The 72,089-nt window shown below is 37.9% G+C and overlaps 3 protein-coding genes across 3 annotated transcripts; all 3 read left to right on the forward strand.

Annotated features, from left to right (window-relative positions):
- The first annotated feature begins 572 nt into the window (after nucleotides 1-572).
- Nucleotides 573-10,711, forward strand: LOC140144006 (arginine-binding periplasmic protein-like). The gene is made up of 8 exons (XM_072165833.1): nucleotides 573-908; nucleotides 2,881-2,950; nucleotides 3,836-3,888; nucleotides 4,045-4,173; nucleotides 6,093-6,289; nucleotides 8,367-8,444; nucleotides 9,440-9,653; nucleotides 10,232-10,711. Exons 1-8 carry the CDS (start codon nucleotides 671-673, stop codon nucleotides 10,276-10,278), a joined length of 1,026 nt encoding a protein of 341 aa, XP_072021934.1. The 5' UTR covers nucleotides 573-670; the 3' UTR covers nucleotides 10,279-10,711.
- Nucleotides 10,712-14,800: 4,089 nt separating this feature from the next.
- LOC140143991 (arginine-binding periplasmic protein-like) lies at nucleotides 14,801-24,625 on the forward strand. Its single transcript, XM_072165820.1, has 8 exons — nucleotides 14,801-15,106; nucleotides 17,192-17,261; nucleotides 18,347-18,399; nucleotides 19,061-19,189; nucleotides 20,493-20,689; nucleotides 21,633-21,710; nucleotides 22,398-22,611; nucleotides 23,192-24,625. The coding sequence occupies exons 1-8, from the start codon at nucleotides 14,869-14,871 to the stop codon at nucleotides 23,236-23,238; spliced, it is 1,026 nt and encodes a 341-aa protein (XP_072021921.1). The 5' UTR covers nucleotides 14,801-14,868; the 3' UTR covers nucleotides 23,239-24,625.
- A 189-nt stretch (nucleotides 24,626-24,814) lies between these two features.
- Nucleotides 24,815-34,765, forward strand: LOC140144007 (uncharacterized). Its single transcript, XM_072165835.1, has 8 exons — nucleotides 24,815-25,248; nucleotides 25,916-25,985; nucleotides 27,035-27,087; nucleotides 27,737-27,865; nucleotides 31,109-31,305; nucleotides 31,898-32,047; nucleotides 33,457-33,682; nucleotides 34,719-34,765. Exons 1-8 carry the CDS (start codon nucleotides 25,011-25,013, stop codon nucleotides 34,763-34,765), a joined length of 1,110 nt encoding a protein of 369 aa, XP_072021936.1. The 5' UTR covers nucleotides 24,815-25,010.
- The last annotated feature ends 37,324 nt before the right edge of the window (nucleotides 34,766-72,089 follow it).

The raw sequence follows: 72,089 nt of genomic DNA on the forward strand, positions 1-72,089 counted from the left end.
TAGATTTAAGTTAGAACATGTGTAAGTATTACAAATATGCCAAAAACTCGGTTTTGAAAGAAATAAAGGTAAATTCTGAAAAAAGATCGTACATGGCTTTAAGGTCAAAATTTGAGCTGGGATAGGTCGTTTTCAACAGATTTACCACATTCGCCTTGCTACAAACACTGAATTTCGTTATCTGTTGACCTAATGAGAAAAGGTGTTTTAGGGGGAAGTGTTAGCTTTCATTCAATATAAAAAATTTCTGATTGGATGAAGGGAGCACTTAAGGTTTTGACAAAAACCAATCACAGAGGCATATTTTCCATCTAGAAGATCACACAGCTCTTACGATGCTATGCACTCATGCTGTTACGATGCTACCGTGCAGTGTAATCATAAGACTGTGTAGAGACAATATTCACTGTTTGCTTATCGAGGTGCATATATGGTTTATAAGAGAATCGTTTTAGTATAGAAACCTTTATGTCCTATAATACCCAAGCAAAATTCTACAGGAAAGCCTAAATTGACATTGAACGGAACCAATGATAAAAATCTTTTCCTATCGCTTCCACAATCATTGCTATTGAACTTTTATTGTAAGGTCGTAGTATTACTGACTTTAGTAGCGTTTTATACGCACTATAAAAAGCCTCAACGCGACGTCTTGCACACTTTACAAATAATGTCAAACGCAGCAGAACAGCAAAAAGAAGAACCCAACGAAGAATACTTCAGGATGAGAGAAGAACTACAAATGAATATGGCTCAGGCCAATACTTCTGCAAATAATAAGTTGTACCTCGTTCTAATGATGGTGACTGGTCTAGCTGCCATTGTAGCTCTTATCATATCACTGGTTGTGTTTTCAAGTCGAAGTGGGAATACTTGCGTGATAGGTGGGACAAGCAATGGCATGACAGGTGAGAGATAGCAGGGTTTACGTAGATTACATAAATTAGCATATTCCGTACGTTACCGCTGCCTTAAATACAGTTTTCATTTTCACATCAAAATTTAAGTTTCCCCGAGTTCTTCTATTGTATGGAGGTGACCACGTGTAGAAGGCAATAGCCAGAGGTAAATAGAGCTCAATGAGTTGCAGTAGGGCCTATACAGCTTCTATAGCTAATATATTCAGGTTTTCAATAATTGTTTTCAAATCCAATTCGATGTTGTCGTTGTTATGTCATTCCTTCTAAAATCCATTCTGGGTAACTTTTACTGTACTACAACAATCAGCATTTTTCTATTGTACGTACGGTATAATAAAGAATCATTCCGGGTAGAGATTATACCTGAATATTCCTGCTCACCGTGATTTTCTACTGCGCTAAATATCGGGTAAATACCCGATGCCGCTGATGTCATTTGCATATGTGCCGGTTGTCACCAACCCCCCCCCCTCGCGATTAAACCTTTCAAAGCCTCAGTACTCCACTGTGGCGAACAAGGATACGGAGGCTGTGGTTTTCTATTGACGAAAACCGGCTCTTCTCACCGGAAAAAAATCCTAGTTTTAGAAGGATAAATGCCGACGAAATAGCGGAGAAACTTTAGCCGGCATTCGCGGCCAAATACCGGAGAACGTCATTTTCTACTGGTAATTTTTAACCCCCAAACCGGATATCATTAAATAAAAGAGTACACTTATATTGGCCATATACTAGCTTCATTAGAATGAGCAATGACCAATTCTCTATAAATTGCAAAACTTGTGCAAAATGTTAGTTTTCGCCTGTTTTGTCATACGGTTGTAAATTCAATGAACTATGACTTTGCTAAAGAGCGCTTACAAATTGGTATGACCCCTGAAAGTATCTTGGACGGATTTATTTATTATTTCTTTAACAACTTATTTTGGATATCTGCAGTATTTCACACTAGAATTCACCTTCGTGGTACGGACCTTGATCTAACGGGAAATAGATACAGTAGACGATAGGCCCAGTTGAGTACAGCAGGTACTTTCCTTTACAGCTCTGCGCTTTGCAAATCTGAAAATAAACACTTATTTTGTAAACAGATAATAATCTATGGTTATTTATGGATGGAAACTTGGGAAATTGCTATTAATGAAACAATTAATATATTAAACATACATTTTGTTTTATCAACGATGAAAATCCGTTCACAAATAAGGTTTTAGGAAGCATTTGACATTAAACATTTTGAACAATTGCTCTATGAAAATGATACAATTGCACCCCTGTTGATCCAGGCTACGGATAAGCTGTCAACAAGTGAGCAACTGGACAGTTAATAGTAACAATATAATCAACACATTCAGAAAATAAAGATTGGATTAAGCCCGAGAATCCCTGGGATTGAGTAATGAGTCACAAGTATAAATTAAATGTAGACCTATTTAGCACACATTTTCAATTTAGCATTCAACATAAAAATTCTTGTAAATTTCCTATAGTATGTCATTGGTGGTGGTAACAATATTTCCCACCCGGTTAGTTGTGCATGTGCGCATGCTACAAACAAAAAATACTACATTGTAGCATTTCAAATACTTGTCAATGTAAAATTATGAAACATGAATTTCATCCATGGCGTTGTCTTTATAAAGACGTTTCTTGTTTAAATTAAATTTAGAATGAACTGACACATAGGGCCTAGATTAAAAGACCAGACCCGTAACCAGGATTTATTGGGCGTGCGGGGAAGTAAAAAGTGGGACCTTTGTGAACTTAGGACTGATTTCAACTTTTTTTCCGAAAAAAAGTGGACATTTGTGGTTTTGTATCGTTGACATTGATTGCCTTTAGAGCGTTGATGTCGGTTTACATGGGTTGGGTAGGCTGGTAGGTATTTGTATGTGGAGAGCCGTGAATCTGTCTCTGTATAAGAGCTTATAGTTTATTCCCTCTCTGTCTTCAATTTCAGGTACTGGAGCGGTTGATACTAAAATATGGAACTTGGCTATTGGTCACCTGGACAACAACGAAGCATATATGTAAATGTTAATTTGATCTCTTTACGATATGACAATTTCTTTAAGGAACATATACCGTAATGAAAAACTGGGCTAATTATCGTAAAAATGTAAGTTATGAAATTGGGTTACAAGGGAGCACGGTGAACGAGCGGAACGGGCTCTGACTCATAATCGGAATGTTGTAGGTTCGAGCCCCAGTTGTGCCCTTGAGTAAGGCATTTTATCTCGATTACTCCTCTCCACCCAGATGTATAAATGGGTACCGGTATTCTTTAATGCTGGGAAGGTAACATGCTCGGTGTGGCGATCTCCCACAACAACATTTCACGGTAGAGTCTAGCCTAATCGCCAACGAAAGAGAGATGGGCACTCCGTCCTGTAAAAATTGCAGGTTCGACTCTTTATAAAGTTGCAGTGAACCACTTATTATAGCCGATGTAATAAAAAAAAAAACCCAATATGCTGTCATTTTTAATCACATGGTTTTAGTTGATACATGTGTCTCTCAGGGGCCGTGCAATAATTATGTAGCCGCGGGAGGAAGTAAAAAGGGTGGGACTTTCTGATAAAACAAAATGCGATGGAAGGCAATTTTTGGTGCACCGTATTAATGTTATGCAGTATACGCACTAAGGGCGTAGAAAGCACAATGAAAATGTTGAAATAAGTGACATGCTTATTACGCTCCTCCCATCATGAAATTGGTTCCCCGAATTTGGTACTTTGCTAATATGGGGAGTAATTTTGGCGCGAATGCCGTTCGGAATTTTTACCATTTCACGGCGCACATAAATATTGCACAGACACTTATAGGCATCACGTCTAATTGGTGCTCGGTTAGGTACCGATGACTCCTTTTATAATGCCAAAGTGACAAAGACTTTCCTGATTATTTAATTTCAGCGATGATTTAACAGGACAGGTCAAAGGATTCCACGTAGACATTGCATTTGAAGGTAAGTAGTGTAAATTCCCATGGGATTTAAATTTAAAAAACGGCAAATTCATTTTACCCAACTTTAGGAGAGCGAGTGTGACATGACCATGGTAATGAATCAAATGTGAAAAGGCTGCAAAATTTTATACTCATATTTTATCTTTACATTTCATAGTTTGCAAGCGAGCGAACAAGAATTGCCGCCTGATATGGGATTTACACAACCGCTGTTGGGATTCGCAGGCTGGAGAGGTAACAAGAGGAGGCGTGGGGTTAATGGGTGGATGGTACGATGGCTGCGTAGGTAAGTGAAAGTGAACATATAAGAACTATTTTCATTGGTTAGATAATACTATATAATTCGTATTGAGCCAATCAGAGATATGTTAAGAATAGTCAGTAGGGGATTAGACCAGTAAATTGCTAAGAGATCTAAAGGTTATATTTCGATTGGTTACTAAGAATATCATGTAATTAACGAATCAGGGGCACTTTAAGAGAGAGACAGTGGTACCCATGTGGTTTATATTCAACCGTACATTGATAAATAATTCTGATTAGAGAAGACAATCGGACATATTCTGTAGGTTAATTTGAACACTATCGATTTTTTCTGGAATATTCTAGTCCTGAAACAAATCCATTAGGTTTGTGTGATACAATTCTAGGAATGTTCATCTTGTCAAAACCAAATATACTGACCTAACAGTTTCGGCCATCTTATTCAAAGGCCTTCTTCGGAGTGATGGTACTTGATCCTTCCTTCTGGTAGTGATCACCAACAGAGGGCGTACTAGCGCCCAGAAGTGGATCATATAGACATATATTTGTATATTGAGTTTTTAGAACAACAACAAATTGCTACAGCCCCGTTAGACTGTAAACTGCGGCTCTGGTATGTCGGTGGCATTTTTAGAAATTACCAATAAACTGCGGCTCTGGTATGTCGGTGGCATTTTTAGAAATTACCAACGAAAACGAAGTTGACAATTACTTATCACTCATCTAGAAAGAGCATGATGGGTCAATGTCGTATCGATACCCTCATCATTCGCAAATCCGATGCTCTGTTAAGCTGATGGTCTACAGGAAACTCACGCACACAGACCAATACCTCACACACCGACATCGCTAATTGACCTTTTCGGTAAATCCCATAAACTCTTTGCGAGTACACCTGAGAACTCGTCATTTGACGTCACGCCGACTTGCAATGCGCAGTAACGATGTTCGATAAACGATGTGCGCATCGGCGCGGAGCGGCGTGACGCAGAATGACGAGTTCTTAGGTGTACTCGCAAAGGCTTATGGGATTTACCGAAAAGGTCAATTACTTTCTCTGCAGAGATACTAAAATCAATACCCGGGATCGATACACGTGAATGTCCTATGCACGAGTTTGATATGAGACGAAAATCTTTGGATACCGGGGTAGAAAATGATGAATATCTCCCGTAAATGATTTCGTATAAAGAAACCAGATATGGTTCCTTGCACTTGAATATATATTTTGAACAGATATGATAGTCGTTAGCTTGCGTCTTGAGATAGAAGCTTGCGTCTTGAGTCAGACACTGACAATAATTCTGATTTATATGTGCCGAATTATATAGCGCATTGTATAGGCCAATCGTGATAGGTAGTCTAAAAGTATATGACCATGCTCGACTCGGCGAGGTCAGTCACCGGCCTAATCGGGGCTATTGTCAGTAGCCTTAGTCAGATGTCCTTCGGCCCATTATGCGACTCAAAACTATTAAACAGGTCGATACAAATGGCCATGCGTGGCGGTGGATTCAACCTACCATGGCGATTTCTGCCATGAAGATATCGGGGCGATGACACTGTGCCTCATCCCATTCGAGCCAAGTCCACTTTGTATCCAAGTCCCAATATAGTCCGGGTCCTTTTGTGTCCGAGTCCGGACTCGAGCCGAAGTCGAGGGTGTCGAATCCGAGTCCGACAAAACTATTGCACTCTTCCAAGATATGATCGTATAATTCAGCGTAATGACACCCAATATAATACGAAGAACGCGTCTCTGGATTCGTCCTAATTTGTTGGCATGAGCAACGTTAACCAAGCATTCCAAACAGCAACAGCATACTTTGACAAACTTTGCTACTGCAGAGGCTCAAATGAACCAAATGATCAATGTCCTTACCTTCTTCACACTCTTGTAACTTAACATTACAAATAGTGCGAACTATTCTTTTGTTATAGGATGGGCACAAAGCTACGACAGGTCACGCACGTTCAGATTCTCTAAACCATTTACTAAGTCCGCCAGTAGCTATCTATTAGTGAAGAGTAACAATCCTAGAGGAGTTGACCCAACTGATTTGACTGGTAAAATCATAGGTTTCATTGACGGATACGTAAGCGACGAGTTCTGTCTAAAACGCCAACAAGGTGTAACGGTGAGTATATCTGGCATAAAGCTAAATTTATACTACATTGCTGAGCAAAGAGCGATTGTATTTGACCAATGATGTAGCGCACTTTACCCAACGCAACAAAAACACACGCAACAACATTGGCTAGAAACCAATTGTCGCTTAGCGATGGAGTATAAATTCAGCTCAACGTTGCCTCTGCCTTGTTCATTTTCACTTCATAAATGAACTCAACCCGATGTTTTTTCACCCAGGCTTCAGCCTGGTGATATTACATTCAGTTTAGACCTTGTCCTTTGAACCCAAATTGGCTACTTTGAAACGAAGTAGCCAAATGCATTTGCTTCGTCCTCATTAAAATTATTTTACAGGATAATGCAGAGTATCTAATGGATCTGCAGGCTACTAAAAAACTAACCTCACTCCCCATGACAAAATTCATAAAACTATATTCAGTAGTGCTTGACTTTACCCAGGGAATGGATGGAATATTAACCTCATTCAAGTCCCCATGACAATTATTCGTACAGCTGTTCTGTAGCCTATGAAGTTATTTTTTGACATATAGGGATGATGTTGCAATATGAAAGTTGACCGGTGAATGGCCATGGCCACTAATTCATGAACTTGGCTAGCTGGCTGGCTGGTCTGAGGTCACACTTCTTAAACATCTATGATTTGAATTGCATTGTTGTTCTCATCACAGACTGAATTAGAAGGAACCATTAAACTACTACTATTAAAGTCTGCTATTATAATCGGACACTAAATTAATTGTAAAAAATCCTCCTGCTCCCATCATGCAAGTTATTCCACTTAGACTGTTTGATATAGGCCTACTTTTATCAAAATAATTAAGCATTGATTAAGCATTTGCCAGTGAAACATTCTCACTCACAAAAATCACAGATACTCAACATGAGAATCTGTGCAATGTTTGACAGAGAAGGTCACTAAATCTGGCCGTCTCAAGTTCATAATTAGTTTTGATTGATCTTCATGTACCAAATCATTTACTTTAAATTGATATCCTAGCTGTGACCTCTGAGCCAAATGTTCTATAGCATAGTAACACCACATGCATTCATATACATTTATATAAAAACATATTGGCATAATGGGGATTGATGTTCTCTGACTGCAGTAGGCTAGTAGTAGCATACAGGTAGTTCATATACTTATTCAGCAATCATAGCTCAGTTGTGGAGTACTAGTTCTTTGGTTGAATCACCACCTTCTTGACTGATCAGAAGACCTGTGTTTTATATAGGCTTACTGCATACACTGCCTACCTCTTTGCAGCTATGTGGAGCCAAGGTGGGGCAGTCCGGGGGGGTTGTGCAGTCATGTGACCTCCGTACGGCCTGGGTATTCCCTTTAAAGGGATTTTTATTCCTGTGTTCTTGCGTTCTTCGCCTACGACATTTGGCTGCCAAAAACTAACGCCCTCAACTGGCCGCAATTGGTCATATTTAGTATTTCATACTTTGACTGACAACAGTTGACAAGAAGAGATGCAGCGTCTCAGATCCCAAATTGTCTTCGCGTTATGTTTAGATATATTGTATATATCGATGGGACTGCCAAATAGACTGCTACATGTATCACTGATGAAGTCGATGCAGAAACAAGGAACTGGATGTTCAGAAAGCATCCCGAGATCTAAATATCTCCAGGTTATTCGGTTTCACACGTATCATATCAATTTGTAAGCGCTCTTTAGCAAAGTCATAGTTCATTGAATTTACAACCGTATGACAAAACAGGCGAAATAGTAACATTTTTGCACACTAGATCTGCAATTTAAAGAGAATTGGCCATTGTTCATTGAAATGAAGCTAGTATATGGACAATATAAGTGTGCTCTTTCATTTAATGACATAAAATTTGAAAAATATTGTAAGCAACACTTGAGGTTTTGACTTTTAAAACCTACATTTTGGTAAAAAATTGTGCTTGGGGGTCGTTTTCAACAGATTAACCACATTCGCCTTGCTATTATCTGTTGACGAAATGAAAAAAGTGGTTTTTTTGGGGGTGTTAGCTTTCGTTCGATATAAAAGAAATTTCTGATTGGATTGATTTTTTTGCATTTGCACAGGGAAACAATCTGCCTTCGACTCAAATTCGACATTTTGCCTTACTCCAGGTGTTAATAGACGCTATCGTTAATGGACAGGTAGAGTTGATTTTTTTTACTAGATCTTAAAAGAAATATATTTCTCAAGGGCCAGGTCTCGGATATAGACCTTTTTCCGTTCTTTCCACCATGCAATATTCCAGGGTCCGAGATAGACCTTTTCCCTTCTGCCCATCATGCACTATTCCAGGGGGTATGACGTAGTATAACTACTAATGGTCCCGGTGTAAGGGTCAGGTCCGTGATATAGACCTTTTTCCTTCTTCCCATCATGCACTATTCTAGGGGGTATGACGTAGTATAACTACTAATGGTCCTGGTGTAAGGGTCAGGTCCGTGATATAGACCCTTTTCCTTCTTCCCATCATGCACTATTCTAGGGGGTATGACGTAGTATAGCTACTGATGGTCCCGGTGTAAGGGCCAGGTCCGTCATATAGACCCTTTCCCCTTCTCTTCTTCCCATCATGCACTATTCTAGGGGGTATGACGTAGTATATACATCAACCCCATGGACAGGCACCGGAATAATCTCGCTAAAAAGTTAGCTCGCCACTAATTGTCCCGATGTAACCTATACGAAACTCGAAAAAATCTAACTTGCTGGAAAGGTTTATCATGTTTATATGGGTTTAGTGGGATATATGTGACCATCCAGCACAACTGAGCCCTGAAGTCGCCAATCATCATTTTTGAGATATTCAACCAAAATATTCTGCTTTAAAATGATGTATATCATGTCTGTAGTACTTGACATTTAAGTGGTGAAAAATCAATAAAACAGTCAATAAATCCTTTGTTTCCTATTGTTTATTGTTAAGTTCAATGGAGCATATCTCAATAGTGGCACTGGCGACACCCGGGCTCAGTTGTGGTGGATGGTCACATATGCGCTTCTCAGCTGCAACTCTCGAAATTGTTGTCAAAGAGTTTATGCAGTTTGTGGTAGGGCTGACCGGTCACAGAGTTCAGCGATATGGACAGAGGCCTCTTATAGATCAGTAACTTGATTTTTAAATTGTCTTAATATCCAGGTTGATGCTGGTTTCTCGTCATTTCGTGGCGATGTACCATCGACTATTACGAAATTATTAGACAATCCCTTTTCGTGTTATTTGCCCAATGGTGGCGTTAGCATAATGACGAGGCTGGACAATGGTCTGCCTGACTGGTGGAACCCAGCACAAGATAGCCTTATACAGAGTTCAACATACAGGCAGATCTGCAACGATCTCAAAGACGCACATGGTAAGTTGCATGTATCATCTCTCCGATCTCGAAATTGCGGCTGCATAAACTATTTGGCCTGGACACAAAATATCTGCGCAGCTACATGAAAGACGCCCATCAAGCATGGTGTCTTGTGTATAAGAGATTGATGTTTATGTGTCAGTAATTGGTCCAAATCTAAAGTGCCGAAAAAGTACGAACATTTGCTGTTCCATATCTGTTATATTGTGACGTGCCAAGTACCGGCGGAGGCTTTATTACTTCAATATGTTAGGAAAATATATATCTGATCATCCAATGTTGACATTGGCTAAATAAGCTGTATTTTCGCTCAAAAGGGTACTGATTCATGAAATTTTTTCTTGTCCGTCATTTTGACCCTTTGCTTACATAATAAATACCGCTCACTGCACCTGGTTTTTCGAACTTTTTCGATCTTGATTTGAAATGGCCTACAAGTAGGGAGAGGGAGGGGAGAAAAGGTGGGGAAGGGATAAAGGCAGGAGATTCTCATGTATTCCTACACATGCGGCACATGCTTAATGCTGACTTCTGTCGGTTTAGTGATCACATGGTTGTTATTTTTAAATCTTCAGGTGACCAACGTGGAAATGATCCATCCGATGTATGTCTTGGGATGTAGTTTGCGCCTGACGTCAGGGCAAAGGCGCGTCGTGATTGGTTGCTGACCTGTGCAGTACGGCATTTTTGGTCTGGTTGACAGGACGTCATACGCAAACTAGTCTTTTTAATTCGGTCTTCAATTATATATAAGGAGGAATTGTCAGACTTTGGTCATGTTTGATAGCCTAAAACCTAATCGTGCGCCTTGTTTTTACAATCGAAACCAGTTATAGGGAATGCTGAGACTACAATCATGATAATACTACGATATTAAATTCAATATGATGAGGTTGTTTTGTTTCTGTTTTAATTCCGAGAGAGTTTGTTGTGTAACCGCCTATTAAAGACAATGCCTCTATGTACGATAAAATTGATATGTACATGGAAAAGGTTGTTTGCAATATCCTTGGTGTGCAGAATATTAAAATAAATATACACATCAGTGCTGTCAACTCTTGAGTGTATTTAAAAAAAATACAATGAACACTTCATACCTTGTGTGTGAGGGACATTTGGTTTAAAAAAGGGAAATATAACAAAATACCAAATTTGCATCTATAATTGGCGACCATCTAGTTGATTCTTTTTTGTCGGGATTCAAAAGAGCGAAGGTACGCAACTGTAAATATGCATTTTCTTTATTTTGCACTTTGTTCTCAAAGCAAGTGTCCCTCACAGCCAAATCTGGCATGTGTTCAGGGAGAAAACGGGGTTTTTTTTGGCAGACCATTTTGTAAACCCATCCCGACAAATAATTATTGCACAGCCCTGTAAGTGTACATAAAACGTTATATGTTTACCTAATGTATACCGTCTTGTGGTTATAATTTGTATAAAATCTTATTCTTATAATTTTTATTATTATTAAAACTCATTTATCAGACGCCCTTTCAATTAAAAGCACCATTACACAATAGATAATATAATAACAAATATAACAAGTATACATTAAACATGTTGAATGCGAAATAATAGAATACATAAAATACACCATACCGTATCTATTTCAAAAAGAGCTTAAAAATAAAAAAATAAACAAATAGATATCTATGAATATTCTCAATCATCCAGGTAGTTGAATAAAGTTAGATTAGGTTATAAATCTTTGCAACTGGACTTACTGTTTTTTGTTGTTTTGTTGACTGCAGTATCACGTCATATCTTTGATGCTTCATCAGTCCTAGTAATGTAAAATTGGCTCTGTGTTATTGACCTGTGACGTCACGGTGGTAGGAGTGACGTCACACTGGAGTCGCCGAGGAATTTTACTGAAGTTGTGGCGTAGACCCCCTCCGCGATTCAAAGTTGGTTCCTCCCTGCGAACATATATTGCTTCGTTTACCCCTCTTTCGAACCACCTATGTTCTTTGTCGAGCACAATAACGTCTTTTATCCTCAAAAGTATACTTGGCTGCTTTGAGGTGCGTATAAACAGACGAATCGGTTAACCCCGTTGATTCTCCAATCGTCGCAAACTTGTACATGGAACGCTTCGAACAATCTGCACTAGCCTCGTACAGTGGTACGGTACCGTCTTAATGGTTCTGTTACGTCGATGACACCCTCGTGAAGATCAAAAAGTGCGAACAAATATCAAGTTCACCCAAGAGGGCACGGACGACAACAAGTTGCCTTTTTTGGACTGTTTGGTCAAAATTCAGGGTGACGGCACACTTTCAACATCAGTATACCGTAAAGCCACACATACACCAGTATCTACTGTTTGACTCCCATCATCCGCTTATCCATAAACTCGGTGTGATTAAAACACTCTATCATCGTGCTGAAACTATCCCTTCGACAGAGGAAACTAAATCGGTTGAACGCGAATACCTCAAGTCAGCCCTAGGTACCTGCGGATACAAGGATTGGACTTTTCAAAAAGCCTTGAAACCGCGAAAGGACCCAGCAAACACAAAACGTTTTTGACATCATTCGCAAAAGGTTGTCAGAAAACGTTTAAATGTCGGGTTATATTAAGGGTACATTAATGGTATAAAACATTTTTATAACATTAAATAACATTTGTTGGTAATTTACTGCACAGCAAACACAAATGTTTACAGAAAACATTTAAATGTCGGGTTATATAAAGGGTATAAAAACGTTTTAATAACATTTCAAAAACATTTTTAAAAACTTGGTACAAATCATTCTAAACAGAATGTTATTTTTGGGGTTGAAAAAATATTTTACAAACAATATTTGCCCAAAATATTTACAATAACGTTTTTAAAATGTTTTCACGACCTTAATATAACCCGACATTTAAATGTTATTAAAACGAATTGTATGCAACATTTTAAGAACATTTCTGTGTTTGCTGGGTGCAAATATTTTAACATAATGTTATTTAAGTGTTGACAAAATATTTGGCCAAAAATTTTTGCAAAAATAGTTTACAATGACATTTCGAAGACATTTTAAAAATATTGTTGTAGTGTGTTTTCATACAAAACGTTTTAAAACGATTTCATGACCTTTATATAACCCGACATTTTAATGTTATGAAAACGTTTTTACCTAAACCAAAACCCAAAATATAACTTATTTAAAACGTTTTAAAAACGTTTTTGTGTTTGCTGGGGATCCATCTCCACCAACACAAGCTTCCACTACCTCTTCGAGCACACGTAATTTTGGCATCACATTCCGTATGTCTCAGATGTCTCTGAGAAATTAAAGAGGATTTTTGGACAACATCAGATCCCTGTCTCACTAAAACCATGTAACACACTGAGACAGAAGTTAGTCCACCCTAAGGACAAGATTCCTCAGCGCAAACAGAGTAATATCGTGTATGCCATCAATTGCCAGGATACGGACTGTGATGACTATTAAATAGGAGATACTAAACAACCGCTCCATAAACGGATGTACCAACATCGTCGCCCCAGCTCAACGGGGTTAAACGATTCGTCTGTTTATACGCACCTCAAAGCAGCCAAGCATACTTTTGAGGATAAAGACGTTATTGTGCTCGACAAAGAACATACTAGAACTAAAATTTGCAACTCACTTTGCTACGTTGCGTCCGAAAGCATCGGACTTCGTCAGGCATCTGGTTGAAGATGTTGTCATGTTGTGGTGACATCAGATGTTGTGACGTCAGACGGCGAGGAATGTCTTGTAACGCCGGGTCCCATGCGTGTGACAACAGGAAGCGGAGTCCCCCTTTTCTGTTAATGGCGGGCTCCTCCACTCTCTCCCATATGGATTCTCTGACTCCTCGCTCAAACCACTTCTCCCGGCTCCTTATCTAGGATAACAGCTTCCTCAGGGTTTTATTTCAGTGGTTGTAAACAGCAGAGTTTTGGGCTTCGCTGGAGCTAGGGCGCCTGTGTTGGTTCAGTCGCGCTCGTAGAGATTTTTTGTCTCCCCTACATAGGAGTCACCACAGTCCGGAGCAGCACAGGTAATGCCATAAACTAAATTGCACTGTTTATCTCTCGGGGGGGGGTTGTCCTTGACATGCACGAGCTTCCCCCGTATGATGTTAGTAGGTTTGAAGCACGTAGTGATGCCGAAGGACTTGAAAGAGTTCTTAAGCCTTTCAGATAATCCAGCGATGTATGGGATGGTTACCTGTGTGCGATTGTCGTAGTTTACCTCTCCTGTGGTGGATTTAGCGGAGTCTTTGGTTTTGTTCGCTTTGGTAAACGCCCAACCGGGGTATCCACAATTTCCAAGGGCTTTCTGTATGTGATCTTTTCCCTCCGGAATGTCCTCAGAATTGCTTATGACAGTGTCCGCACGGTATTGGAGGGTTCTGATCACGCCTAATTTGTGGATCAGCGGATGGTGCGAGTCAAATTGTAAATAGTGATCGGTATGCGTCGGCTTCCTATAAACCGTTGAGTTGAGGGTACCGTCACTGTTCAAATGAACCAAGCAGTCCAGAAAAGCTAACTTATTGTCCACACATTCCTCCTGAGTGAATTTGATGTTCGGGTCATCTTGATTAATGAAATTAAAGAAGGACTCCGACTCGCTTTTGTCTATGATAATGAATTCCTCGCCGTCTGACGTCACAACATCTGACGTCATCACAACATCTTCAATCAGATGCCTGACGAAGTCCGATGCTTTTGGACGCAACGTAGCAAAGTGAGTTGCAAATTTTAGTTCCAGTATTTGATTTAATTTACAAAATAATGTTTTTTGAACTACTGGATGAATAATCTACACCAAGATATAAAGAACATAGGTGGTTCGAAAATGCGAACGTAGCGAGGAGGAAAGTTTGCATAATGTGTTCTCCTAAAGCCTTTTTAGAGCATTTTATTCCAAGGTGTTCCATAAATGTGCGCGAAAGTCGCTTCGTGAAGTTCGTCTTGCTCACAATTGCTCCCTGTTTTTGGAATTCTTTCCCCTAAATTGACCGCAGTAATAACGGCAGTATAGATCCCATATATTACCAAAACAAAATATATCCGCAGGAAAGCCTAAATTGACCTTGTACTGAACCAATGGTCAAATCATTTCCTATCGTTTCCAAAATCCTTGCTATTGAACTTTTATTGTAAGGCCGTAGTATTACTGACTTTAGTAGCGTTTTATACGCACTGCAAAAAGCCTCGACACCACGTCTTGCACACTTTGCAAAAACATGTCCAACGCAGCAGAACAGCAAAAAGAAGAACCCAACGAAGAATACTTTAGGATGAGGGAAGAACTACAAATGAATATGGCTCAGGCCAACACTTCTGTAAATAATAAGTTGTACCTCGTTCTCATGATGGTGACTGGTCTAGCTGCCATTGTAGCTCTTATCATATCACTGGTTGCGTTTTCAAGTCAAAGTGGGAATACTTGCGTGATAGGTGGGACAAGCAATGGCATGACAGGTGAGAGATAGCAGGGCTTACGTAGATTACAAAACTGAATTAGCATATTCCGTACGTTACTGCTGCCTTAAATACAGTTCCCATTTTCACTTCAAACTTAAGTTTCCCCTGAGTTCTTCTATTGTATGAAGGCGAGCACGTGTAGCAGGCAATAGCCAGAGGTAAGTAGAGTTCAATGAGCTGATGAGTTGCAGTATACAGCCTCTCTCCCAAAAATAAGTCCAAACAAAAACGCTGATTTAAAGTTGTAATTATTTTGTCCGAATTCGTAATAATGTTACACTATAGCTAATATATTCAGCTTTTCAATAATTGTTTTCAAATCTAATTCGATGTTGTCGTTGGTATGTCATTCCTTCTAAAATCCATTCTGGGTAACTTTTACTGTATTACAACAATCAGCATTTTTCTATTGAACGTACGGTACAATTAAGAATCATTCCGGGTAGAGATTATACCGGAATATTCCTGCTCACCGTGATTTTCCATTGCGCTAAATATCGGGTAAATACCCGATGCCGCTGATGTCATTTGCATATTTGCCGGTTGTCATCCCCCCACTGTGGCGAACAAGAATACGGAGGCCGTGGTTTTCTATTGACGAAAACCGGCTCTTCTCACCGGCAAAAACCTAGTTTTAGAAGGATAAATGCCGACGAAATAGCGTTGAACGGCATTTTCTACTGATAATTTTTAATCCCCAAACCGGATAAAAGCCGGCTATGCACTCCACTAGAAAAACGCTGAATGTATTCCCAAGAATGTATTATTGCTATAGTGACAGATGTTGGAGCCCTAGTTGGAGCTCATAAAAAGTAATCAAATTATGCGAGGGCAAATTATTGACAACAAAAAAACCACACATTTTCATCCATTTTTTTTTATATTCTTTTCTTTTGTTGCCCAATAATCTTTATTATCTACTATTCACATTTGGTCAATATTTGAAGACATATTAAAGCCATATTGTAATATTTCCATTACATATGAAAAGGTTCGGCTAAAAAACGATTCTCTTATCTACGCACAATTTCCACATCGATACACCTGAGTACATAGATATTTCCAAGTACAGCGAGTCTAGCATCTACGCAGTCGGTGTTTATACTTCACGGTTGAGTGCATAGCATACAGAAAATAGGCGTCTGTGATTGGTTTTTGTCAAAACCTCAAGTGTTCCCTTCATGCAATCAGAATTTTTTATATCGAACGAAAGCCAACACTTCCCCCTAAAAACACTTTTTTCATTACGTCAATAGATAACGCAATAATGTTTACAGCAAGGTGAATGTGATAAATCTGTTGAAAACGACCAATCCAAGCACAATTTTTTACCAACATGTAGGTTTTAAAAGTCAAAAAGTGTTCCTTACAATATTTTTGTAATTATATGCCATGAAAGAGCACACTTATATTGGCCATATACTAGCTTCATTTGAATTAGCAATGGCCAATTCTCTTTAAATTGCAAATCTTGTGCAAAAAGTTACTTTTTTCGCCTGTTTTGTCATACCGTTATAAATTCAATGAACTATGACTTTGCTAAAGAGCGCTTACAAATTGATATGACCCTGAAAGTATCTTGGACGGATTTATTTATTATTTCTTTAACAACTTATTTTGGATTTTGCAGTATTTCACACTAGAATTCACCTTCGTCATTGTTCGTTGTATGGACCTTGATATAACATGTATAACGGGAAACAGATGCAGTAGACGATAGGCCCAGTTGAGTACAGCATGTTTCCTTTACAGCTCTGCACTTTTTTTTAAATCAAATTTAGAACAAACTGGCTTGTATGGTCTAGATTAAACGACCAGACCCGTAGCCAGGATTTTTGGGCGTGCGGGGAATTAAAAAGTGGACCATTGTGAATTTTTTCTTCAAAAAGGGCTGATTTCAATTTTTTCCGAAAAAAGTGGACTTTTGTGGTTTTGTATCGTTGACATTGATTGCCTTTAGAGCGTTGATGTCGGTTTACATGGGTTGGGTAGGCTGATAGGTATTTGTATGTGGAGAGCCGTGAATCTGTCTCTGTGTAAGAGCTTATAGTTTATACTTTCCCTCTCTGTCTTCAATTTCAGGTACTGGAGCGGTTGATACTAAAATATGGAACTTGGCTATTGGTCACCTGGACAACAACGAAGCATATATGTAAATTTTAATTTTATCTCTTTGCGATATGACAATTTCTTTAAGGAACTTATATCGTCATGAAAAACTGGGCTAATTATCGTAAAAATGTAAGTTATGAAGTTGGGTTACAAGGGAGCACGGTGAACGAGCGGAACGGGCTCTGACTCATAATCGGAATGTTGCAGGTTCGAGCCCCGGCGATGCCATCGTGTTGCGCCCTTGAATAAGGCACTTTATCTCGATTACTCCACTCAACACAGGTGTATAATTGGGTACCGATATCCTTAAATGCTGGGAAGGTAACATGCTCTGGCGATCCCCCATAGCAACATTTCACGGTGGGGTCTAGCCTAATCGCTAACAAAAAAGAGATCTTTCATGAAGTTGTAGTGAACCACTTATAGCCGATGTAATAAAAAATATAATGTGCTCATCATGCAGTTATTGTTAACTACATGTATGCACACAACACAGGGGCACTCACAATAGGCAATTGACCCGTACTGATAGCGCTGTGTTGTAGATATAGGAGATGTAGCGGACAATTCGATCGCTCGTTGGATTAATATTATCACGTGGTAAGAAATTTGCATTGGACAATCGATTACTATAATGGTTTAGTACTGCATATTTCGGTTTAATCTTCACTAAGCGGGTTTATGGCTGAAAAGGTCACGGTGAATTTGCCGTGGACAAAACTGCACTATGTTCTCGCTGTTTAAAACAGCAGGGGAGTGCCATTCTGTGTCCTTGCCCCAGGTGACACATACCCCAGCTATGCGACTGTATCATACTAGAGAGTGATTCGACCACTCGCCTAGCACCATGCTAGCGAGTGATTAACCACTTTCCATTAACCATTAAAATCTAGACGGCAAGGCCTGATACCCCAGTGGTGTTATAAATTATATGAAGAATAATGATTAACATTTGCATAGTGTTTTCGTTTGTAATTTAAATAAAAAACAAAAACAAAAAAGAAAGCACTATGCAAATGTTCAGGGTACGACAGAAAGAGCCATCGATACATTTTGGGCACCGATAGTGCTTGATTCACAAAAAGCCAAAGTGACGAAGACTGTGTCCTGATAATTTAATTTCAGCGATGATTTAACAGGACAGGTCAAAGGATTCCACGTAGACATTGCATTTGAAGGTAAGTAGTGTAAACCCCGGGGGGGGGGGCACTTCAATTTGAAATGGTTATAGATGTAGGGCTGGCACTTTCGCACTAAGGGGTATTCGGTGAGAGCAAAATGTAAAAAATAAGGGGTCATTGGGTGAGAGCATGATTTTTGGCATTCGGTGAGAGCAAAATGTAAAAAATATGGGGTCATTGGGTGAGAACATGACCTTTTTTTTAAATGGAATCTTTGGGTGAGAGCCGAAACAGCGCCACAGAAACCTCGAAAATCGAATTTCTAGTTCTAAATGGCATCAAATTTCTTTGTTTTTTCAAAATAAGTAACAAAATCAGTGATAAATGAAATTTGCTGTTCAAATTGAACTTGTAAGGGTCTTTGGGTGACAGATCAAATGGAAACATATGGGGTCTTCGGATGACAGAGCATGTGTTCGTAAAAAAATATGGGGTCTTTGGGTGACAGCGATGCTGAAAAAAGGGGTCTTAACAGCCCTACATACGCGTCACCTCCAAAGTCCCCCCCCCCCCGGTGTGTAATTTCCCATGGGATTTGAATTAAATAAACTGCAAATTCATTTTACCCAACTTTAAAAGCGAGTATGACCATGGTAATGAATCAAATGTGAAAAGGCTGCACAATTTTATACTCATATTCTATCTTTACATTTCATAGTTTGCAAGCGAGCGAACAAGAATTGCCGCTTGATATGGGATTTATACAACCGCTGTTGGGATTCGCAGGCTGGAGAGGTAACAAGAGGAGGCGAGGGGTTAATGGGTGGATGGTACGATGGCTGCGTAGGTAAGTGAAAGTGAACATAATTATAAGAACTATTTTCATTGGTTAGATTTTACTATATAATTCACATTGAGCCAATCAGAGATATGTTAAGAATAGTCAGTAGGGGATTAGACCAGTAAATTGCTAAGAGATCTAAAGGTTATATTTCGATTGGTTACTAAGAATATCATGTAATTAACGAATCAGGGGCACTTTAAGAGAGAGACAGTGGTACCCATGTGGTTTATATTCACCCGTACATTGATAAATAATTCTGATTAGAGAAGACAATCGGACATATTCTGTAGGTTAATTTGAACACTATCGATTTTTTTCTGGAATATTCTAGTCCTGAAGAAATCCATTAGGTTTGTGTGATACAATCCTAGGAATGTTCATCTTGTCAAAACCAAATATACTGACCTAACAGTTTCAGTCATCTTGGTCAAAGGCCTTCTTCGGAGTGATGGTACTTGATCCTTCCTTCTGGTAGTGATCACCAACAGAGGGCGTACTAGCGCCCAGAAGTGGGTCATATAGTCTTATAGACATATAGTGCAAATGTGCCCCTCATCTCTAGCTATCTCTGTTCATGGTGTCCCCGTTGTGAATTTGTATATTGAGTTTTTAGAACAACAACAAATTGCTACAGCCCCGTTAGACTGTAAACTGCGGCTCTGGTATGTCGGTGGCATTTTTAGAAATTACAAATAAACTGCGGCTCTGGTATGTCGGTGGCATTTTTAGAAATTACCAACGAAAACCAAGTTGACAATTACTTATCACTCATCTAGAAAGAGCATGATGGGTCAATGTCGTATCGATACCCTCATCATTCGCAAATCCGATGCTCTGTTAAGCTGATGGCCTACAGGAAACTCAAGCACACAGACCAATACCTCATCCCATTCCGAGACGAGCCAAGTCCACTTTGTATCCAAGTCCCAATACAGTCCGGGTCCTTTTGTGTCCGAGTCCGGACTCGAGCCGAAGTCGAGGGTGTCGAGTCCGAGTCCGACAAAACTATTGCACTCTTCCAAGATATGATCGTATAATTCAGCGTAATGACACCCAATATAATACGAAGAACGCGTCTCTGTATTCGTCCTAATTTGTTGGCATGAGCAACGTTAACCAAGCATTCCAAACAGCAACAGCATACTTTGACAAACTGAGACATGCGAGTATTTTTGGGGGGGGGTTTGGGGCGCTAAAAATGTGTTGCTTTTGAGGCGGTAGCGCCTGTAAATGATCAATGTCCTTACCTTCTTCACACCCATGTAACTTAACATTACAAATAGTGCGAACTATTATTTTGTTATAGGATGGGCACAAAGCTACGACAGGTCACGCACGTTCAAATTCTCTAAACCATTTACTAAGTCCGCCAGTACCTATCTATTAGTGAAGAGTAACAATCCTAGAGGAGTTGACCCAACTGATTTGACTGGTAAAATCATAGGTTTCATTGACGGATACGTAAGCGACGAGTTCTGTCTAAAACGCCAACAAGGTGTAACGGTGAGTATATCTGGCATAAAGCTAAATTTATACTACATTGCTGAGCAAAGAGCGATTGTATTTGACCAATGATGTAGCGCACTTTACCCAACGCAACAAAAACACACGCAACAACATTGGCTATAGAAACCAATTGTCGCTTAGCGATGGAGTATAAATTCAGCTCAACGTTGCCTCTGCCTTGTTCATTTTCACTTCATAAATGAACTCAACCCGAGGTTTTTCCTGTGTTCTTGCGTTCTTCGCCTGCGACATTTGGCTGTCAAAAACTAACGCCCTCAACTGGCCGCAATTTGTCATATTCAGTATTTCCTACTTTGACTGACAACAGTTTATTGAAAAACAAGATGAGATGCAGCATCTCAGATCCCAAATTGTCTTCGCGTTATGTTTGGATATATTGTTTATATCGATGGGACTGACAAATAGAGCAACTGTTATCACTGATGAAGTCGATGCAGAAACAAGGGACTGGATGTTCAGAAGCATCCCGAGATCTAAATATCTCCAGGTTATTCGGTTTCACACGTATCATATCAATTTGTATGCGCTCTTTAGCAAAGTCATAGTTCATTGAATTTATAACCGTATGACAAAACAGGCAAAATAGTAACTTTTTTGCACAGGATTTGCAATTTAAAGAGAATTGGCCATTGCTCATTGAAATGAAGCTAGTATATGGACAATATGAGTGTGCTCTTTCATTTAATGACATAAAATTGAAAAAATATTGTAAGGAACACTTGAGGTTTTGACTTTTAAAACCTACATTTTGGTAAAAAATTGTGCTTGGAGGTCGTTTTCAACAGATTAACCACATTTGCCTTGCTATAAACATTGAATTGCGTTATCTGTTGACGAAATGAAAAAAAGGACTTTTATTTAGCTTTCGATCGATATAAAAGAAATTTCTGATTGGATTGATTTTTTTGCATTTGCACAGGGAAACAATCTGCCTTCGACTCAAATTCGACATTTTGCCTCACTCCAGGTTTTAATAGACGCTATCGTTAATGGACAGGTAGAGTTGACTTTTTTTTACTAGATCTTATATTTCTCAAGGGCCAGGTCTCGGATATAGACCCTTTTCCGTTCTTTCCACCATGCACTATTCCAGGGTCCGAGATATAGACCCTTTCCCTTCTTCCCATCATGCACTATTCCAGGGGGTATGACGTAGTATAACTACTGATGGTCCCGGTGTAAGGGTCAGGTCCGTGATATAGACCTTTTTCCTTCTTCCCATCATGCACTATTCCAGGGGGTATGACGTAGTATAGCTACTGATGGTCCCGGTGTAAGGGCCAGGTCCGTGATATAGACCTTTTTCCCTTCTTCCCATCATGCACTATTCTAGGGGGTATGACGTAGTACATCAACCCCATGGACAGGCACCGGAATAATCTCGCTAAAAAGTTAGCTCGCCACTAATAATTGTCCCGATGTAACCTATACGAAACTCGAAAAATCTGATCCTTGCTGCAAAGGTTTATCATGTTTATAGTGTGATATGCGTTTCTCAGCTGCAACTCTCGAAATTGTTGTTAAAGGGTTTATGCAGTTTGTGGTAGGGTCGACCGGTCACAGAGTTCAGCGACACCCGGCAGCGACATCGACAGAGGCCTCATCGAGAGGCCTCGTAGGTTTAGCTTATGCATAATCTTATAGATCAGTAACTTGTGGATTTTTAAATTGTCTTAATATCCAGGTTGATGCTGGTTTCTCGTCATTTCGTGGCGATGTACCATCGACTATTACGAAATTATTAGACAATCCGTTTTCGTGCTATTTACCCAATGGTGGCGTTAGCATAATGACGAGGCTGGATAATGGACTGCCTGACTGGTGGAACCCAGCACAAGATAGCCTTATACAGAGTTCAACTTACAGACAGATCTGCAACGATCTTAAAGACGCACATGGTAAGTTGCATGTATCATCTCTCCGATCTCGAAATTGCGGCTGCATAAACTATTTAGCCTGGACACAATATATCTGCGCAGCTAAATGAAAGACGATCATCAAGCATGGTGTCTTGTGTATAAGAGATTGATGTTTATTTGTCAGTAATTGGTCAAAATCTAAAGTGCCGAGAAATGACGAACATTTGCTGTTCCATATCTGTTATATTGTGAAGTGCCAAGTACCGGCCGCGGAGGCTTTATTAGTTCAATATGTTAGGAAAATATATATCTTGTCGTCCCATGTTGACATTGTCTAAATAAGCTGCATTTTCGCTCAAAAGGGTACTGATTCATGACATTTTTGCTTGTCCGTCATTTTGACCCTTGCTTACAGAATAAATACCGCTCACTGCACCTGGTTTTTCGAACTTTTTCGATCTTGATTTGAAATGGCCTACAAGTAGGGAAAGGGAGGGGAGAAAAGGTGGGGAAGGGATAAAGGCAGGAGATTCTCATGTATTCCTACACATGCGGCACATGCTTAATGCTGACTTCTGTCGGTTTAGTGATCACATGGTTGTTATTTTTAAATCTTCAGGTGATCAACGTGGAAATGATCCATCCGATGTATGTCTTGGAATGTAGTTTGCGCCTGACGTCATGGAAAAAAGGCGCGTCGTGATTGGTTGCTGACCAGTGAAGTACGGCATTTTTGGTCTGGTTGACAGGACGTCATACGTAAACTAGTCTTTTTAACTCGGTCTTCAATTATAAGGAGGAATTATTAGACTTTGGTCATGTTTCATGTTTACTACATAGCTTAAAACACAATTTGGTTTTACAATCGATGATTGATACTACGATATTCAATTCAATATGATGAGGTTGTTTTGTTTTTGTTTTAATTCCGAGGGAGTTTGTTGTGTAACCGCCTATTAAAGACAATGCCTCTATGTACGATAAAATTGATACGTACATGGAAAAGGTTGTTTCCCAGCAAACACGAAACGTTTTCGACATCATTCGCAAAAGGTTATACTATGTTGTCAGAAAACGTTTAAATGTCGGGTTATATAAGGGTATAGTAAGGGTATAAAACGTTTTCATAACATTAAAAAACATTTTTGATAATCTACTGCCCAGCAAACAAACAATGTTTTACATCATTCGCAAAAGGTTATAATATGTTGTCAGAAAACGTTTAAATGTCGGGTTATATAAGGGTATATTAAGGGTATAAAACGTTTTCATAACATTCCAAAAACATTTTTGAAAACCTGATACAAAACATTCTAAACAGAATGTTATTTTTGGGTTGAAAAAATATTTTGCGAAATATATTTGCCCAAAATATTTGCAATACCGTTTTAAATACGTTTTTATGACCTTTACATAACCCGACATTTAAATGTTATTAAAACTTTTTGAAGAAAACATTTTAAAAACAAAACGTTTTTACCTAAACCAAAAGCCAAAATATAACTTATTTAAAACGTTTTAAAACGATTTTGTGTTTGCTGGGTTGCACTTTCCTTGGTGTGGAGAATATTAAAATAAATATACAATAAATTTATAATAAACACTTCATACCTTGTGTGTGAGGGACATTTGGTTTAAAAAAGGGAAATATAACAAAATACCAAATTTGCATCTAAAATTGGCGGCCATCTAGCATGTCTAGTTGATTCTTTTTTGTCGGGATTCAAAAGAGCGAAGGTACGCAACCGTAAATATGCATTTGCTTTACTTTTTACTTAGTTCTCAAAGCAAGTGTCCCTCACAGCTAAATCTGGCATGTGTTAAGGGGTAAAATTGTATTTTTTGCAGACCATTTTGTAAACCCATCCCGACAAATAATTATTTCACAACCCTGCCCGAGGGGCACATAAAACGTGATATGCTTACCTAATGTATACCGTGGTTCTAATGTTGCATACAATCTTATTCTTATACATTTTATTCAATCAAAATGTTCTTATTTCTGATCCAATAAATTACACTTACTGTGTACGTTTCGATAACTAACCCTTTTGATTTCTTGGTGATTGACTGGGTGTTGCCAGTTTTTTTCCCTGTTGGATGTTTTGATGGATTTTTTGACACAGGAAGTAGCAGTTCATCAACTTTCTCACATTTTTGAAGTGACGAAAGAATATATGTATATATACACTATTAGAAAATTATGCTTCCTTTTATCACAAAATAACGGCAGTATAGATCCTATATTACCAAAACAAAATGTATCCACAGGAAAGCCTAAGTTGACCTTGTACTGAACCAATGGTCAAATCATTTCCTATTTTTTCCAAAATCCTTGATATTGAACTTTTATCGTACGGCCGTAGTGTTGCTGAGTTTAGTGGTTATATGCGCACTACAACAAACCCCATCGAAGTCCCGGCACACTTTACAAAAAGATGTCAAACGCAGCAGAACAGCAAAAAGAAGAACCCAACGAAGAATACTTCAGGATGAGAGAAGAACTACAAATGAATATGGCTCAGGCCAACACTTCTGTAAATAATAAGTTGTACCTCGTTCTAATGATGGTGACTGGTCTAGCTGCGATTGTAGCTCTTATCATATCGTTGGTTGTGTTTTCAAGTCAAAGTGGGAATACTTGTGTGACAGGTGGGACAAGCGGTGGCATGACAGGTGAGAGATAGCAGGCCTACATAGATATTAGTATAAATTAGCATAAATTAGCATATTACCTACGTTACCTCTGCCTTTAATAGAGTTTCATTTTCACTTCAAATTTGTTATTCACCTTTTCGGTAAATCCCATAAGCCTTTGTGAGTACACCTGACGTCCACGCCGACTTGCAATGTTAAGTAACGATGTTCGATAAATGCATTGTCGTGACGTCACATGACGAGTTCTCAGGTGTACTCGCAAAGGCTTATGGGATTTACAGTAAAAGTGAATTGCATGGAGGTGACCACAGTTATTGCAGGTTGTCAGAGCCAGAGGCACGTAGGGATCAATAAGTTGCAGTATACAGCCTTCTCTCCCAAAAGAAGTGCAAACAAAAACGCTGATTCAAAGTTGTAATTATTTGACACAATTCATATTAAAACTACGCTTAAATATCAGCCTTTTCGATACTTGTTATTCCATCCAATTTGTATTTTTAATGGTGACAGATATCGGAGTTTTATTTTGTGTTTTCGTGTCGTTGAGATTGATTGATTTTAAAGCGTTTATGTCGGTGAACATGCATGGGTGGGATAGGCTGGGTGGGTATGTGTGTGTAGAAAGCCTTGAATCTGTTTCTGTATAATGTTATACTTTCCCTCTTTTTTTTAATTTTAATTTTAGGTACTGGAGCGGTTGACACTAAAATATGGAACTTGGCTATTGGTCACATGGCCAACAACGAAGCATATATGTAATTATATCACTCATACATAAATTCTAGACAGTTCATTGGTTGATTGCCATTTATTTATTTAATTTTTTTATAACATTTGGCACAAGGCCAGGCAGATCCAATATTGATTACACAATAAATTGAAGGATTGCCCTTACATTAAAATCAGAAACATTACTAGAAAATACATATAATCAATACAGAATCAAATAAAACAAAACATAAATTATGTGAGCTGGTTAGAGGAGGTGGGATGTTGATGGTGTTACGTTGATGAAAAAATGTAGAATTTATGTATGAGTGATATAAAACAAATATTAACTGTCTTAAATTCGTGTAATGGTCGAAATATAATCATTCGGTGAAAGATGTATTGTTCCATTCCACTAGCCGTTCCGGCTCGTGGAATGGAACAATCCATCTTTCACCTCGTGATTATATTTCGACCATCACACTCATAGACAGTTAATATTTGTATACTATCAATCTGCAATTTATATACGATTTTATCTCTTTCCTATATGACAACTTTTTCGCGTCGGGCAAGACAGTTTTAGGGCTCGATCACCCGCCTTTTCACAGTATTTTTATGGGATCTGAGAGCACACCAGACACACTAAATCTTAATACGAGGAATGTCCGTCTGAATACCGCGAATTTTGAAATTCGCGATATAACAGATACAATTATTTTGGCAAATTACTAAAAATTGACATTTTTGACATTTAACAGTACTCATTCAGCAGGAAATTTTACTCTTCCTTGACGCAAGTGCACAGACCGTTAGGCACCACGTCTGATTTGGTCCTATGGCACTATCGGTACCCGGTTAGGTACCGATGACTCTTTCTATCATACCCTGGTGTTTTAAATTGTGTCAAGCATAATAGGCCCTAATTAACATTTGCATGGTGTTATCGTTTTTCAATTGAATAAAAAGGAAAGTACCATGCAAATGTTCAGGGTACGATAGAAGGAACCATCGGTACCTATTGGCACGTACATGGATAGCGCTTTATTCACACAAAGACAAAGTGACAAAGACTGTCCTGATTATGTAATTTCAGCGATGATTTAACAGGACAGGTCAAAGGATTCCAAGTAGACATAGCATTTGAAGGTAAGTACAGTACATGAGTAGTGAGCCTATTTATCCTGGGAAGAAAGATGAACAATGTCGCAGTAAAGAAAAATAAAAGGGAGCGAATAGTGTACGTGTGGTGATATATACTCACCTCAATATACAGTGCTCAAAAGAATTAAGGTACCAGTTATGTTCACCCCTGTATGTCGTAAACACCGAGTACTTTTTAGCTCTGATTTAAAATCACATTTGTTAAAATTGGCTAAGACAAAAGTTTTAATGTGCTAATCAATGGAAAGCACGGCGCTAGATATCTTTTTCGAGAACGCTTCAAGAAAACAATAGGGCATGCAATGGAGCAAACTGTAACTTTTGAATTGGCATCTTCCTTGGGGTTTTGGATCATCGTGTTTTTTTTTCCTTGAACGATTTGGATAAACTCTTAATCCTAGCTAAAAGGTGCAGCTATTGGCTGCTGGTTCCAATTACGACATATATATTTGTCAAATGAACCATGATAGTGTTGCAGAGGGCATTATGTGTGTAAATTCCCATGGGATCAACCCGAATTGCAAAAACTGCAAATTCATTTTACCCAACTTTAAAAGCGAGTATGACCATGGTAATGAATCAAATGTGAAAAGGCTGCACAATTTTATACTAATTTTATCGTTACATTTCATAGTTTGCAAGCGAGCGAACAAGAATTGCCACCTGATATGGGATTTATACAACCGCTGTTGGGATTCGCAGGCTGGAGAGGTAACAAGAGGAGGCGAGGGGTTAATGGGTGGATGGTACGATGGATGCGTAGGTAAGTGATAGGGAACAAATAAAAAATCTCTATCGGCCGAATTATCAGTCTTAAACATGTTATCGAACTATTTTCATATATCGTCTTTGGATGCAATCGAGTGTGTCAACATAAACAAAGTTAAGGGTTGTGTAAAGCTATATCAGGTGGGTAGGGGTAAAAATAAGATTATTGCCATTTTGACCAAAACACGTACGCATTTATGATTTGCCAAACAGAAACTAACAGAATAACACCTAAAAGTATCATTTTTTGATCATTTTGCATAAATACGACTTTCCACGATTTACAAAATGTTTGTACCGGGTGTGCCTGTTGTCAAGTCGATGACAGACACGCGTACCAACCTTGAATAATTATACTGAATTGTGATGTAACAGTCCGTACAGAGGGTATTCAATACGGCGTGACAGAGCCATTATCATTCAAATAAAAGTCTGGCCTTCCTAAGGTAACAATAAAACAGGTAATAGGTATGACTGGTCGTGGAATCGATCTAGAAACCTGTCTCGCTGTCATCTTAAGCTACAGGGTGTCACTTGCATTTATTATGAAGTGCAGAATTAACCATACATTTGTTGCCGAAATGAGTAACACGTAATTGTGGACATAGCTTGTTCTTGCTCTGAGCCCTCGTAATATTGAAAACACATGAAAAAGGTCCAATATCAAGAATTCGTCGGCTGTATTCCATAGTGGCGTATGGTGATTTTTGGTCATTTTTTAAAAAATTGGCACATATGTTTTTAATGATGTTCTCTTTCATTTTCAGTCTCATCAGTCATAATTAGCTAATTAATTAGTAATTAATTAATTAAATGTGGCGTATAGTTACAAAGTGACATTTTTTGTATTCCATAGTGGCGTATCGACCATACGCCACTTTTTATACACATTTTATAATTATGAAATATCGGCAAATATGAAAAACATCGTATGTCATAGTGGCGTAAGCGTATCAGACCTATACGCCACTATGGAATACGAACGACGAAAAGTAACACCATAGGGATTACACGGCGACCGAGGTGGCGTAAGGTTAACGTTAGGTTAGGGTATTGCGTTTTGTTCGTTTTCCATAGTGACGTATAGTTTTATTTTCAGTTTGTCAGCAATAGTATGTATTTATTTCTTTTGAAAATATATAACAATAAAATCTATTTAGTTTACTACAGAAATTTCACATCATTTACAAAATATAATGAATGTCTGATTTACACAACTCGATTTTAAATTGGCATTTCTTCAAACCCGATTTTCTTGAAAAGTTGTTTATTCGCGGCGCCCCACTATACGCCACTATGGAATACAGACGACGAATTATTCAGTTTTTCAAGCTCTACATCTGTGCCAAATTTGGTGTATCTCCTATGACAACTGTATGATTTCTACACATAATTGCAAAGTAGGCCTACGCGATAGTGATAAAGCAGCAATGTCTTGTGCTTATGAAGCCTTTGCGCTGTAAGTTACACACATGCAATTTTTACACATGCAAAACATCCAGTTTTAAGAATATGCAATATCACGCCAAAACGAATGAAGGTTTTGCAATGAAAGTAACACAATAAGTAGGTGACACTTATGCCATTGTATTTCACGTACCGTACTCAAATTAAATACAATGTTGATTAATGGTTTTAAACACGTGTTTTAATACACGATGATACAATAAAACATGAGATCGGTTTGAATGGTTGTGGAATCAAACTAGAGACCTGTTCCTTTGTCACATTAATAGACCTGATAAATCAAGCGGAACGATTTCATGACAAATCCTTTCACAGAATTGACCGTGTTTCCAGCGCTGCAGTGTTGGTATTAACTTTGGGCTTCTTATGAATTGATTGTCAATACATTATAGGTATATACATTAAAACTCAAACGGGAGAAAGAATCGCGCATACGCACCTTAGAACATTTTAAACACTGTTTTAAAATTGTATATTACAATTTATTTACATTAACATTGTACCCTAAATAACATGGACATTTGGGTGATATATTGATGTAGTTACGGGCCATATTTAGTGCCGATTTGTCCCAATTTGCTTTTGACTTGCCTGGCAACACTCCATAAAACATGGCTATAATTGAAGACCGAATTAAAAAGACTAGTTTGCGTCTGACGTCAGGGCAAAGGCGAGACGTGATTGGTTACTGACCTGCGCAGTACGGCATTTTTGGTCTGGTTGACAGGACGTCATACACAAACTAGTCTTTTCAATTCGGTCTTCAATTATAGTCGTGTGAAGAAGCTTGAAGACAGGGGAAGTTGGAGACCCATAAGGAATTATATTAATTTGTTCTCAAACGGAATCATGAAAATAATCGTAAGTAAAAGTAGTTAAATAACATAGCGCTATTAGCTCGCCTATGAACCTTGGTATTCGTTACTTAACCGGATAAATAACTTTGGCAAAACTGACAAATTTGTACCAAAATTGGCGTTAACTCGTTACTGTCGAAAATGTACAAAATATGGCTTCCGTGAATCTAAACACATTGATATTTAAAAATTGGTTAATTGTATTACCATAAATCGAACATGGACATGTAGGATGGTATCTCTAGAAGTCTTTTTGCCTGAAAAATTGGAATTTTGTTGAATTTAGAGTAACAAAATAACATGCGCCAGACAGTGGTCGACGAGAGTGTAAAATCAGGTAGTATTTTGTGTATTGACGAGCTTCAAACATGCCTTCGTTGCATTCCGAAGTCGCAAATATCTATCATAATTCTTATTTCAAGGTCCTGTAAATACCTCAGCAAAAAGATAGGGTCATCGTCCAACACGGACTGCTCGAAAAAAGTTCACCTATAAAAAACTGCGTGGGCTGTTATGCGTCGTTATATGTACAGGCATATTTGAAGAATTTCCTATCAACTAATAATATTAAGATTGCTAAAATATTAATCTAAAGACTTCATTCTTTCATGTGCACCATAAATTTTGCACCTGAGATAGATATTGCTAGGCAAAATTTCACAGCAAACATGGCAGTTTTCTCCCATTTCGGAGATATTTGAGACAATACAGACCGACCCCTTAAACCAGCGTTCCAAACAGGAACATATAATAAACATAGTTTTAAACCTTTCTACAGAAAAGACTTAAATGTCTTATTAATGCAGCTTTAAAAACATTCTAAGGTCAATAGAATCAAAGGATCATTGCCCTTATCTTCAACATACCCTGGTAACTTTACATTACAAATAGTGCAAACTATTCTTTTGTTATAGGATGGGCACAAAGCTACGACAGGTCACGCACGTTCAAATTCTCCAAACCATTTTCGAAGCTCTTCAGTACATATCTTTTAGTGAAGCGCAACAATCCTAGAAGAGTTGACCCAACGGATTTGACCGGTAAAATCATAGGTTTCATTGATGGATACGTCAGCGACGAGTTCTGTCTAAAACGCCAACAAGGTGTAACGGTGAGTCACGTTGCCTCCGCCTTGAACAAAGCGTTCATTTTTACTTCATAACTTGACTTCTCATGAGGTTTTTCCTGTGTTTTGCACCTGTGGCATTTGGCTGTCAAAGTTTTACACCCTAAACGTGCCGTACAAGCTCTATTTATTTCACAATGACGTAAAATGGCGACGTACTAATTCGAATCTGTCACTCCGTAATCCAACATGGCGTTACTCTCAAGTTGAGACGAGACAGTATTGAAAAGCAAGTTCTGATTTTACCGTGTGTTTTACAAGAATTAATTGTGCTGCGCACATTTTAAGAAAGGTAATAGAGAGATTGCGATTTCCAAACGTACGTATCGAATGCCTGTGCAATCCATTCAAAATCACTCTCCTGTGACGGCATTTTGAATAGATTGCACGGGCATTCGATACGTACGTTTGGAAATCGCAATCTCTCTATTGATCGGAGATGCTGCATCTCAGATTGTAGTTACTCCTAATTACATGAAGGATCACCAAATTGTCTTTCACGACGGTAGAACAATGTTAGAATATTGTTTTACATCGATCAGCGTGATTTTTTTTATTTTCTGGCTTATTTGCACAGGGTAACAATCTGCCTGCGAGCCAAATTCAACATTTTGCCGGACCACAAGATTTGATGGACGCTATCGTCAGTGGACAGGTAGATTTGAAGTTAAATAGATTTCTACTAGATGATGTTTTTCCTGAACGGGACATAATTCTCAAGGCCCAGGTCTGGAATATTACCCCCTCAGAACGGCCGGAGGGGTTAATAGTGGTTGCTTATGTCTTAGTAGTATATGGGCCTTTAGAGAAAATTTGATAAGTTCTTAATCAGGGGGTTTTCAATCGGGGGCACGGTGGCGCGGCGATACGGGCTCTGTCTCACAATATTCTAACGACAGCAAAATAAATGTAAAGCATTTGATACACGTGAAAGTCTGTGTATAAATGACATGGCACATACGAAGACAACTGTCCAACACTATTATTAAGCCCATGCAAAAAAAAATAATAATGTCGGTAATAGCTCGGTGGTAACAACAGTGTCCGCTCAATAAATGGGAGGTCCCGGGTTCAATTCCCGGTCGAGGAATGTGTAATTATGGGAGAGTTAGTTATTGCGCATCCCACTACCCAGAGTAAAAAAGAGCTTCTTTAAGTCTTAATCAAGTTAAAGCTCTCTTTTACTATTATCAAATAAAACTCATCAGTACCCATCAGTTTTGATATTGATTGAAAGGTTTGCTCTTCGAAATGTAACCATTTTGGGACTAACGTTTTTCTACAAATGAGATGGAGCTAGCTGCATTTTGATGTGGGTGGTAGTCTTCTCAATCATTTTGATACATCGTGTATTCTGGTGCGTTACGCTGCGAAAACGGTACGAGTTTGAGCTTACGCAGTTTCTTTGCTTATTCTCGTAGTCAAGAATAAGCTTCTAATATTGTCTGCATCTGGTTAAGTCGTACTATCGCCAACTTTGGTGGAATAAGGTCAGGTCAAATGTGCGCGCGAATAATGTGAGAGTGTGCGAAAAATATTACTTCATGAGCCGCCTTCTGAAGCTGTGCAGTGTTGGTGCTGTTGTGATGTCCTCTGTCCGGTGTAAGCTATACAAAACTCGGAAAGCTGGTATTTGCTGCAAAGGTTTATACTAGGATGTGTGCTTCTTCGCTGCAAGTTTCTGAATTGTTGTTAAAGTGTTTGTTCTTTTGTGGTTCTGGCCACAGAGTTCATCGACATTGACCGAGGCCTCGTTGGGAAGCCTCGTAGGTTTAGCTTATGCTGGTTTCATACTTTCTGCCGCTTGCCGCTGAGCGGCGTGATGCTTCATCATGTCGCTTGCACTTATCGAAGCAGCACGCCACTGAGTGGCAGCGGCATGACTTTGAAAGCCACTGTTGCCGTTCAGTACCGCTCGAAAGTTGTATATTGTTCTCATACGTCAGAGCGGCAACGCTCTGAGTTGACTTGAATTCTCCCAGCGATGCTGCCGCTTGGGGTAAGCGGTGGAGTGATCGATATATCGGCTTGCCGTGCCGCTGGTCACCGCTAGCATTTCTGGTGCAACAAGCGACATGAAAGTATGAAACTATAGATCAGTAACTTGTGAATTTGTTTAATTTTCTTAATATCTAGGTTGATGCTGGTTTCACGTCATTTCGCGTCGATGTAGCCCCGGATTTAGCAGATGCTATTACGAAATTGTCAGACAATCCATTTTCGTGCATTTTACCTAATGGTGGCGTGGGCATAATGACGAGGCTGGACAATGAACTGCCTGACTGGTGGAACCCAGCACAAGATAGCCTTATCCAGAGTTCAACTTACAGACAGATATGCAAAGATCTCAAAGACGCACATGGTAAGTTGTATGTATCATCTCTCCCGGAATTAAACTTAAGGGTACGGTTGGCCTGTGTTTCAAACCACCCCCTCTCATTGTTTCGTAATTTGCGCAAAGCTGTACGCTTTGTTTAATGAAGTTGCTGTTGGTAACATAACTTTTTACTAGAAGTATATTTGGTAACTATAGTCAGACATTCAGTTTTAGTGAAAATTCAACCAACAATTTGTCTCACAGCCGCGCCTCTGATAGCTTCACTGTCCCGCATTGTACACCGAACCGAACTCCAACCCTCCTCCTAGTGCCAAAAAGAGATAAACAAGTACTTTGATATACTTCAGTGTGGTCTTGTGGGTAAAAACCCTGGAAGGGGGGGGGGGGGTCCAATTATTTTACAGGCAGTGGCGTATCAGAGTCAGATGTCTGAAGTTGCAAAGAGCAAAATATTCCGATGGGCATCATGTTGGTCCTGTGTTACTGTGATAATACCCTTTTCAAATCAAAGTTTTCTGAAGACAACTGGCGTTAATTCAAGGACGACCGAGGTTATAATTCCGGGTCATCAACGCTAACACAACTATTGGCCTGAAATCAAATCTGCTTGAAAGATACGATCAAACATAGGGTATGTCTTGTGTAAGAGACTGGTGTTTACGTTGTCAAGTGTCATTTGTCAACATTTTAAGTGCCGAAAAATGACGAACATTTGCATTTTTCTTTCCATCACTATTATATTCAATATGTTAGGAAACATTTTACCTGATCACCTCATGTTGATATTGGCTAAATTTATAACCTGTATTTTCGTGAAAAATGACATTTCTTCTCCGCTATTTTCACCCCCTAGCTTACTGAATAAATACCGCTCACTGCACCTGGTTTTCCGAACTTTTCCAATCTTTATTTGAAATGGTGAAGATGGAAGATAAAGAAAGAGAGGAGGGGAGAGAAGATGGGGGAAACGAGAAAGGACGGAGATGGAGAAAGCAAAATTTTTACACATGTGGCCGCAGATGCTAAATTTTGACTGGTCGTTATTTTTTTTTATCTTCAGGTGATCAACGTGGAGATGATCCATCGGATGTATGTTTTGGGATGTAGCTGACTAAGGAGGAGTCACATATCGTCACTGGGCGGGAAAAACCTCGTATGTACTTTTGGCCCTTGAACATGGATGAAGCAAACCATTCAATATAGAGTCTGCACCTACAAGGCTTTATTCTTGTTCAAGGGCCAAAAGTAAATATGATTTTTTACCTGCATGTACTTGGATAAAACAAACTCTTCAATATAAAGTCTACACCTACAAGGCTTTATTCATGTTCAAGGGCCAAAAGTACATACGAGGTGTTTCCCGCCCAGTGATGATATATTTTGATCGTTTTGGTCATAAAGCCTAAAACCTAACCACTTGTGGGATATACTGAGAGTATCATATACGGTAATTGCGTAGCAGTCTCGCCTGTCGCATTTCATGGAACAATCGGCCCTCGAGTCATTATCGGGTGATGCGGAAACTTTGACTGGTGGTACGCTTTCTGTAGTACTCTGTGTATAGACTATTAAAGTGGATATTTGTCACTTACAAGATCAGAGAAGATCGGGGGGGTCATACCAAAATCAGAAAATCAGTGAAGTCCTTATCAATTCTCGGGGGAATGTTTCCACTAAAACACTTTTTTACAATAAATGTAAAAAACAAAAGTGAAAAATAAGAAAATACCAAATGTGTACTACATAAATAAAAAGGAGGGCTCCCTCTCGCAACAAGACCATGTTATTGTTCAACTCCAAAAGTGGTACACTTGGTCATCTTAATATGACTTAAACTATATAAGCTACTTTATTTGTCATGAAATATGAGATCAGCAGAAGTTTATTTGATTTGGTCGGGGTTTTGGAATAAATTTATAGACAACACCGCCAGTCTTATTATCACTAGAAATACACTTTGGCAGCTATTCAAAGCTTCCTGGAAGTATTAGTGATTGAACAACTACAGAACCAGTAATGTTAGTAACAGAGCATTCCTCTTTTATGTGTGATCAGCACATATCACAGCAAATATCTATATGACAACAAGTTGAAACAGTAGAGGAATTTTGTGTTAGAGCAGGGATGCAAGTCAGAGTAGTTGCCTGTACTTTTAAAAATAATCTGTCTCCATATTCAATATGTTTCGAGGTTCATAATATAAAATGAGGGGAATCATATTAACCCCAAACGCAGTGATGTAGACAGGATCATAGTGTCACGGGGGTCAAGGGGAGGGGGGTATAAAATTTGATTCAGAGGTGGCTTGTGCTGTTGAGTGAGCTGGAGTAGTCTGTATCATGATGTGATTGTTTACTCAAGCAAACGCCTGTTCAGTAGCTTCGACATTCGGGTCATGCTGTGTATACAGCTCAACTTACCGTACTTTTCCTGACCAGACAGTCCATGCCAAAATTGTTACTACACCTTTACATTTCATCGAATCTCTTTTTTATGTCTGTCATTTTGAACATCACACTTGAAAGATGTATGCTATGTAGAAACTTTATTTTGCAATTTCATAATTTGCATATTATTAGCATATTTGCAAGAAAAAACATGAAAATCAATAAATACCTATATTTTTCACAATTTCAATATTTTATTAGAAGCATGTAGGCCGTTTGTTATGACTTGATGAATGAAGCTGTTAAACAGATTTTGATATTTTTGCTTATTTTTCCTTTTTTGCCCCAAAATGTGTAAAAATCACAATTTTTTGGATGACCTATATTTTCTTTGAATATTTATAAAAATTTCTTAATTTAGGTATAATGCAGTGCAGAAAAAGATGTCAAAAAAATCTGTTAAACAGATTTCCAATAAATTGTTCCATTTTCCATTTTGGGTTAAATACTCAATTTTCATGCGCGGGATATTTGAAACATAAAATGAAAACATGTCCATTGCACTTTTTCCTCGAGATATACTATAATATCAAGGTTACGGATATATTATAATCCCTTCTTATCTTCACTGATCCATCAGATACCTATTGTTATGAATGATCAATGTAAAGGTTCAGAACTGGGCTACTAATGGTCTGTCAAGTGTCTATAGTTATTTTCATGACTGTGTCAACTCAAAAATCATGAAAAGTCGAATGTAGGAAAATTATGATCAGTTGAGCTGTAGCATATTTTGGTTAATTAAGATACAATTCGTTACAGAGATAGAAGATAAGATGTGTTTCATCAAAATCTATGGTTTCATGCAATATGATTCATCTGTCCTTCACATGATTAGGGACGCACCATTAGACTTCAAGTGGAGAGGGCTAAGAAGTTTCGAAAAAAAAAATACATTGGCTAGAGTGATGTAGGCCTATATGTTGAATTGCACCACAACTAAGGGTATGCATGATTGCTATATATTGGTGATATTAACCTACTATTCCTTAGCCATATTTCTAAAAGGGAACACTAAGTGTGTTTTGTCTATTAAACATGGCAAGACAGTCTTGATGAAAACTATGTGTCTTTCTGAATGGTTTCAAGGATCCAAGATATGACTACTATACGGTTTGACTACCAGAAAAAATCATGAAATCTTTTGTATCCAAATAAATTATAGTTAGATTGTACTGTCGTTCGATATATTGACATTTGATCCTGATGTGACAAAAAAAAATAGCTAAGATTGTTTAAACAAAGATTACTCTAAATTTGTTCCCCATTTAGCCAAATGATGAACTTTGTCGCTGCTCATCCCTTTTTAAGGGATTTTTTATTTAATTTTCACTTGGCTCTGAAAGCAAGTGTCCCTCACACCAAAATCTGGCATGTTAAGGGGGCATAAGGGAGGCGTCAAGCGATGTTTTTGGAGCAGCGCCCCAGGCGCGCTCCCTATTTAATTTCATCAAAGCAGCCTACAGACGAATGGTGGTTCTCCGTGACTTTCTTTGATACACCATTGAACAAACACGCGATAAATGAGCTTATAATGAAACCAAAAATGCAGTGTAGTCTCATCCCCGCTCTGTATTTGCCACTATCAGAAACAGCACGACATAAACCGACTGATAAGGAGACTGTATAATATCCGTGACAACATTTTTGCGACACCCTTTAGTGAATGTTATTAATAACGTAAGGGTGCTGTTGTGGGTCTGTATCATGATGTGATTGTTTACTCAAGCAAACTACATTTAGCTTCGACATTCGGGTCATTGGATCAATTAAGATAAAATTCGTTACAGAGAAGATAAGATGTGTGTTTGTTTCATGCAATATGATTCATCTGTCTTTCACATGATATGGCTAGGGTGATGTAAGCCTGTATTGAATTGCACCATAACTAAGGGTATGCATGATTGCTATATATTAGCCTGGCCCTACTATTCCTTAGCCATATTGCTAAAAGGGAACAATAAGTGTTTTTTGTCTATTAAACATGGTAAGAGAGTCTTGGTGAAAACTATGCGTCTTTCTGAATGATTTCAAGGATCCAAGATATGACAACTATACGGTTTAACTACCAGAAAAAATCATGAAATCCTTTGTATCCAAATAAATTATAGTTAGCTTGTACTGTCGTTCGAAATATTGACATTTGATCCTGATGTGACAAAAAATAGAAAAGATTGTTTAAACACATATAAATGAGTACAGTTCACTTGTACTTGTCATTTAAACATGACATTTGCCGTCATGATAAACTTAAGTGAAGCACAAACATAGTCATTTTCAAGACGAATAAAACATAGGCAACCTTGGCTCATGGGGCCCAATAAAATTGGATTGGACATTTACTACTCATTAATATAGGCCTACTTCAAGTTGGAATTTTCCTACAACATAATCACATGTAAATACATTTTGCATCTGAACAGAATTCTAAATATGTTAACCTATAACCCTTATTTTTCTTACGGTTGTGAAAAGAATAGGCCTATTAGTACGTGTAAGTCAATGTTTGTCGGTCCACACCTTTGTTGGTGGTGTGTGTGTGGATGTGGATGCGGAGTGGGGTGTGGGGGTGTGTGTTTGGTGCGAGTTGAGGGTATTACTACGATGATGATATCACACAAAACTTCACACTTCAGTGGTTTCGTGCAACAAAGATTACTCTAAATTGTTCCCCATATAGTCAAATGATGAACTTTGTCGCTTCTCATCCCTTTTTAAGGGATTTTTTTTATTGCAGACAATTTTGAGAACTCCTCTCGACAAATAAGTATTGCACAGCCCAGTAAAAGTGGACATATAACGTGATATGTTTACCTAATTTATACAGTCTTGTGGTTATAATGGTGTATAAAATCATTTTCTTATACCGCTAGAGGAAGTTTTTAATGAGAAAACGGACATTTTGGTGAGAAACGGCCAAAATGGAATGAATTTAAATTTTCTCATTCTTTTGGATGAGAAACTTCGTGGTGTGTGTGTCAATCATTATTGTCTTATTAAAACTGGTGAGATTTGGTAATCCCCGGTGAGCTCAAAACAAACATTATTATTTTCTCATCCAAAAGAATGAGAAAATTTAAATTCTTTCCATTTTCCAATTCTCATCCAAAATTTCGTCCAGACTAGTGTGTGCAACTCATTCTTTGGTGGGAGTCTTGTATTGTGACTTCCCCGAAAAAAACTCTTGCTAATCAAATTTTCGTATCTTATACCAAATTTAATTCAAAGATAATTTTCTATGTGAAAATAGTTGAATGGGCAATTGGGTCCAAGCGAAAGAATAGATTTCCAACCTGTAATTGTGGTAACATATTCAAGCCACAATTTAAAGCAACAATTATTTTCCATCTTTCCTGAGGGCATAACTTTACAATTTGGTGCTTTTGCGGTAAAGAAAAGAAAGCCATTGATTCTGTTATCGAATCACCAGCGTTGAAGCCTTTATGACCAGCTTGTTGTGTAATTTAGTTTTCAAACCTACTTCTAATTTAATATACGAGCGTAGATTTGTTTGAAGCTCACCTATCACAATTTTTAATAGGTCACAAGATAACAATATTACTCCTTGTTCCAGAAAAATACAGCACTTATTTTTTGGAATTGACAAAAATAAAAAATATTATCCTAATTTGCCAAATGAAACATAGATAAATCCTAATTCTTCAGTTAGTTCTAACTGGCAATAATAGTTGTTGTTTTTTGCAATTTGAGTGAAAATTGGCCCAAAATATTGGGCTGTGAAAGTGGTCAAGGAAGCTGTTTTGTGTCAGTGCATTTTGCTGTTGTGTCAGTTGGACAACTGTTTGGTTACTGACATGTGTTTTGAGTAGAGTATTGAAGTAATCCTGTGTGTAATAATTATTTTGATTCATATTGATAGACAGGATTTTAAGCTATGACCGTCTTATTCACAAGTTGTGAAAAATTATAATTTCTTTTTGAGTTCAGTTTATGAGCAACTGTCGCTATAATACGGAGTTATTATCATTGTATACAACTAAGTTAGTCGTTTAATTTTATTCGTTTTAAGAATTTTATCTATTCTTACAAATGATATTCTTGTAGCAGTTTCTTATTTTAGTCATCGTAGCTGCATACAACAGAGGATTGAAACATGAGTTGATGTACAAAACCGAAAGAAGCAATTCTCTTACGTAACTATCACACTGTGGACAAAACACAGCTAAACCTATAGCATAATATACATAAGGCAGCACACAAATATTGAGGGTGACGACGAGAGCTCCGAGAGTCACAGCGGCCTTCATATATCGCTTTCTTGAACCAGAAGCAGTCGTAGTGTTCCCAGTTGAAGCATCCATCTGCGTCGTATTGGTAGATATCGTCGGCACCGTAGTGGAGTTACTCTCTTCATCTGGCGTATGACCAACACGTCCTCGAAGAATACGCCGTAACTTTATGACAAAAACAACGCTAAAAATGTCTATGACGATCAGCGGAATAAAGATGACAAAAATGAATGAGATGATTGGAAATAAAAGAATAAGCTTTGCAGGTGACCGACAGAGCAGCTGATTGTCAATTCCAGTAGATATTTTGGATTTATCAATGAAATGCCACAATATCATTTCCACAATCGGAACAGCAGATGAATACACCCAAACGCACAAAATACATAGAAGTATTAGACGTTTAGATTGTAATTTGATGTATTTAGGATACGGTTTAGACAAAAGAAGATATCGGTCAAGGCAGATCAATGCAGTAGTGTAGTATCCCGCCATCAGAAAGACAGTTGTATAATAAACATAAAGCTGACAAACGAGCTTTCCCCATGGCCAATACCCAAGGATTCTATAAGGAACAACTAAAATGAGTGTAAACCCAACACCAAAATCTGCAACAGACAGGTTCAGTATGAATAGGTCACTGGCTTTTTCTCGTAGAGATCGTACCTTCCAAAACGCTGCTATGGTTCCGCAGTTTCCTATTATTGTCAATATTGTTATTGGAATATGCGTAATCCCGTTAATGAGTGCTGAAGCCGAATTAAATCTCGAAGTCGTAAAGTTAATCGACTGATCAAATTCCATTTTAAATTCCGAACCGTTCTCGTATATAGGCAGTATAATGCTCTGCGTCCAACAGCGTTTAAATTTCTGCTTGAAGTGATTACAGGCCAGTGTCAAGGGGGTGACACTAACTTCACGGTTGTTCTATTATCAACGCAAACCTATGACAAATCCCGCTGGTTTGCTAGTTAGAAAATGAGGCCAGTTATCGATCGGTTATGAATAATTAATTTCGATCCCTTTTAGGGTTGGCAAATAACGACGCCGTTAGTTTTGCGAACTCTGCCTGTTCAATGCGAGTAGCAAGCTTGAAAGTGCGCCAGCTAGCAGAGCAGGGAGCAATCCGGTGATGGCGCACTAGTATTTCCCATCAGGCACCAGTGATTTGTTTTTTACAGAAAGTCTACTAATTTGATAATGGAATAACCTTTCGCAATAGTAATGTCGAAATTAGGAATTGGTGTCAATAATACGACGGTAGTGTATCACTTGAATTTGATACGATATTCAGCCAGCGATTTAGCGATAAAAAAACCTTTGACCACTGACCTGACCTGAAGCACGTGAGGCGCCATATTCGTTTGTTTTTATTTCCTCGTGTGATAATAAATATCATTCAAACTATTGTTGTCGGCCGTGAACGTAGTTTATTACTGGCCTAAGAAGTTTGTTTTAAAAACAAGTAAATAATCATCACTCACCGTTCTATTTGATCTTGTGGATTTCCCAACACGTAATAAATTGAAACGCCGCTACCGGATTGCTCTCAGGTAGTAAAGCGGGCGCACTTTCAACCTTCGAAGCTTGCTATTCACTACCGGTAGTAATATTAATTAAGTGATGTCACTGACGTGCAGCGTTTCTGGAATAGCACTTGCATCGTGCATGTATAATTTGAATGTAGCTTGCTGTATTCAATATGTGCATGCATATTACAGGAGTTTAGGCCCATCGAAAAAACAATTGAATAATTTAGGAGATTATCAGGGGCTGTGAATAATTATGAGTCCTGGGGAGGGTAAAATTGGGGTGAGAGGGGTGCGATTTTGGCCTTAAAACGCTTTAAAAGGCTTAGGATAACCAGGGGGGCGGGTACTTGGATTATTTTTCGACGGAGATGTGCGGCCCGAGCTTCCAAACCCATAACCATTTCTAAGGGTCACGATTTTACCGAAAATAGGTAGGCCTTCTACCCATATCTAAGGATTGTCAGGAAAGTAAGGACCCATATTGAGCAACATGTTTTCCGGCATGTTTTTCACACATAGCATGGAAAATCTAAAAGGGAGACCCATGTTTAAGGATTTTCGTGGAAAACCTTATACGTGAGTACCCCCTGGGGAGGATAATAGTAAGGTCCGGAAACGCTTATGATATGGAAATTTTATTTTGAACAAAAATTCTTTAATCACTAGCGACGGTTTCGCCTACCATGGTCAATAATGAGTAAAATATCGGTTTAGTTTAAAAAAAAAGTTTCAGTTTACTGTAGGCCTACATCTACAAATCTGATGTATTTAATCATTATTTGGGATCCCAATAATTTGAATGTCCAACAGGGGGGTAGTCACAATATTTTGGCAGGCTGAGAGGGGAAAGCGATTTATTTATTTATTTATTTATTTATTTATTTATTTATTTATTTATTTATTTATTTATTTATTTATTTATTTATTATAATTATTAAGGCTTGTTCAAGTAACTCACCTCTAACATTTCACGCACTCACTTGCACCGGCTCAACAAATCAATCAATCAGTTAATTAATCAATCAATTCACAAACAATGAATATGAATAAATTATATGATATTCAAATTCGATCAATAGACATATCATATCAAACCATCAAACAATGAATAAATGAACTGATCGACCAAGAGCCCTTTTTTCTAAAGAGTGTGAGTGAGTGATTAAACAAAATAAATACATGCATAATTATTTACATAAATAAACAAATAAATAAAAAATGAAATAAATAAATAAGAAAAATTTGAACAATGGTATCGTAGCATTGCATTCACAAAAACAAACATTGCTGACAGGAGGACTCGAACCAGCAATCTTTGCTTCACCAGTCTGATGCTCTACCACTGTGCTACGACGTCGTCTAGTGGTGAGGATCTAGTTTTAGCCTATACAGTGTTCGTCTGTGACAATGCCGCCTCGTGAAATGAATTTAAAGTTATTTTGATATCTTGTTTGTTTGTTTTTTATTTGGCAAGATCATTAGAATACAAAAACAAATTATAGAGACAGAAAAATCATTACAAAGTACAACAATGTGACAAATTATTTAAAGCTTAAATTAATCAGCCACAAAGCCATTTAGGAACAGGGCACACGGACAAAAAAAAATGACAAGCCGGGATAACCCATTAAGCCCGCAGAAAAGGCAAGCTTATTTCCGATGGGGTCCCAGCATACTGCAGTTACTGTCCGTTTTCCTATACACAATACACAGTGCTCTTTCCCATTGACGCGTGACCTTTACAAATAGCCCTACGTTAACAGTATGGGGATATGACTAGTTAACGTCGCTGTGTGAAAAATAACCGGCCAATATTAAAAGTACTCTTCTAAAGTTCTAGAAAATATAGGTTTTTAACATGTCCTAAATTTTTAGCTAATTTAGATGTTTGGAAATATTCGTACTTTGGTGTTTTAGTTAATGTTATAGGTAATAGTACATTGCCTAGTTAACGTCGCTGTGTGAAAAATAACCGGCCAATATTAAAAGTACTCTTCTAAAATTCTAGACAATATAGTTTTGTAACATGTCCTAAATTTTTAGCTAATTTAGGTGTTTGGAGAGGGTCGTACTTTTGTGTTTTAGGAAGGACATGTAAACGACAGATAACACCAAAAATATGAAGAAATTATTTCCAAACCGTGTTAAGTCAAAAATCATTATGTTGCTCATTTTCAAGAATGCTGGTTTACAAAAAGCACGCCATTGTCTGATTTCGTGAACAAAGCCACACATAACATTGTTTCCTTTCGTTTCCTTTATAATCGGTTACCCATCTGAAGCTATGAATACCAGCTTTATTGCGATATCGCACATGAAAACAGTCACTTGTGCACAACCAGAGAAGATCCGATTTAATCAGTTGAGCTGTTTCAATGAGTGTTATCTTGGTTTAATAGCTTTTAATGGGGTTAAGTCCTGCAAAGGTCGAGATGAATTCTACTGTAGACATGACTGCATCATGGGAAAAGATGAGAGAACAAATGGGAAACCAAAAAAGTGCCTACACAGTGAAATCAGACATCTCTTGACTGGGAGAGTTGCTGGCTAGATGTTGTTTGACACTTTGTTTAAATGCAGACTTGGTAGGCAATCCCTTGATGTTTGATGGGAGATCATTCCAGTCCAAAATGGCTTTGTAGTAGAATGTGTTTGAGGCAATACCTTTTACCCTAGGAACAATGAAATTGGATTCACTTGATCTGGTTCCATAAGAGTGAGCACTTGATGTTCTAGTGAAATTCTGATTAAGATAAAGTGCACCTTGACAATGGTAGATGTTAAAGACATGGTTAAGCCTCAGCTGTCTTTTTTTTTTCAATAGAGCCGTAACATTTTGTTTAAAGATCTCAATTTTTATTTTCTTTAGAGCAGAGACAAATATTTCCCCTTTTCTACAATTTGAGCCCAAAATAAGAATCTACTTCTTTTATTACTGATTTAATGTTACACGTCTCACAACAGATATTTAGCTGGCTTAGTGGTATTGCACTGTGCTTTTTAACCGGGAGGTACCGAGATCGATTCCCACCTCTGCCTGTAATTTTTTTTCAAGCCTGGGAAATAATAAGTTTATTTGGCTTCACAACGCTAAATTATTCATGACTTGCCCAACCTGGTGGTGTAAAGTGCTCCCCATAACATATGAATATTAAGCAATAACACAATGGCTAATTTAAATAAGAAAGCGTCACATGCAAATGAGGGATTGCCCTCTCCAGGAATTGCTTCATGCCAGTGTGCTGATACGAGATGACGTCATGACGTAAGCTAATTATGAGGTGAAATGACACTTCTTTTCTAGCGTTCTTTTCTAACTTGCCTAGGAGCAGTGTTGCCAAAACTTTTCAGCATCAAGGCGCGGCGCATTGACTCGCCAGGCCGCGGTAAAGGATTCTCAAGTAGCCCAATTTTTTAAGCTTCCAAAAAAGCGCCCAATACCGGATATTTGGGCGGATTTACCCGAATTTAGAACGCAAAACACCCAATTGGGCGGAAAAGCACTTGACTTTGAAACTTCCGGTACTTACTGGGAAGTTACTGACCGATCAATAAATGGTCACTAAACCCATTGTAATTTCAATTTTGAGCTTCAAAGACTCAAAACCTTAATAAATCGGCTAAATTGAAAGGAAAATACATCAAATTAGTGCCGCGGCCTGAGACTGGCAAAAGTAGCCCAATTTTAGACAAGTAGCGGCATGCTTTTTTGAGTAGCGGCAAGTGATCGCCAAGTAGCCCAATTGTGCGCCCAAGGCGCAGCGTTGGCATCACTGCCTAGGAGTAGTTGCAACAGTATATGCAATATGCATACCAGGACGACAACACAATAGACAATATAAGGTCATGTTTTTAGCACATTTGCAACGCAAATGATGCTATAGGCATGGTCTAGATTTCTGTATGTTTTTTTCTTTCTCTTGCTACATCGTTTGAGCAATGGATCTGGTAATTTGAGGCGGCGATCTTTGCATGATCGTTCATGATTGTTACTTATTTAGCTAGGAAAATTCGGACGGAAAGTGTCATTTTTGGAGCATTTTGTTACGAACATTTTTACCAAATTTCATGGAATAGTCTCCTATGCAGACTGTTTGTGGTGCTTTTCATATTACAAACACTGTACAAACTCCTTAATCTGGCGATTTTGTAAAAGAGATGTTGAACTTTACTGCTTTTCAGTGCTGCTTTGCCTTACATTCGGCAAGTCAATAGATAAAGCACCAATTGGGCTCGTGCTGTCTATACGCCCCTACTTCTGTGCACGAGCCATGAGCAAGTAGTGTCTCAAATTCTCCAAATTAGTGCACATTCAGAACTATAATAGCAAAACTTTGTTTATATCATAGGCACTGACACATTTAATGCTAGTCCAGACTTTGTGTCTTTGTAACATATTAACACCTTTCTAGTTTTTCAATTAACACATTTAATGCTACAACATTTAATGGTTTGTTGGTCTTGCACAGATCCTGTACACTGTAAATATAAACTTAGAAATGTGAGGAAAAGTGATTGACTATAGCAAGGAAGAAATTAATGTCCAGACTTGATGTCTTTTTAACATATTAACACCTACTTGTTAGGTCATTGTTAAGGTGGTGTTAAAGGCAAGGTTTAGGGAAATCATGAATTCCAACATTTTTGCAAATATCTCCAAAACCTTTCATGATACAATCTCAAGTGAGTTTGTACTTATGTAGGGATATGTTGGCCATGTTATGAAGGTAATAAAACCGTTGCCATGGTAACCAAACAGTTGCTATTGGCTTCTGACCAATCACATTGAAAGTTTTTTCGCAAATCACTTCATTTGTCCCAATAAAAGTATACTCACATGTTGAGTCATGTTCCTGCGCACCTCCACTGATTTTCCCGTAAAAAAATCCCAGTGGAATTCCCCCTGGGGGTCAAAGTGAAATTTTTGTTTTTTGGCCACAGATTCCACATTACTTACAAACTTTTTACGGAAAAATCAGCAGAGGTCATTTGTGATGTTCTTGAACGATTTGACACCATTTCCGAATTTATTTGGACATGTGCAATTTCAACCATATGAGAGCAGTATCCAGGTCTGAAATTTCTCGATCCCTGGAGAGCAATAATCAGAGGAGGTAGGGTGCTGAAAACACTGCCTAAAATTTTTAAAAATAATTATCTTCTTCTGTGCCAAAGATGAAAACGATCCATAGATCTTTAATTTGCATTTTAAACCACCTTAAGTTGTAAATTTCTCAGTATCAATAAAATTACTGAGCAAACATAGATAATGGAATTATCTGTGGAGCAAATTAATACGCTTAATTCTAATCAGTTAATTCCAATCATTTACAATCTGATTATACTATCTTCTGTGCCAAAGATGAAAACGATCCATAGATCTTTAATTTACATTTAAAACCACCTTAAGTTGTTGTAAATTTCTCAGTATCAATAAAATGACTGAGCAAACACAGATAATGGAATTATCTGTGGAGCAAATTAATACCCTTAATTCCAATCATTTACAATGTGATTAAAAAAACTAAACTCATGTATAAAGGGCTGTAACTACAGATCTATAATACACTGTAAATGAAAATATCATTGGAAAGAGCAAATTCTACATGTTTCAATAAAAAAAATTGATGTAACTGCTCACAGCAAACCCAAGAATAAAACCACCCATATTTAGCGGCACACAAAGTACACAGGTTCACTTCCCAAATACCTAGTTTATGCATATTTTTAACATAATGTGACATAAAAATGAACAAATATGCTACAATTTTTATTGAACCTTACCTCTGGCAAAACTACATTTTCCCAGCATGCCCAGATTATTGTGCAATACAGGGTGTCCCAGAAAAATTACCGAGTGAATAGAATTGAACGCAAGTCGAGAACTAGACATCAAAATTCAAATATTTAAAATGTAGCGCATAGCCTATTTCATTGTGCATCAAATATGAAAATTTTATTTGATTAGGTCGAATGGTTGCGAAGAAATTATGCATGCATCTATGCAGTTCATTCCAAGTTTGATCAACTGGCGCTTTTTTCATACTCGCTCACCGCTTCCTAAAGTTTGTGTATCTCATTAAATTTAGTCCACATTATCTATTGTATAATCCGACAGTGTTATATTATTCATGCTTTAACTGAAGATGAATAACAGTTTGTCCGAGATAACGTTGATTTCTGTAATTGGAAGCTTTCCAACTTTAATTCTTTATGTTGTGCAAATATGTTATATTTTAACTTTCCAAAGAATATTTGAGCCAAAAATGACAATGAACAAGTGCTTACAGCTTCACGTGCGATTTTTGATACCATGCAACATTAATGTTGAAGTTTTAAAAGATTAAAACTTTGCATTACAATTTCTTGGAAATATTCCAAAAACAATAATGTGTGTGAGAATTTTTTAAAGCCAGATGGAATTCTGTATGCAACACTTATATCAACATTAACGAAAAAAGATATTTACAAGTACCGAGCATCATATCTTACATGCAAGCTATCATTTTCAATATCGTGCAGGTTTTCAAAGTTGAACAAAATCTAATTAAATTATTTTGCAAGAAACAGATTATTAAAAATAGCGAAAAGGATTTTACGGTACAAAATATTTATTTTATTTTATTTTACAAATTCGGCTAAAAATACATCAAAAAGCAAAGTAAAATTACGCAATACATACAAAAGTAAAAATAGACCCAATGGGCTAGCCCGGAAGAGTCAGAAGCATCAAGACACTGTCACCAAAAGGTGAGACTCCTCCAACCCATTGGAGCAATTACATAAAAAGATATACTATTGCACTGTTTAAACACATTGTGTGTACATCCACATCACAAGGATGCACCCGCCAGCCACCACACGTGTCTCCCCCACCCACCAGCCAGGAACAACAACCAGACCCATGCCACGTGGAGGCCACTCCAAATCATCCCCAAGCCACATTGCCTACATGAAGGAATACAGAAAACATTCCCAAACCAGGCAACCCGGGGACAACCCCAGGCGACCGGGACCCAGGACGAGTCCGGCATCCACCCAAGGCTAACAAATGAAAAGAGACACATGCAGCAGCCGACAATCCCACCCTCCCGATATGGATGTACACATTAATACATTATTACAAATGGAAATCTGCTCAGTGACCCCTACCTATCAGACACATGGATTTACCCCCCCCCCTCCTCCCCGGCCCACCTGAACCCAACCAACCCACCCAGCAACACCCCACTCCCACTCACCAGACGAACACAGGCCATGAAGTTAACCACTAGTGCGCATTGTGTTGAATGATCTTTCTTTCAAACTTGGAATGAAGTGAATTGACGCATGCATTATGTAATCGCTCATTTCTTCGCAATCAGTCAACCGATTCAAGTAAAATTAACGTATAAGATGCAGAATAAGATGGGCTACACGCTGATTCTTAGAGTTTTGGATTTTGATGTCTATTTCTCGACTTACGTCCAAATTCATTCGCCCGGTATTTTTTTCTGGGACACCTTGTATATTATATATTTATTTGTATGGCGCAGTTGTATACAGGTTACTGTATATTGGTTACTATATGGTCGAATCCAACCAAAAGTGTCCACGGGCCAAAAATAAAACTCCGAAATAGAAATGTCTCCACAATTTTTTCCTTTTGCCCATTGATTGATGACATATTGGCCTTATAGGAACCAAAAGTGCCATTACTAATCTTGAAAAATAAATCCAGGACGTGTGATAGTAAATGTGATATCAAAGCCCAATGTTACCTACGAATACCACTAGGATGCTTTCACTATCGCAATACTAATCAACCTAAAACAAACGGAATATTCCCATTAACGCTTTTTTCGTGTAATGTAGACCACAGGGTGTCAGGAAAATGCTAACTCAACCAGAAAATATTTGTTTTTATTTTTATAACGCGATCAATATGATCTTAGTCAATTTATGCTAGTCTATTTTTGAAAATGAAGTTTAGGTCAGTTTCTGTATTTTATTTATCAAATAAGTATGAATCAATTTACACATTGTTTAATAACGAGTATGATATATGTTTTCAAGAATATTAGGAATTATACGCATACACCTAACGCTTTATACAATGAAAAGGTGAAGAAACCCGGGTATTCGTAGGTAACATGAGCGATTTAACAATATCTATATTGAGTTTATAGGTTTAAATTTTGCTATTATGGTAATGAATTAATAAAATGGTAGTTTTAGATCCCTTTCAGATGGTACGTCCAAATGAATAAATGCTATTACCTTAGATCAAAAATTTTTTGATGCTTTTAGCAAGATTTTGACCACTTCATTTTGATATACAAGTAGTTAATCAGCAATTTTACATAATAAATAATTATTGAATGAATCCGTATATGGGTAATAATAGTGTCCTGGGGTACCGCTTAAAGTTTTTGACAATTAATTTCCATTGGTAGGGACACTTCATTACACATGTCATGTATTATGCTGTATTCGTAAGTAACATTTCAGTATTTGTAGGTAAGAATTAGACATTTGGTGGATATCGCAATCAAAACTTCATTTTATAAAGCACTTTGAATGTATTATTTTTTTTATGTGCGTTTATTGATACTTTAGACTCTATCATGTATTAATAATGTCGGTTCACAACGGTTGAAAGAGGATTGTAGTTAGAAACAAAGGCACTAAAGTGACTTTAATTTGCTTAATTGCACACACATCGCTTAAAACCGTTATTGCAGACTTTTGAAGTCCATCTTGGAGTCAGTTACGTCTTGAGGCCTTTCGTTTGAGGGCAACTACAATTAGCTTTATACCAGGGTCCATCAATGTGTTGTCTAGATCATGAGACAATGAGAACAGTCGTTTTTTCCATGGTATTCGTAGGTAACCTTAGCGAAAACGTCAAAAGTTACCTTCGAATAAATCAATTTGGACACAAATTACTAAGAAACCAGAAGGTCGGTAAACATTTAAAATGAAGCACACATGACAGTTGACAAATCCAAGTATTTATCCCTTCTAATCTTCTTTGAATCAGATTTTTCTTTCAAATGAGCAGACCATCGTCTATTTCAGTACATATTTTTCACCAATTAAGCCGTATTCAGTTTTGCATGGTGGGCATGTATGTGAATTCGCAACTTTTATTGACATATGATTTGATAGCAAACATACAGGCCTTCGTTATGTACCAATATGGGCATTGGCATGAATGGCGGTGTTTCACAATACTGTCATGATGTCAAAGTTTATTCGTAGGTAACATTCGGTTACCGAAATTTACCTACGAATACTTGCTTTTATTGTTGACATCTCAGAAATATTTAAACGCTGGTTATTGAAACTTGGTAGAAATAAAGAGTGTATTATTCTGCACCTATTGCTTAACTATTGTTTACTATTCTCTCACTTTGTGGAAATGGCACAGCTTTTAACATGTATTCGGAGGTAATGCATATTTTTTACCAAACCTACCTTTGTGCCATTTAGAATTTCTGGCAGCTAAACACAATAATAAAGATGTCCGAATGCAATGCAGTTCAGTAATGAAAATATCAAAGCTTGTATCAAATGCGCATTTAGTAGTGATTTCCATTATTTAAAGATATATCTAGTGCTATGAAAAATTGTATTCGTAGGTAATGTAAAAAAATACCACTCAAAAAATGATCACAAAAAATTCATAATTATGTACAAATATGTGAAAAATTGAACAGGCAATCTTTGAATACACGTCTTTCAGGAAATCAATTTAGATTCAATCCAATGACTTCTTTTCATAACTGATTTAGATGTTTTTAAAAATACTTTAAGAAATAATTTGAAAAAATGGGTAAAAATAGCATGTTTTGGGGTCTCTGTGTCTAAGTTTTTCACAGAAGGGGGTCTTATTATATATGGCGCGAAGCGTTTGATCAAGGCGTATAATCACAATATAAAAATGAATGCCAATTAATCAATACTTTTAAGTTATGGCCCTGAACATGTCGTGTACACTTTTCATTGGATTCGACCATATATTGGTTATAGATGGTACAACTCCACAACTTCAAAAATACGCACTCACACAACAAAAATCCTAACATTCCCAGCAACCAACTCCACACAACTCAACCCTATAAAATACCTTCAACTATAAACTACAAACCAGCAAACATGAAACAATCCGACAAGGCTACGAAATACACGATATCGTGGTACCGGCATTCCCAGAAAAAAAATCAGAGTCGCAGAAAAAAATCAAGACGGGAAAAATATTTTAAAACATCCTAAATCTTTAATACCATTTTCCTGCAGCTCTGAAAATATTCTGTGAACACTACCACTCGTAAAATATTTTTGAGACGAACGTTATGTAAGCCAAGCCTTTGCATCGGTGCTTGAGATTGGAATTTCAATTTCCTTTCTCACGAAGTAAGGGCTTAAGCAGTATTCAGACTTTTTATTGTACATACAATATTGTATGCAACATATCTACGTTGTTTAATCTATTGCCATTCTATTTCCAGTAATGTTTAAGTTCTAACGAATATTTGATGACGTAAAATCGATAATATATTTCTACTAGATATTACATGTAACATATTATCGATTTTTCGTCATCAAACATTCGTTAGAACTTAAACATTACTGGAAATAGAATAAATAATTAAATAACGTAGATATGTTGCATACAATATTGTACGTACAATACTCGGAGTCTGTGGAGCGCTTTAGAGTAAAATTTGGGAGTGGTCTTCTCCTCTTCCTCCTTTTCCTTGCTATTTTCTTCCATTTCTTGCTTTGTTTTTCAAAGCTATCTGGGCCAGCATGTATCTTTATTAGCCTGTATTGGCTATCCAGGCTTGTGCATTTATTGTATGAGCCTGGAACGGTCCATGGATTTCCCATGGCTTAGAATGTGTCCCTCACGGACCAACATCTGTAAACAAACAAAACAAATAAACAAATAAACAGATGCCGTGTGTTGATTTTAATTTTGTATGACTCGATCCCCTGTAGTCTCTAACGCTGCTGCGTCAACATTAGACTGGCCCCCAGTCTCGGTTCGGTTCCATCTCTGGATAATGTAACAATAAATAATTACGTAATGCCCTATGAAAAAAATGCCAACTCCCCCCTTATTTTCTTCAATGCCAAAAACCCATTCCTCTTCATCCACAAATCGACGCCACTAATTACACCCACCACAGTCAACCATGCAGCAATATAGAAATATACTCGTATTATAAGTGAACGCGAAAGTCCATTGAGCGCTGATTCCGAGACTGGTCCAATCTGTTAGAGATCTCACTTCCAAATATTCGTTCAACGAAGCACGGTGATTCCGATGTCAATTACGAAAGCCCCGCCCCAGTTTCAATTCAAATATGGTAGCACAAAGCTATGCCGCGGGATGTGACGCAAGATCGGATAGGACACTTGTCAACAACTGAGAGGTATTGAGCTCAAGTGGCACGCGTCTGATAGACCCATGGTACGCGCAATAATAAAAGGCAACCACTCGACTCGGACTTAGGCCTATTGTCCATATTGCGTATATTATCGCGTGCGGTTTGCAAATGTTTGCACATTATTTAGCTAGGGAAGCCTTTTCAAATATCCCCGCGCTGCCAAGCTGCGTTGATTGGTCGGATACAATATCGTTGTTTAGTCGCTTACACAAACGTTAATGTAGTGAAAACATGGACGTGGTATATAGAAAGATTGCGTGACTCCAAATCCGTAAAAGTGAACTCCCAGCATTTTGTGGGAACTGGAAGTCAAATTGCTTACAGACTGGGAGGGTCCATGTATTGGGTTGATTTTTAATGCTATGTAATCTACATTACCAGTCGTTCTCCATGGACCCGAGGGAGGGTCTACGTCAACATGAACTCCAGACCAGACGATCATACACACCGCTGCTGGGATCCCAGAAAGTAACATGCGTTAGAGCCTAACTGTTGTACCTGAGTATGTGCGTGCGAGTCTACGGGCAGGCTGCTGGGATTCCCCAGAAAAGCAGGTTTTCATTGGCTGTCGGGGGTATTCCCTGTGGTAGAAATAGTAGTCTTTCATCGAATTTTCTCAATACGTCACTTCGTTCCATTCATATTCTATCGATTTCATCACCGAATGTCACCCAGTTTTAGCACTAAAATATTCGTCGTAGATATAAAATCATGTTAAAGCCGTATTATTTAAATGTCCATTAAAATGTTGATTTTTGAACGCATATAAAATCAGCAGAAATTACTTAATACAGCGAGCCACAGGGCAAGCAGAGATAGTATTTTCAACAGATTTTTACCCCGGACCTTTACACGATCGCTTAGAGGAGATTTGAGGAGATTTTAAAGGGCATTTCGTGATCCACAGCCTCATCCCCCACTTTTCCCAAAAAAGTTGAGATTTTTACACCACTGGATACCTCTGGCTACATAATGTTTATGTACTAAATATTTCTTGCAGATTAATTCGTTTAGCAAAAATATCGCCAAATTTGAATTTCGTTCTGGTGCACCAGAACGAAATTACAACACATTTTCTATGGAGCGGTGTAATACTCATAATCATGCATAACTCGCAAACGCAAAATCAGAATCAACTGAAATTTTGGAAATAAGCTTTTTTCGTGGATATCTACTGAAAAATGTCATAAAAAGAGGATGCTAGGATCACGAAATCCTCCTTTAAGTTATAAAAGGTGTAATTGTTCAGGGTTGTATTACTTTTCATAAAACATCGCAATGAAAATATTGCTTTAAGAAGTTTTTTCTTGTTGAATGTTGATATAAATGCAGGCCTAACATAAACAAATATCATTAATGAGTTAAAAACTGGTGTTGAATGATTAACAGCTCTCATGCGGGCAATCCCAGAAATTGATGACGGAGGGGACGAGATCCCGAGAGTCAAGAACAAAAAATAATAAATGACTGTATGTGGTCTTAGATCACAGTTCTTCTAAAAAATACCCACAAATCTGACAAATAAGGTCTTGTACTCCCGTTTTTTTAAATATTGTTTTTCATATTTTAATTTTCATGTTGGTATAAAATTTGTAAAATTTTTTACCTGATTGTAATTCGTACAGCACAGCTTTGATATATTTAAAACATACTGCAGTTACTGTCCGTTTTCCTATACACAATACACAGTGCTCTTTCTCATTGACGCGTGACCTCTACAAATAGCCCTACGTTAAAAGTATGGGGGTATGACTAGTTAACGTCGCTGTGTGAAAAATAACCGGCCAATATTAAAAGTACACTTCTAAAGTTCTAGCAAATATAGTTTTTAACATGTCCTAAATTTTTAGCTAATTTAGATGTTTGGAAATATTCGTACTTTGGTGTTTTAGTTAATGTTATAGGTAATAGTACATTGCCTAGTTAACGTCGCTGTGTGAAAAATAACCGGCCAATATTAAAAGTACTCTTCTAAAATTCTAGACAATATAGTTTTGTAACATGTCCTAAATTTTTAGCTAATTTAGGTGTTTGGAGAGGGTCGCACTTTTGTGCTTTAGGAAGGATATGTAAACGACAGATAACACCAAAAATATGAAGAAATTATTTCCAAACCGTGTTAAGTCAACAATCATTATGTTGCTCATTTTCAAGAATGCTGGTTTACAAAAAGCAGGCCATTGTCTCATTTCGTGAACAAAGGTACACATACCATTGTTTCCTTTCGTTTCCTTTATAATCGGTTACCCAACTGAAGCTATAATACCAGCTTTATTGCGATATCGCACATGAAAACAGACACATGTGCACAACCAGAGAAGATCCGATTTAATCAGTTGAGCTGTTTCAATGAGTGTTATCTTGGTTTAATAGCTTTTAATGGGGTTTAAGTCCTGCAAAGGTCGAGATGAATTCTACTGTAGACATGACTGCATCATGACAAGCCTCACAAATCATATAACTTGTATGTTTTCCGAAAGAATCGACCAATTCTACAATCCATGGTATGGCATCACGAGTCGTGCGTCAGTATTAAGTGTGTGTGACGTGCCTGGACCCCCGCTGCAGCGCGCTGAAGGCTTCGCTCCTGGACACCACCTGTAGTCATACGCTCGCAGAAAATATTCCAAACAGCAGTTTACGTTCCCAGAAAGGAAAATATTTTTAGCTACCCTGGGCGGGGGCACTCCAATAGTTAAGTGACATGCACATGATTTGCGGTCGCAACTTTTAACATGAGGGTCTGGGGGAATTGGGGGAATATCCTGCAAATAAGTTCTTCGGGGGAAGATTCTCAATTTTAAAAATTTCCAGGTAACATAATTACTATGGATGAACAATATATTACGAGACACAATTAATAATATATAGAACGACGTGAACGCAATTAGGCTCAGCACCTACGCTTGTTCTCCCTTGCGTATTTGCGACTGGCGCGTGTTTATGTGAATTTACTCGGGCGTAGTTTAGTTGGGACTTTATTGACATGCGCAGTAACAAAAGCCAAATAATTTTCGCCTATTATAAGCCGAATGAACTTAAGCACCGTACTCTTTTCAAAGCCGATGCTAGTCACATGTTCAGGTATGGTTCTCATGTTCACGGAGCAGCGGCTTAACGGTCCTCTCTCATGGTTCATTGACCATGGTAGACCTGAGATGTCGTCACGCCCATAGACTTTTGTGTCTGGTTTCACGCCGATGCCCACATCGCGTTACTGCGCATTTCACTGCTTTCTTGTGCGCAGTAAGGCGAACCACCAAATTACTCCACGTTTTATGCACCAGCGAAATGCGTTTAAGTTAGTCCAACGCTTATTTGAGCTTGTTGCTGCTTTATTTTATGTTAACGTATTGTCAGAAATCGCACGCTTGCAGCTCGTAGCTCGTTTGCTTCCAACAAGTGTCTACATAGAGAAATCTGAAAAATGTCCCAAATGTTTTATTTCAGAGATGAAGTTTTGGCGCGAATTTGAACAACGTCCGGTTTCGAAAATTAACTTATTTTTAGGGTTAAATTTGCACTTTTTTCTTTGCGCCAAATAGCAAAAAAATAAAAAAATAAAAAAATAAAATAGCGAGTCATCAATATTTGACATATAATATATAATATAATTATGATCAGCTTTAATTTGATACCAAGTTTTATATCTGAAGTACGTTTTATTTCAATGATAAAACGCCATCGAAAATTGCGTATTTTTCTGTGTATTTCAACGGTGCGTTTAACGGTGGTGCACTCTCGTATGTTTGCTAAACGATGTTGCACATCTGGGTGACGTCAAATGACCATATCTCAGGTCTATCTACAAAGGCTTATGGGATTTACCGACAAGTGGAATTGATATATATCATGGGGAGAGCGGGAGTTTTAATTTAACGCATAGATGCTTCCAATTTGATTCAGGCTTTTTTTCTTGAAGTCGCCAACGCTGGTATTAGAGTCCAACAAATCCCTACCATAAAAACATCTTTGAGTATTCAATAAGTGACATCTGTGATTCTTGTTATTCATTAGTCTGAGAGCACTGAAAACAATAATCATAGGTTAAATCACATAATTTATAGGGATGGATTCGAAACTCATTCGCCCGGTTCTACCCGGTTAGACACGGTTTGTAATGTTCTAAATAATATGGAACGCGGTTCAACCGCCACTAACTGCCGGTCAACCGGCGGTTGAGTTTTGAAGCCACCCATAAACTTTAACCAGCTAACATGTTAGCCTAACAACACTATATACATTACAATGCACTAAAATGGGCAAAAAACGGGAAACCTTAAGAAGCCATGTCCACTGGGTAAAATGCCGAAATTAAACGAAATAAAGGCCATTTCCCCCACTCACACAAAATCACTACAATGATTTCCACAAATATTTTAAAACTTTGGTTCGAGATCACCCCCTACTCATGTGTTTAATCCTGTCAGTGGACGAATTGCATCTACTGATGTGAATGTAGCAGATTCTCTCACAATTGGAGAACAGATGGAAGCGGAATTCATTGCTAGTGAGTCTTCCAGGTGGATTCTACAATGCTATCGGGTGCCCGATCAAAACTATGTGCAAACTCAAAAAGAAAGCAAGAGCAAACAAGATCAAGCCCATGAGGTTAGAGACAATTTTCCTCCGGTTGATAATGGTTAGTCAACGGCGTCAGGTGGATCTTAGGTCTATGTTCAACTATGAGCTCTGTGCTGTGCCTACATCCCCAATTGATGAATTCGGTTGCCTTCGCAAAAAACCCAAGTCAGATATTGTCAAACGTCTTGGTGTGATCGAGATCTCGCCCAAAAGTGATTTCGACACTGTCATCGTGGATGTATCACAGCTGTTGTACCATGTTGTGTGGCCTTATGGTGGAAGTACCTCAGATTTGATTGCCTCCATGCAAGCTCGCATAGATCGCTATCCAGACAGAGCAAAGAAAACCCTTGTCTTCGACAAATACCAGGGCATCTCTGCCAAAGATCATGAGAGGTTGCGTAGGGCTGGCGAGGCTGTCGTAGAGTATGAAATCGCTATTACTAGTAATCTACCAAAGAGAGAAGCTGTAATGAAGAGCACAAACAACAAGAATAAGTTGGGAGAGAATGTGATAATGGAGAGTCACAATGATGGAGAATATGAGCATGACGAGGCAGACATTACCATTGTGTCCTGTGTTCTTGATGCTGCCAACTCTGGACAGAACACAATAAGGATCCTCTGCGATGATACAGATGTATTGTCCTACTGGTCTACTGGATTTATTGGGCAAAGCTACAATGCAAGGTGCAAATGGAACGATGGGATGGAACAATCCTGAATATCAATGCCACATGTGCCACTCTGGGACCCAAGTCTCTCCAGCTGCTTGGAATGCATGCTCTTAGTGGTTGTGACACAACTTCATACCCATTCTGCAAAGGCAAGACAAGTGCGCTGAATACTTTACTTGCCGGGGATTCTGAGCTGATGGACGTTATCCGGTGTCACTGTAATGCACGAGAGAGAAAGTGCGGGGCCGAGGCGTGCAGCTGTCATAAGTAGCATCTCACATGTACCTTATTTTGCAACTATGATGAAGACGTGTGCTGCAATCCTTACACCAAAAGAATGACTGAAGACGCTACAAATGATGGAAATGATGAGGACGAGACTGAAGAAGAGAATGATGAGGACGAGGTATACATGTATAACACCTAATATATATCAAGTTACGGGGTAAGGGTTTTATTACACTATATAACAAATAGACAACTTCAATTTATGTGTTATGGACTATGGATTATTCTTAAAGCTGACAAATATTTAGGGAATTGATAGGATATTATTATGACTTTCTTTGTAATTTGGCCCGAAATTATGAAATAAAAGGGTAATGATAAGAGTTAGTCTAGAACGGATGCAGCTATTGAATTAAAGTGACGTTATACATGAAATAAGAGCAGAAGTCTGGTGGTTAACTAGATGTTACCCCACCAGGCGAAGTATATGGAATAAATATTATTGAAAACAAAAATGGAAAATGTATTTCATGCTTTGGTTATTTACGAGAAATTTTGAATGCAATCTGGCAGCCATCTTGGATTTGAGCTGATCTCGTCATCTTGGATTTGAGCTAATCCCATCCTTTGATGAAATTATTAACTCCAGAAATAGATTGCTCATATTAGAAAACCCACTAAATGGTGTATTGCACATTACTTTTGACCAAGGGGTTCAAAAGTTATATTTCCAAGCTGGAGGATGGCGGACATCTTAGATTTGCGCTGATCCCGACCTTTTAAGAGAATAGCATCTCCAAAAATGGATTCCTCGCACCAAAAAACCCTTGAAATTATATATTGCATTTTGGGCAAGGGGGCAAAGTTGTATTTTTCAAGATGGCCGATGGCGGCCATATTTGATTTATGCAAATTACGAGAGTTGCCCAAAGTTGCCAATTTGGCAACTAAGCTAAATTTGCTCAGGGACCCCTTGAGACCACAAATCAAGAAAAAAACTTCATAGTAACAACTATTGCAAGATTGGTGTACAGAGTCTATGGGGTGTCAGCTGGACTACTTCACTTTACCCATCTTGTATAACAATTGCTCAAAATGACATTTAGTTGTTTTTACCTGAATTAACCAGTTTGTTAAAGCCGGTGTTATTATTTATTGATGATATTATTTAATGATTGTGATACTCATGTTGTCATGATAACTTATTACTAAGGATTTCTTAATACTTTTAAAAGTGATACCTATATGATTTTTATAAAATCATTATTGTAATAATTTAAGCATTATTATTGATATTAATTTAAGCATTATTATTATTGGTATTTACTACCATTATCATTCCTACTGGAACAGGTGCTGGGTAATTAGAGATAGGCCTATCTTGAGAACCGCCCAACCCGAGAACCGCGAAATCTAGTTACTAATATTATTACAACATTTTGAATAAAGAATAACAAAATAAAAATTTCACTGAAATCGTACATTATGGCTTTAAAGTAAATTAAAATGAAAATCCTGACGGTAACGCATAAGGTAAACATGGTAGTCGAACAATAGTTGTCGTTGGTAACGCATAACTTAAGATAAAAATAAAAAATGTAAACAATAGTCAAAAACCACTTTGAAGCGTAGAAGCATCTTAACTTGTCGATCTTTTGGTTGCCTTGGATAATGGGCTATTCTATTTGAAATCCTTACACCCCAATGGAAGACATGACTTTAATCTCCCACACAAGGGGTGTAGATTTCAAATGGAGTCACCCATTCAGGTAACCAAGTTTGAAATTCACACTCCCTGTGTAGAAGATTAAGGTTAGCAACTATTTTAAACTGTTGCGAATGGTAGTGAGCTTTGGCAAAAACTGCATTGATCATTTCATAGCGAGTGTGTACATGTAGAAGAATTCAAATATCACAGATAGACTTTTGTAGGTCTTGTGGTTCTTGAGTTATGTTGTAAAGAGGGCTGAAACAACAACACTTTGTAAAACGTACATAATTCATTCACAACAAGAAATCAATCAAGTTTTCAAAGTATATGATTTGTGGAATGAACTTTTGCAAAACAAAGGTGTTATTTTTCAGTAATATATTGATTTAGATAATGAAAATCGATTTTTTGGCAGCTTCGACCAACAATACCTCGTCTCCCATTAAGATGATGTCAAATGGAATAGCACAACGGGTTCGCGGTTGCTTCTGTTTATTGCTTTATACCAATGTGTAGTACATCGTTCAGTGGGACTATCAGGAAAGGCCTTCTGGTTAATGTTCTTTGTATCTGTATACATCCCTTTTGGGGGTATAAGGAAACTGGAATACAAATCGGGTTGTTAAGATAGTGTGACGATTCTAATCCTGCCTCCGATACAGATGGGTTCTACGTGTAATACATATTATAATGAAATTATCGTGTACATCATTACAGGTGTAGTTATACCTGTTCTGAGTTTTAACAACATTGCAAATGGTAAGTAGTCACCATTAATTGTGACGTATCATGTCAAAAGGAGACAATTTGGGCAGGATCGTTAATGGAGACTTAGCATCTGCCGGGGGGTAATTTTTGTTTACAATTTAGGTTTGTTGCAAATTTGTGATGTTCTTAATGTTTAAAATATTGTCTGATAGTTTCAGACCGGAATATAACTGGCATCTTGCATTTTTGAGACGTTTTTCAAGAGTAATTCCTATTCTCAACATAGTCAATAATATTTTTAAAGACCGATATCTCAATTTCCAATTTTATAATACCACAACTTATTAACTCAATATCTTGGCTTAGGAATGTCCGATTTCATTGGGGAAAACGGCGTTGTGGAGCAAAATATCTCTATTTTTAAGATATGTAAAAACCTTAAAATTGATAACCTGCCCAAAATTGTCTCTTTTTAACATGGCACGTCCCAATTATGTAATTTTGTTTCATACAATGTTTAAAACCATTATGTGCGGTCTTTTTAGATGGATATAGTTTTTTTAATCCGATTTGTTTTGGCCTATTTTTATTGTACCAACTTACACCATAATGTACGATTACATCAAATTTTAATTTTGTAATTCTTTACTCAAAAATGCTGTCAGGAATTGTTTCTTTTTGGTCCATTTTAACCAGAAATAACATGGTAAAGTTAAGATACCCCACTGGCTATTTTGCTTGTTTAAGGGGATTTATTATTATTATTATTATTATTGTTATTGTTATTATTATTATTATTATTATTATTATTATTATTATTATTATTATTATTATTATTATTATTATTATTATTATTTGCATTTTGTAAAAAATGAGAAAAAAAATTGGACAAAGTGGTATGCAAAATGAAGGGGCAAATATTCTCGTTCTATTGGTGGCATTGGTATCAATGTAGCTTACACGCTTTTAAAGGTAGAAGCTAAAAAGTGGTACATGTCTGAAAGGCAAAAGTTCATCAAATTAAAATTCCATTTTATTATAATAAAAATTAATGTCGTTAAGGGGGTACTACACCCCTGGCAAATTTTGTGCCTATTTTTGCATTATTCTCAAAAATTATAGCGCGTTGGTGACAAGTAAGATATGTATATTATAGGGACAAGGACTACACCTACTGCACTGAAAAATCAGCAACTCAAGGCAAGTAGTTATTGATTTATTGATCAAATATTGGTTTTCCCTCATTTTTGACTGTAACTCCACAACTGTTGTCTATGCTAAAATAAAATTTACAGTGCAGTAGTTGTAGTCCTTGCCCCTATAATATACATATCTTACTTGTCCCCAAAGCGCTATAATTTTTAAGAAAAATGCAAAAATAGGCACACATTTGGGCAGGGGTGTAGTACCCCCTTAATGCATGCTTGATTGTGCAAAGGCAAGCGAATATATCAGAAGGCAGCAGTTTACATCAACATTATTGTTTCGATTGGTAGTAAAAGTTATTATTTCATCAATATTATCTTTAAAACTTTACCTTGATCGGTTTCTGTTCTTGATCAATGTTTGTGCACCACAGCTGCTCAGGTCCGTTTAGTTGATGGTATTGACCCCAGCGAGGGCCGAGTCGAGATATTACATAATGGCGAATGGGGTACAGTTTGTGATGATGATTGGTCTAAGCAAGATGCGATCGTAGTATGTCGACAAGTAGTAAGTACACACCCACATCCCCACGCCGATACATACCGTAAAAACTTGATAGTTAGCATATGTGCATACTACCGAGCGCTTTTGAAAACATGAAATTGTACGCAAAGTCCGGTGCTTTACCAACTGATCTAATGGGGTTGAGACAAAATTTTGCAGGTTTACTTGTTCGTATATAACTATGTGTATCGGTGATTTGCTCAAAACTCTTTACACTTTTGTGGATGGGGCTCTTCATGTTTGCATGTTTCAAAAGCGCTCGATAGTAAGCACATATGCTAACTATCTCGATCAAAACAAAGTTGTTCTTATGACCATGTTAGATCATACGGCCGCCCGGGCGGCCGCCTTTGACACCATCAACCATGTTACTCTCTTCGGTCGCCTCAGTAAAACCTTTGGCGTGTCTGGTCCACCACTTGATTGGTTTAAATCCTACATGCAATATCGCAACAGTCGTGTTAGCATTAATGAAACTTTATCTGAAGAAATCAAACGTGAATATGGAACACCTCAAGATTACATCATGGGGCATATCTTCAATTGACTACGTATATCCAATTGGTAACATCATAACGCAAGTGCAATCTACTTTTTCACATTTATGCCGACGACATTTTTTTGCTATTCTGCTATTCATCGTCTTCAAGTTTGCATACAGGAAATTACAGTTGCTGGATGAAATTAAACAAATTAAAGTTATATGTGTAAAAAACTGAATTCATTTTATTTGGTTCACCACATAATACCAGAACACACTCTACCGATCATCTGACAGTTAGAAATTCTATTGTGATGCCATCTACATCCGTTCGCAATCTAAAGTCTGCACAAAAAGTAACTCAGCTGTTCGCCTATAGATTCAAACCAAATAATTGTTTTCACAATATTTCAACATAGAGAGGGATGATTTATTTACACGCATTTTGATACCCCATTCGTCAAATGTCGTTCAATATTAACAACACAGTAGTGCTTTTACAGAAAAATACCCGAATTTAAAAGTTGCAGTTTACAGCCACCAATGGTTATAATGCCAGCACTGTAAACACGTAAAGCCCGCCATTATCTTCGCGCTTACTTCAAATCAATACAAATAACTGCAGTATTTTTCTTTCAAAACACTGCTGTTTTGTCAATGTTGAACAAAATTGGACAAATGGGGTATCAAAATGCGCGTAAATAAATTATCCTTCTTTTTATGTTGAAATATTGTGAAAATAATTATTAGTTCTGAATCTATAGGCGTATATATAACAGCTGAGTTACTTTTTGTGCAGACTTTATGTGTTCACCTGGACTCAACATTATCAATGAATACTCATTACGATTGGGTTTTGGAAAGAACCTTCTGTTAAATCATGCATGACTCAATTGCAAATCTCTAAATCCCTTTCTTCTTATCTATTGATATTTTGAATAGTGTTTATCTTTCCCTAATAGATTATGATACTAAATGAACAATCAGCTTGGGCAGTTCGCACTAGGCCCTACATCTCATAGGACAATAAAGCTAGCGCCCTGATCGATTCTTCCTGCATATCAATATGCTTCATTTACATTACATTACATTACAGAGATCGGACGCTAATCCCAACCATTACAAACCATGTAAACAATGATCACCTAAAGTCTGCACAAAAAGAAACTCAGCTGTTATAAACACGACTATAGCTTCAGAACTAATAATTGTTTTCACAATATCTTAACATAGAGGAAAGGATCAATTATTTACACGCATTTTGATACCCCATTTGTCAAATGTTGTTCAATATTAAGGGCTGGGGTATGAACGTTTGGACAGTATTTATTTTGGGACATCAGAGCACATCAGACATATCGAATTGCATTCTGAATACGAAGAATGTCATTCTGATATCAAATAATTTTGATTTTTGAAATTCGCAATTTAATACACATTTTATGGCAAATCATTAAAAATTGATATTTTTGATATTTAACATTACTTGAAGTAAACTTTATAAATCTGATGATTTATACTTAAAGTGTATGTAGGTGGGATGAAAAGCCGACGATCAATTGACAATTTTACCTTTCGTATTGAAGATATGGATTTTTTTCCCAAAACACCAAAAAAAATTAGGTCTTTTTGGAAAAAATCCATATCTTCAATATGAAAGGTCAAAATTTTCAATTGACCGTCGGCTTTTCCTCCTGCTACATACACTTTAAGAATATATCATTAGATTTATATAATTTACTTCGAGGACTGTTATATATCAAAATTTGAAAAATATCAAATTTTTATAATTTGTCATAAAATTTGTATTATATTGTGATTTTCAAAAATGAAAATTATTTGATATCAGAAAGACATGCTTCGTATTCAGAATGCAATTCGATAGGTCCGAGGTGCTCTCATGTCCCACAAAAAATACTGTCGAAACGCAATAAACGCTCATTTTAGATCCCTTAACAACATTTTAAAAGTTGCAGTTTACAGCGATCAATGGTTATTATGCCAGCACGGTAGCACGTAAAGCCCGCCATTATCTTCACGCTCACTTCAAAATCAATACAAATAGCTGCAACTTTTATATTCGGCTATTTTTCTTCCAAAACACTGCTGCATTGTTAATATTGAACAAAATTGGACAAATTAGGTATCGAAGTACGCGTAAATAAAACATCCTTCTTTTTATGTTGAAATAATGTGAAAACAATTATTAGTTCCGAAGCTATAGGCGTGTTTATAACAGCTGAGTTTCTTTTTGTGCAGACTTTATATTACAGGTGATATTACAGGTCTATATTACAGGATTAGATTAGTAAACTATGATCTATTTGCAAGTATTATTTTGATTGAGCAGGAAAGATGTGATACTATTTTTTTTATAGTAGTCTAGTTGCCGGCGTCAGGTATACATAGAATGTTTTTTTTTATGATGATGACATGGACGTACTAGTACTGTTGATCATTATGTATGTTGCAAACTCATAGGTGTTGTGCGTTTGGCAATTTGGGAGGGGTAAACGAAAAAAAAAAAAACAAATTTTAGCGTAGCATTAAAATCATAAACATAACCATTGCTGACAGGAGGACTCGAACCAACGATATTGATATCAGCAGTCTGATGCTTTACCATTGAGCTATGACAGCATCTAGTGATGAGGGTCGAGTTTTTAGCTTATACAGTGTTTGTCTGTGATAATGCCGCCTCGTGAAAGAAATAAATATAAAATCTCAATTTTTAATTTAAATTTATTTGATAATTTTATAACCTATATTTTCTTTAGAGCAGGGACAAATATTTCCCCTTTTATCCAATTTGACCGCTATTATAAGAATCTACTTCTTTTATTACTGATTTAATTGCGCGTTTTATTCCATTAAGCAATATCAAAGATTAATGTCACACCTCTCACAACAGATATTTAGTTGGCTTAGTGGTCTTGCACAGTGCTGTTTAACCGGGAGGTACCGAGATCGATTCCCACCTCTGCCTGCATTTTTTTACAGACTTGGAAATAATAACCTGACATTCGCCGCTGACATTCGTACTGCAGAAGCGGAGTTATGACTTTTTAAACTTTGCTCCTTCCGTAAAAGGGTAACATTATTTTGGCGCTACATTATTTCTTTTTTTTTTCACATTGCTGGTATTAAATATCAAATGGTCATAATTGGCGGTCACTTCAAACCATCCCCAACTGAACGAGGTTCAGGAATGTCCTCTCATTGTTAATTGCTGGTTAACCCACCACTTGAGAATAAAGGACTATGAATAGGTGCAACAGGATTACCTACGGGATTATCTCAAGGATATAATTCTGTTCTCCCTCCTTTTCTTACATCTTTGTGCTAGTGTCATTGGTTATTGTTAAAAGGCAATAAGGTGTGTAATTGCAATATTTCCTCTGAATAGGAAAGACTCTCTACATCGAACTATGGATGCTGGTGGTTCGAATACTGTTATTTAAGAGAAGGTATCTTCCAAACGCATAAAGTTTAAACTTCTCACCATCATATTTCAGTGTGTGCATGGGTTAGCTCCAACTTATTTGCAGGATAATATTCTCATTTATTCATCTGTTAACACCAGACATCCTTTGCTTCGTTCTTCTCTTGAATGAATGAACGTGGGGAGTCCGACGACGATGGGTGTCAGGACTTTGTCAAGGAAGGTGGCAACGTAGACAGTAGGGCAAGAGTGGGATAAAACGATGGGACGCCCCGGCGTGTTAGGCTTGTGGATTTTCGGAAGCATGTAAAAGTTCGCTGGTTTTCCAGGCAGGGATGGATCAGGTTCTTAGCTGAAGGGAGAGTTCCTTCTTTTTGATCATGTTCTTGACGGTGTCGATCACCGGTTTTTGTGTGGTGGGAGTTGGGTCCTCGTTGATCTTCGTGTAAGTTGTTTCATCGGCTAAATGTCTGTTGGCTTCCGTAACATAAAGTTCCTTGTTCCAAACCACAACCGCCCACAACGTAGCTTGGGTATGTATGTATGTATGTATCGAATTTTTACGGTAACCCGGTTTGTGAAGCCCAAAACTGAGAACTTGTCAAGTTTCGACAGGGGCACACTTGCCGTATGTTCGTTTAAACCACCCGCGTCCAGAAAAAGGTCGGATTTTTTGTTATATATATGATCTTTTATCATAATTATGGCGTCGTTTTGGCTTTGAGGTGCGTACTTTTTGTGATTAACCTTCGACGTTTAGCATGTTATGGTCCATCTTTTGAGTTTGCCGCAGAACAGAAACTCGTGATAGCTAACACATTCTTCAAAAAAGACAAAAAGAGGTATTAGAAACGGAGTAACCAGGAACCAGATAGACTACATATTATTCAGCCAAAGAGGAAAAAGACACTTCTTGTGACTATGGTCAGGTCAGCAATAATCATAGTAATCTTCCAAGGCTGAAATTCATCAATAATAAAAAGAAGAAAATAATTGGAGTTGAACGAGAGGAAAGAGGACTGAAGCTGAAGAACCGCTTTGCTGGTCTGGAGATAGAGGACGTATATGTATAGAAGATGCGACCACCTAACAACATCACCCTTGGAGAGAGCAGCAAGTATGGCACCATCAAATAAACAAGTTGGAATCAAATCAGAGGAAGATAAAGCAATTGAAGACCTTGATACGAGAAAGAAGGTTCTCAGAAAAATAACGACGATGAGAAGATAGAATATGCTGAAATGGTAAAACCAGTAAGGAAAAAGAGAAGACAAAGAACAAGAAAGAGAAAGTATGCAAGAATACTCAAGATTGTATTTTACAAAGTGAAAAAGGCCAAAAACAAGACCGCAAAAAGTCAAAAATTAAAAAAAGCATAAAGATGGAACTGTCACATCAGACAGGTTAAAATTCTGTCAGACTTCACAACAAGACCTGTATATTTCGACAAAAACTCAAGAGAAAGGCAAACCAAAGGACCTTAATACAAGTGTTGAAGCAACAGAGGTACCTCCAATACTAAATAATGAAGTAGAAGAGGCCTTAAAACAAAAGGACAACAAGGCAACAGAATTTGATGAAGTTACAAATGAAGACCTAAGCGCAAGAAGACCGTAAGTCCACTTCGCCCCTCAACACGTATACACTAAAGTTACGTATAGTTTCTTAGGGTTTTATAATGTTAAATACATGTTCCATGGTGAAAACATCATGGAAGGTTGTAAAAGATTTGTTTTGGCCCCTGAACATGTATAAAGCATTACCAAACTATACGAAACTATATGCAACTTAAAAGTATACATGTTGAGGGGCCAAGTGGACTTACGGTCTTCTTGCGCTCAGGTCTTCAAGTGTTATAATCAAAGCCGGAGGAGAGGACACAATACTACAGCTCACAAAACTTTATAATCAAATACTGGAGGGCCAGAGCCAAAAATGGTCATCACTCAACCTAAAATTTAGAATTGTTACAGGAGTGAATTTCTGCTCTGGTTTAATAGACCACTTACCAAAGATTATGAATCGGCAAAAAAAAAAAAAAAAAAGGAAAATTTGCCCGTCAATTTTGGAATACAAGCAATAAAATACACACGTAGCGTCCTTTTGGTGTGGCGGGACGGAATTGTTAAATTTGATGTTACTGCATATTTAAAAAAGATAGGATTTTTTTGTTTATGGTATTATAAAGGTCTTCTGTATAGACAATTTCAGCACTAAAAAAATGTTAGTGGACTTTGCAAAAATAAAGAAATAAATTAAAATATGTGTAAAATTCCGTCCCGCCACATTTTGAGGTGATTTTTTTACGTTCCGGAAAGGACGAAAAAAAAACACGGCGCCGCCACATTTTGAGATGATTTTTTTAAGATCAGGAATCTATGAAAAATTTCTTTCTCAGTCAATATTTTGCAATAATTCTTCATTGGAAGTGAAAGAAAAAACAATTTTGTCAGTTTTAAAGTGAATCAATTGCTTTTTTTCTTGATTTTGACATGGTGGACAAAATTCCGTCCCGCCACATTCCGTCCCGCCACATTGACATGATTTTTAAAAATTAATGAACGTACTGTAAAGAAGGGGGTGAATTTTATAATTCCTCCCATAACAAAAGAAGGATAGTTGAAGTTAATACCAATGTTAGAAACAAATGTTTTATCCCAGTACTTTTGATAAAAATTCAACAAATGTACATCATCATCATCATCATCAGTCGGCTGCGGAGCAGGCGACTACAAGCTTTCTCCAACTGTTGCGATCTTGGGCAAGCGAAACAATTTTGTTTGGCTGCAGCATCCCTTCAGTATCTCTCAGGAGGGGCTGTACATACTGTAAGTACAGTGTCCGCGGCCGTCCCGGTTTCCTCTTCCCATGTGGTGGAATATAAAGGGCATATTCTTTCACAGGCTCGTCATCTTCAAGACGCAGTATATGGCCGAGAAATTTGAGTTGATGAATCTTGACTGTGGCAACCAGTGGAGTGGTGTTGGTCAGATTGTAGATGGTTTCATTTGGGATCCGATCCACACGCTTGATGTTTAACATGACTCTGTAGCAAGATGTTGCAAAGGCATTGATCTTGTTTTCCATGTCCCATGACTCGCACCCGTACAGAAGGATAGTGACACAAGTTGTCTCAAACAGCTTGATTTTTGTTCCGATTGGCAGGGATGGGCTTCACCAAAGGCGTTCCAGTTTCCAGAAAGCGGCCCAAGCTAGTGCTTTTCTTCTTTTTAGGTCTCCATCTTGGAACCCAAGTACTTGAAGTCTGTGACATGGTTGATGGTACTACCATAGACTTCAAGTGCTGGCTGGGCGTTACAGTTTGCAGTCATATATTCTGTCTTAGGTGCGCTGATGACAAGGCCTAGATCTGCTGCTGCTGTTGCAGTTCTAGTAAGCTGTGACTGGGCCCGGGCTATAGAAGATTCCAACAGGGCAATATCATCAGCAAAATCCAGGTCATTCAACATCTTAGCAGGATACCTGCTTGACCGACGTGGGTAGGTAACAATTCCAGCGTCAATTCCAGAAGTTGATTTCTTCAGGAGGTAGTCTACCAGGATAATGAACAGGAATGGTGCCAACACATCACCCTGAAGCACTCCAGTTGTTACTTGGAAAGGCTCTGAGATACTTCCATCTACCATAACGGCACTATTGGAGTCCTTGTAGAGCACCTGTATGGCATTGACCACAACCTTTGGTATTCCATAATGCCGCAGCACTGAGAACATGACGGTCCTGTTGATGGAGTCAAAGGCTTTTTTGAAGTCCACAGAAGTGACTGTCAAGGGAAGTTGGTACTCCTTGAAGCCTTCCATGATCTTCCTCAAAATGTGTATTTGCTGAGCACAGCTTCGACCTGATCTAAAGCCAGCCTGGTTGCTTCTCAGTAAAGGATCAATGTGAGGTCGGATTCTGTTCAGAAGGATCTTGTTGTACACTTTTGCGGCAATGGACGTTAGTGGAATACCACGGTAGTTTGTCATAAGAGAGAGGTCACCTTTCTTTGGTAGAGGAATGATGACATTTGTGACCCACTGACGTGGCGGTGTCAGCATTGAGAATACTTCCATACAGAATTGGAGAATCATATCAATCATGCTATCCCCTCCTCCCTGAAGTGCTTCAGCAGTTATAGCACAGTCCAATGCTGCTGCCTTGTTGGTCTTCAGGGCTGCTATTGCTTCAACTACTTCTTCACGAGTTGGGGGCTCAGTGATAATAGGAAGATCTTCAAGTTCTGAAGCTGCTGTGCCACTGTCCAGAGGATGATTTAAGGAAGCCCCATCATGCACTGCAAACGTGTTATCACCAGAGTTTCAACTGCAACTTTACTTTTCAAATCCCATTGAATTCTGTGCAAAAGATGTTGTTTAAAAATTGTGCGTGTGTCATTATTACTTGGTCGATTTCAGATCTAAAGTGATGTATGCATGAAGGATAATTCACACCTTCTGTAGGTAACATAAAATGTGAAATCGACTAGCATTGTGAATGCGTTTTTATTGTAAATATATCAGTCCAAATTCAAATTTAACCATGGCCGTCAATGCTATGTGCGAGCAGTGTGGTGTCGTGTTCACTCACACAGCTGTGCTAACCGCAAGTCAACACAGTGGCGTGGTGGGAAGTGCTTAAATCATCCTCTGGCCACTGTCGTTTAAGGAGTGAGCTGCAATATTCCTTCCATTCATCAAACAGTTCATGGTCACTGGTTGGGGCTGATCCATCTCTCTTCTTGACTTTTACCCCTTTCCTTGAGTTCTTCCCAGAAAGCGAGTGTATGATTTTCCAGGTGGTGGTGTAATTCTCCATTGCATCGGCCAGCTTCAGGTCTTCCATCTGCTTATTAAGTGTAGCAAGCTCATCAGATTTATAGGAGTTGTTAAGGCTGGTGTTCAAGTTCCTCCACCTTTCTCTAGATTGACGAGCCTTTGAAATGGAGTACCGCTTTTGGCCTCATCCCTTTCAAGTTTAAGTCTGATAGTGGCATCTGATACCCAGCTTGGCAGTACGCATGGCTTTTGCTTTCCAATAACTTCCTCACGAACTGCTGTCTAAAAGGTCATACGAACTGCTGTCACAAATGTACTGTGTTCACAAATACATGAAGTTTATCATTCCGTCCCGCCACATCAATGAATTTGTGTTACCGTGGCAACGTGTTGATTCTTAGGACTATTTTACTTGTGTGTGAATTTAGTCTGTAACTTACTTGTT

The sequence above is a fragment of the Amphiura filiformis genome, unplaced genomic scaffold (assembly GCF_039555335.1).
Source record: "Amphiura filiformis unplaced genomic scaffold, Afil_fr2py scaffold_36, whole genome shotgun sequence".
NCBI classification, from domain to species: Eukaryota; Metazoa; Echinodermata; class Ophiuroidea; order Amphilepidida; family Amphiuridae; genus Amphiura; species Amphiura filiformis.

Excerpts from the sequence above, each read along its gene's own strand:
- LOC140144007 (XM_072165835.1), top strand. The coding sequence starts at position 25,011 with ATGTCAAACGCAGCAGAACAGCAAAAAGAAGAACCCAACGAAGAATAC. Across the intron at positions 25,986-27,034 it reads GCCAACAACGAAGCATATAT|CGATGATTTAACAGGACAGG; the intron begins GTAATTATATCA and ends ATGTAATTTCAG. Across the intron at positions 27,866-31,108 it reads ATGGTACGATGGATGCGTAG|GATGGGCACAAAGCTACGAC; the intron begins GTAAGTGATAGG and ends CTTTTGTTATAG.
- LOC140144006 (XM_072165833.1), top strand. The coding sequence starts at position 671 with ATGTCAAACGCAGCAGAACAGCAAAAAGAAGAACCCAACGAAGAATAC. Across the intron at positions 3,889-4,044 it reads CGTAGACATTGCATTTGAAG|TTTGCAAGCGAGCGAACAAG; the intron begins GTAAGTAGTGTA and ends TACATTTCATAG. Across the intron at positions 4,174-6,092 it reads ATGGTACGATGGCTGCGTAG|GATGGGCACAAAGCTACGAC; the intron begins GTAAGTGAAAGT and ends CTTTTGTTATAG.
- LOC140143991 (XM_072165820.1), top strand. The coding sequence starts at position 14,869 with ATGTCCAACGCAGCAGAACAGCAAAAAGAAGAACCCAACGAAGAATAC. Across the intron at positions 18,400-19,060 it reads CGTAGACATTGCATTTGAAG|TTTGCAAGCGAGCGAACAAG; the intron begins GTAAGTAGTGTA and ends TACATTTCATAG. Across the intron at positions 20,690-21,632 it reads AACGCCAACAAGGTGTAACG|GGAAACAATCTGCCTTCGAC; the intron begins GTGAGTATATCT and ends GCATTTGCACAG.